Source organism: Cynocephalus volans, chromosome 3 (assembly GCF_027409185.1).
Source record: "Cynocephalus volans isolate mCynVol1 chromosome 3, mCynVol1.pri, whole genome shotgun sequence".
Classification (NCBI taxonomy): Eukaryota; Metazoa; Chordata; class Mammalia; order Dermoptera; family Cynocephalidae; genus Cynocephalus; species Cynocephalus volans.
Genome location: NC_084462.1, coordinates 13,548,760 through 13,604,840, shown reverse-complemented (window position 1 = coordinate 13,604,840; position 56,081 = coordinate 13,548,760). Strand labels below are relative to the sequence as shown.

The following is a 56,081-nucleotide window of genomic DNA, read 5'->3' as shown; positions in this document are numbered from 1 at the left end:
AACAACATCCCTTTTATTGTTCGGTTTTTTAGATTAATGTTAGATTCCTAAGGGAATTGAATATATCTCAGCTATCGAGTAAGAGTTATTACATTGATAAAAGTGTTGTTCAACTAATTGGACACATCTTTCCTGCTGGCAGGAAAGATGTTTTCTATGGGAACCACAGAGATCTCCCTTTATATTACTGCTTCAGAGTGGCCCACCATATCTATTTCTATTTTCTAGAGGCACTGTCTGGGGTATTTTTTTTTTTTTTTCTCTTATTTTTGACAGAAACTACTCAGACTGACAAACTGACTTCGGTGCTTCAGACTGTGCATTTGAATTGCAGTACAATAATATTTATTGGCTTCCCTACCAGTGAACGCATTTTGTGTATGAATGACTCTATGGAATGACATGCGTATTTCGATTGGTAGCCTTTGGGAGCATCTAAAATACTACTTTTAGCCTCTGGAAGCATGATGAGCTTTATGGAGTTTGAAATAATATGTCTCCAAACACTTGGGTGAGCATTGCAGACAGCACTTCTCAGATATCTGTCTAGTTACGACTTCTTCAAGAACGGGGGTAGCCCCTCCTCTGCCCTTGGACGTGGATAAGCCATTTCCCAGCCCCCATAGCACTGGGGGCTTTAACTTTCACTCCAGGAGGCTGGTGGAGAGAGCGCCCTTACCCACGGCCTCTGGCTCTATGGAAACTACATTACCCCGAATGCTCTACGCTGAACAGCAGCTGGGCCGAGCCAATGAGGGCTCAGAAAATAGAACGTTTCCCTGTGTGTCACAGATCGGAAAGGAGGGACTTCCGCTGTCCTCTTTGTGGCAGCCATTTTGGCTTTTCTTGGATGTGCTCACCAGATCAGAGGCTCCGGAGAGCCGGGTCGTGGTTGAGGTGACAGGATCGAGAAGGCATGACAGGACTCTTTGTCCCCGCTGCACAGAGGCGGGTCTGAGGCTCGGTAACGCCTCCCTGGGTGCCTCGCGCCAGGCCTGCGATAGGGAGCGCCGTGCCCCGGTCGTCCGCTGCTCCTGCCCCTGCTCCGCTCAGAGTCCGATGGCTGCGGCTGCGTTGAGGGACCCGGCTCAGGTAAATGCTATGTCCTCTGGGCCTTCGCCCGCACCCCACCTAAGTTTTAAAGCCCAATGAGGGGCGCCTGTTCACGTCCCTGCAGCACAAGCCTCTGTGTCCAGGACCGTGAGGTGTTCGTTGGTGGGGTCCCTATTTTTGACATCTAGCGTGATGGAGTGTGGGAGAGTGTGACAGGCAGAGGGTCGGGCAAGTGCAAAGGCTTAGAGGTGGGACTTAGCTGGGAGGATTAGAGAAGCCTGGGGTCCACCTGCTGCAGGGAACGAAGCATATGAGGCTGACTTATTCTTTGAACAGCAGGCTGAGGGGTGTACCTTCGTTGTGAGAACTCCAGAAGCCCTGGAGAGTTTTGAACAAAGGAGAGGCACCATCTTACGGTTTTAAAACTTTCCCAAAGACTGTTCTAAGGAAGAATGGAGTGGAAGGGGCGATGAGAACTTTGAGCACTGGGAGGTTGAATCTTTTTCCAGAGTCTCACAGCTGGTAAGAGGTGACATTGAGCACTGAGGCATGGAGGTAAGACAGCCAGCCTGAGGTCACCTGGTTTCAGGGCCAGGCAGGAGTACAAGGAGGCATGAACCCATCCATCTGCACCATGGACTCATTCCATTAAGGTCTGCCTCTTTCCACAGTTCCTGTGACTGTAGAAGGGCTTATGGAATGCACATAGGGAAAAGGAGGTTGTTCCAGTTGTCAGTCGTCCCAGCCTCCACCAACATGTTCTCTGGATTGTACTTTTCTGGGACTCTTACATGCCATTCTTCCAGTCCTTGAGTCTAGAGCCCTGGAGAAACTCCAAGCGCAGGGTCTTAAGTCCATGTCAGGGGTTGTGTGGAGGTGTTCCCATTTCTGGCAGCCAGTGTAAACAGATGTGGAAAGTTATCCCCAGTACTGGTACCAGGATTTGCAAATGCTTAGAGGTAAAACTGAGCTGGGAATGTTCAGAAAGCCAAAGGTCTCCTTTCCTTTAGGTGGAGACAAAGCAGGGGGAGAGAGTCAGGACTGTAGTGGCTGCCTGAGAAGTTGGGTGTTTGTTCTGGAGGTAATGGAAGGTTTGGGTCAGAAGAGAGAGGTTATCGTACCAAAGTCTCAACAGCCTTCATTTGGCTGCAGAGTGGAGAGTAGGCTTGGGTTGAGGAAGGAGGAAGGAAGATCAGAGTGAGGGTTAATGGACCAGAGTCGTGGCTTAGGAGATGTGGTTGGATTCTGGATGCGAATTTTAAAAAGGGGTAACTAAGTTTTCTAATATGGACAGTGTGAGGTAGTGAAACAGGATTCAGGGATGACCCCATGGATTTTGTTTTATCAGCTGTAGGAATACAAATTCCATCATCTGAAATGGAAAAGTTGGTATTAAGAGTAATATTCGCTGGGGACATCAGGAGCTTTGATTTGGCCATGCTAAGTAAGAGTTTAAGATATTTCAGAGACCACTGAGTGAAGCATTTAAGCAGGCAGTGAACACACAAGTCTGGATGTCTGAGGAGTGGTTCAGGATAGATATTTAAAATGTGGTGGTGATTGTGTGGACCGAGGTGAGTGCACTATGGGTCATATTTAGGAGAGTCAGTCTTCAGGTTATGGTGGTAAAGCTGTTAGGGGAGCAGGAGAACTGGACCTCTTGGTTGGATACCTGGATTATGGTAGTGGGCTTCACAAACACAGGTAATGGAGGTAAGTGGCCACGAAGGTAGGATGTATCAGACAGGATAGTTTGGCCTAGGCAAAGGGAAGAGTGGATGTGAGATGGATGTGGAGGCATAGGTATATCCAAGCCAGACCTGGAGCTTTTTCACCACTTGATAGAATCACCAGGATTTTGTGATGACTTTGATGCGGCCTCGAGTCTTTCATCCAAGCTGGACAATAAGGTCAGAAGCAAATATAGTCATCTGTGAGAGTCACTTGACCTGGGGTAGGCGATCAGTAGGGCTGGTCGGTGAGTGTTAGGTGGACAGAGGAAGGTTGTGACTTCTGAGGGTGATGCACATGATTTTCTCTGTGGCCAAGTCTGAGGCAAAGAGTGGAGGCAGAGAAGCTTCGTAAGATTTGAGCCTAGTGGGGAAGTCTAGGGTGGTATTGGATCCTTTTTGAATTTGTTAAGTATATCTTGATGCCAAGTCATTGTGTAAAGCCCAAAATTAAGGTCCACTGCTATGTGCTGTCTTTACATCTGGTAGAATAGGGATGACATCACATGGTCTGAGTGCAAGTTCCTCTTGCCATTCTTTTCTCACTTGATTTCTCTGAACAAACAACCCTTTTTATTAAGGGGACCAGGCACAAATTTCTGCTTATCCCTTTGTAGCAGATTTCACCTCCCTACTAGCCTATGGAGTTATCCAAACTGCTAATTGCAGGAACCAGAGGGCATCTCACCCTTTTGTTCTTACAGTGCTTACATTTCACAGCCCCTGGTTGTTCACTTTTTCTAGGATTGTACCCCCATTCGGCCCTGTGTGATATGTGTTGTCCTCCTCTCCAGCTATGTATATATATATTTAATAAGTTGCTATCTATTTCATCTATCCAGTGTCAGATATTGTATGTTTGGCCATCCCTATAACCCTTGGGCGGGAATCCCACCTTCACCAATGGGGATGATGAGAAGATGATTAAGACAAAGTCATATGTGGGAGGCCAGGGAGATGCCTATGATATGAGGCAGTGAGGTGGTGGTGGCCATGGGCATGGGGCTGTGGTGTCTGGAGATATGAGGGGTATGCAGTCTAAAGAATAATGTCCACTAGGAGAAGAAGAATGCCTCATGGCTCCAGGGCCCAGAGATTGAGACTTCCATGACCCTGGGCATTGCCTGATAGAAAGGGGTGGATCCTTCTATGCCTGGCCCCCTGCTTACATACCTATTTGTCCACTTGCCTATTGTTATTGATGGCTGTACTTTGTAATCAGTGAACCCTTCAGGGGTCAATGGCACTGGGGTGGGGCCTATTTCTCCCCTGAGCTAGGGAGCTTGGGAGGAGGATGGGCATAGGGTAAATATGTAGGGGAAGGGTTTGTGGGTCCTAGGGAAAGGGGCTGTTTATGGTTTCATCTGTTCTCATCATGGCAGGGCATCGTGACCTTTGAAGATGTGGCTGTGCATTTCTCCTGGGAGGAATGGGGTCTCCTTGATAAGGCTCAAAGATGTCTGTACCGGGATGTGATGCTGGAGAACTTGGCACTGATAAACTCCCTGGGTAAGAGCCTTACAGCCACCCTGTACCCTGAGATAGTCTCTGCCTATGCCCTTTTCCCCAGGAGCAGGTCTGTCCTTACATTTCAGTTCCTTGGGTAGGTGGTGTAGTTGATAGAGCTGAGGTGTATGCATCCCTCTTCTCAGGCAGACAGCACCTGCTTCCCTGTAGTTTCACAGGGGAGGATTCAGTGTTAGGAGTTTTGCAGTTGCCCTGATGGATTTCACGTTGCTAATCCTCTGGCTGGCTGGGTGACTTTGTCCAGATCCAAGGTTCCTTTGTGATGCATGTTTTACTTCCTTCCTTAGCTTGCCTGTGTCAGGGATTACTGTCACTGACATGGTTACACTTATGTGGATCATGGACTCTTCTTATAAGACCTTCCTCTGAAGTTTTTTTTGGTAATATTTGTGTTCTAATTTTTTTTCCTTTGGGTTTTTTTCTGGGCCAGTGCTGGCTGCTCTTTGGTCCTTTTATTCCTTTAGTACTTGCAATATCTACGTGCCTTGAATTTGTTCCTCTTGCTAGTGGGGTGGAGAGCCCTCAGTGGTTCACAGGATGGCTGTGAATCCAGCCACAGCAAGATGGGCTCATAGGGCATCTGGCCCTGAGGGGTGATACCTAGATAAGGGGATGATGTGGAGCTGTGTTCAAATCGTAGTAGAAACCTATTCTGTTTGACTAGCATTTTGTTGCTGGTGGCCACAGCTCTTTTTTGCTTTTCCTTTACCATTCTTGACATTTTGCCAGTTTGTCAACTCTACATACCATTTGTCACTTCTACTTTTATATCCAGCCTGGGTCTAATCCCCACATCCCTGGACTTCATGTCTCACCTGTTTTTCTCACTGCTCCATCTGCTGTGCTCTGCAGTGATGGCCTCTACATATTGTGTCATGAAGTGTGCACATATTTTTAAATAGTCCTTGAAGGCTAACTGCTGTATTACATTTGTATTTTCTTGGGCCTGGACATATCATTCCACAGAGCACTCATGTGTCTGTAGCAGACAAGATTCTACTGAAAGTTGTTTGCAGAGGATTGAGTTTTAGACCTTGCCTCTCTTTTCTGGTCATACTGCATGGCTATGTCCTTTACTTCATGAGCACTCCCATTCTGTGATCTTTGTAGCCCAGTTTTTCCAAGCAGCAGCAGCATTTTCTTCAACCTGAAACCAACTCCCTTGTCCTGTAAACAGTCCCATGGACTCATTCCTGGGTTTGTCAGATACACACTTATGTAGGGGCTGCCTCTCCCACCAATATCATCATTTCACTGACATTTCTTGCTTTTAGGTTGTTGGCATGGAGTGGATGATGAAGAGACACCTTGTGAGCAGTGCATTTCTTTAGAAGGAGCGTCCCAAGTCAGGACTTCTGAGGCAGAACTATTTCCCCAGAAGGCCATCCCCTGTAGGATGTGTGGTCTGGTCTTGAGGGACATTTTGCACTTGGCTGACAACCAGGGAACACATCATGGACAGAAACTGTATAGGTGTGGGGTGTGTGGAAAACAGTTGTATTTCAGTGCAGATGTTTATCAGCACCAGAACCAGCACTTTGGAGAGAAACATTTCAGAAGTGATGTGGACAGAGCCTCATTTGTGAAGAGCTGCAAATTTCATGTGTCAGGGGAGCCCTTTACCTGCAGGGAAGTTGGAAAGGACTTTTTGACCACCTCAGGATTTCTCCATCAACAGGCCACTTGCACTGAGGAGCAGTCAAATAGAAGTGATTGTGGGACTGTTTGTCACAGTGGAAAAACTCATTCCAACTATGGAGAATACAGAAAAGCATTTAGCCACAAACACACACTTGTTCAGCAGCAGAGAGCCCTCACTACAGAAAGATGTTACATATGCAGTGAATGTGGGAAATCCTTTAGCAAAAGCTACAGCCTTAATGACCATTGGAGAGTTCACACTGGTGAAAAGCCTTATGAGTGTGGTGAATGTGGGAAATCCTTTAGGCAAAGCTCTAGCCTCATTCAGCACCGGAGAGTTCACACTGGTGTACGCCCTCATGAATGTGATGAATGTGGAAAACTATTTAGCAATAAGTCCAACCTCATTAAACATCGGAGAGTTCATACTGGTGAAAGGCCATATGAGTGCAATGAATGTGGGAAATCCTTTAGTGAAAGCTCTGCACTCCTTCAACACCAGAGTGTTCACACTGGAGAAAGGCCTTATGAGTGCAACAAATGTGGGAAATTCTTTACCTATCATTCCAGTCTCATAAAACATCAGAAAGCTCATAGTGGATCAAGGCCTTATAAGTGCAGTGAGTGTGGGAAATCATTTAGTCAAAACTCCAGCCTCATTGAACACCGTAGAGTTCACACGGGAGAAAGGCCTTATAAGTGCAGTGAATGTGGGAAATCCTTTAGCCAAAGCTCTGCACTCCTTCAGCATCGGAGAGTTCATACTGGAGAAAGGCCTTATGAATGCAGTGAATGTGGGAAATTCTTTACCTACAGCTCTAGTCTCCAGAAACATCAGAGAGTTCACACTGGATCAAGGCCTTATGAGTGCAGTGAATGTGGGAAATCCTTTACTCAAAACTCCAGCCTCATTAAACACAGGAGAGTTCACACTGGGGAAAGGCCTTATGAGTGCACTGAATGTGGGAAATCATTTAGCCATAACTCTAGCCTCATTAAGCACCGACGAATTCATAGTCGATAAGGGCCTTATGAGTGGCAAATGTGTAAAATGCTTTAACCAATGTGCTGGCCTTGTTACACACCTGAGAATTAACCTTGGAGAAAGTCTTTAATTCAGTGAATGTGAGAAAGCCTTCAGCTGAAGGCCTTTTCTCATTGGATACCATAAAATTTACATGGGAAAAACACCTTTGATATGTAAAGATGTGCTGTTTCCTTGTTCAGTATAACAACTCTGGAGGAGATCCCTTATGTTGGTGCCATCTGCCTGAATTGCTTCTCATACATTCAAACATCTGCATAAATTCCAGGTATGTAGGAGCTGCATTGCACTTTTTAACCTGCCTGTGTTCCTTGCCAGACTTATGTCACTGCCAGTTCTATAATGGAAGTCATTTCATCTCTACCACCTGGCAGGTGCCCGCACTGTATACCATTCACCTACCCTAGCGTGTTCAGGTAAATGAGCCTCAGTGTTCTCCTGTTCATGGGAGGACTTTGTAAGTAAGTAGCCTGAGCATTTATTCCTTTCTTGTTTGTTTCTCTCTGATGAGTTAGGGCATGGACCTGATGCATTTTGGCCCAGAAGACTCTCCTGGTGACTTGAAAAGATGGACTACCTTTTTCAGGGATATTGTTGGACTCACATGACTCTTGTGATAGAATTTTCCAGCTTCCAGATCACCAACTGTGGGAACTGCATGCCTCCCAGTGCTCTGGTTTGTATGATAATAAAGTCCATATTGTTTATCACCATTAATCTTGGGGGTTCTATTTACTGTATAGGGTGCTTTGAAAACATTTAGATTCTAACATTAAGGAGTAAACAACTTTTATGGGGATCCCAAACTTCGTGTGCCTCAGAGGGACAGTGTGGTAGAAGAATATAGCTCTTTTTCTACCTTTGGCCTACTTTGCATTGCTGCCCAGTGTTTCCAAGGATAAACTGCAGGGTGTTGTCCTAATTTCTATCCTGGATTCCATGACGTTGTGAGTTCAGAAGGCAAACTGAGAAAAGGGACAATTGTGACAGTCCGGTGCTTCTGAGAGCAACATGAAATTATTCTCCTGTTCACAAGGGATTATGCTCATCAGTATTGGGGGAAATGTGTTCTCCAGGTCCTGTAAAGGATCTTTATGCCTTGATATCCCCAAATCTGTAGGGTAGCATCACACACAAGTTGTAAGATTTTAGCAGAAATTATAATCGTTATAGAAATATTGCATGAATAGAGAGTGGAAAAGACTGCAGTTAAACTGACTGGAATGTGCCTTTTTTACAGGGCCATCCATGATGTTCCAGTCACCATGGCTAAGAAGTATGAGCAGGTACAGAAATTCTCAGGACCTCCAGAACTGTGTATCTTGTGTATCTGAGGTCATTGTCAGAGAAGATAATCTAAAGGTTTTATGGATTTTTGTAGCCACTGGGCTGTTCACCTCAAGGCCTTTGGAGTGCAGGCAGGAAAACCAGTATAGAGAGAAGGGAGTTCTCAGTTTATCAGTATGGCCTTTGTCACCTAGCCAACATTCCTGTTGAATCAAGTGGAAACAGCCTTCACTGCTCACCTATGTTTGCTACCGCTGATGCAAAGCTGTCCCTCCCAGGGCATGAGGTGAGAGAGAGTGAAATCAACATAGGGTTGTCAAATCTGATTTTCCAAAATAGTAGAAGATCCAGACTTGTATTTTGAACCATATTTTAAAATCTTTAATAAAGTATAAATGACATGCAATAAATGGCACATATTTAAACTCTACAATTTGATGTTTTGACATTCATATAAACCCATGAAACCGTCCTCACAGTCATGGTAATGAACCTATCCAGCACCCTCATATTTACCTCATGCCCTTTACTACTACTACTGTCTACCCTCCAGACAATTGCTGATTTACTTTCTTTCACAATAGATTAGTTTTTATTTTCTAGCATTTTATATAACTGAAATCATGAAGTGTTTACCCTTTTTTTTTCCATGGGTGCACATGTGCAGCATATTTATTTTGAAATTTATCAGTGGTGTTTAAGTATCTTAGTTCGTTTTCTGCTGCTGTAACAATACCTGAGACTGGATAATTCATAAACTATAGAAGTTTGTTTGGCTCATGGTTCTGGAGTCTGGGATGTCCAAGAGCATGGCACTGGCATCTGGTGAGGGTCTTCATGCTGTATCATCCCACAGTGGAAGGGGAAACAAGCGTGAGAGGCAGAGAGAGGAAATTGTGCTGAACTCATCCTTTTTATCAGAAATCCACTCCCACGATAACTAACTCACTTCCATGGTAATGGCATTAATCCATTCATGAGGGCAGAGCCCTCATGATCTCATCACCTCTTAAAACTCCTATGTGTTAATACCATCACAGTGGCAATTAAATTTCAACATGAATTTTTGGAGGAGACATTCAAACCATAGCAATGAGTAGTTCTTTGTTTTTTATATTGCTGAGAATTGGAGTCATGTGCCACATAACAATGTTTTGTATATGACAGTGGTCCCATAAGATTATATTGGAGCTGAAAATTTTCTGTTGCCTAATGACATAACCAGCTTAACATTGTAGCACAATTATTTAACCTTTTATAAATTTAGTGTAGCCTAAGTTTACAGTGTTTATAAAGTTTGTAGTGGTGCATAGTAATGTCCTACACCTTCACATTCACTCACCAGTCACTGACTCACTCACCCAAGCAACCTCCAGTCCTGCAGGCTCCATTGATGGGAAGTGCCCTATACAGCTATACCATTTTTATCTTTTATACCATGTTTTTACTGTACCTTTTCTATGTTTAGATGCACAAATACCATTGTTACATTGCCTACAGTATTCAGTGCAGTAACATGATGTACAGGTTTGTAGCTTAGTAGCAACAGGCTATGCCATATAGCCTAGATGTACAGTAGGCTGTACCGTCTAGGTTTGTGTAAGTACACTCTATGAAGGTCACACAACAATGAAATCTCCCAGTGACACATTTCTTAGAACATACCTCTATTGTCAAGTGATGCAGAATTGTATGACGTACCACTGTTTGTTTATTCTTTTATCTGTTCGTGGATGTTTTGGGTTGTTTACAGGTTCAGGTTATTGCATATAAAACTGCTATAGACATTTGAATACAATTCTTCACATAGATATGTTTTATTTCTCTTGTGTTAACACCTTGGAGTGCAATGCCTGAGTCAGGGTAGATGAATGTACAGCTTTTTTATTTAACATGGTGGTTTTCTGGATTTCTCCCAGCAGTGTATGAGACTTCCGGTTCTTCCATATCTTTGCCAATAGTGAATATATTGTTAGTCTTTAAATTTTGACTTGTTTAATAAATCTCACTGTGATTTTAGTTGCATTTCCCCAATGTTTCATTAGGTTGAGCATTTTTTCATTTGTTTATTTGTCACCACTGTGTTTTCTTTGGTAAAACATCTGTTCATATCTTTTGTGTATTTTTAAAAATGAATTTTGGATATTTCCCTCATTAAAAAAATAAGTTAATAGTGAAACATCAAAGAGTTATGTTGGAACTTTATTCTTCAGTGGTGTGACTTCTTTGCTGTAAAGAATAATCGAATACTGGAAATTTAGTTCCTAAATTTTTTGTGTGCTAAACACAGTACAATAGCCACATATGAGAGGTTTTCAAAAAGTTCATGGGAAGATTTGTATTGTCTTTTAATTCTATTTTCCCATGAACCTTTTGAAATGCCCTCATATACCACATATCACTTTTTAACATCAACAACATGTTGGCAGTTTGAAATTGGCCATGGTGGTAGCATTTACACCAGGGAGTGGCCAAAAATACAAACCTTGGCTTGATTTATTAAACTTTGATTATCTAGAATTAAAAACTGATGGAGAATTGGGAAGAGTTGCCAGTAGTGTGCCAATATATTCTATTTCCACCATACTGATAAGTTGCCACAAATAGCCTCAAGAACATAGAAGATAATAAAATGTAGTGAAATGATTAGGAAGAAATAAGTTTTTATATTTGTTTTAAAAATTTTGAGGAGTAATTAACTTAAATTGCATATATTTAAAATGTATATTTGATGTTTTGATACAAGCTTACACACTTAAATCAAAAGTTTCCTGTCTTTGTAGTTTATATGTTTACTTTTCATCATATAAAAATACTGATACAGTGACATTCTGTCTTTTGTTATGGCTATTTTCAAATACATACAAAAATGAAAAAGACTTTTATGAAGCTGGATGAACCCTTCCCCAATCTTCTATCACTATCATTTTGTGGTTGCCCTTGTTTCATCTGTCCTTGTGTACTAAGTGTGTTAACTTGTTTTACTTATAACTTGAGATAATATATCATTTAATGAATAACCTCTTCAGAATCCATTTTTAAAATGTAAGGGCCCTTTCATAACCCCAGTAACTGTTAGGTTTGGTGAGACAGAAAAGAGGGAGACCCAAGCCCAGCACGGTTTCAGCCAAGAAGCTTTATTCCACCAGCGTGGAGGGGAGACTGAGTCAGATCAGCTCCCAACCCTATACAGACTAGTAGAGGTTTTATAAGGTTTGAATTAGAGGAGGGGCTTTGGGTTTAGGGGAAGGGCATTGGGTGGTGTTTTTGCATAAGAATCTGTTTTGCACAAATTCTGGATTTTCTCAGAAAGCACCTGCTTAAGAGAGGGAGGGGTAGGGTGAGGAAGCAGATAACATGGCTGTGCTTATGCTAAGCTGATTGTGAGGCCTAATAATAACTATCAAAAATTTAAAACATAATAAATATATTATGAGTGCTCAGTTTTGTCAGTTGTCTCAAAAATGTGTTTCTTAAGGCAGATTAATTGCATTCAGAATGTAAAATGTGTACTTACAGCTTTCAGTAGTGTCTCATAAGTCTTAATCCATGGGTTCCTGGGTTCCACTTCATTATTATTTTTTGAAGTTGCTGAGTCATTTGTTTATTAGAATTTGCTATATTCTAGATTTGGCTTATTGAATCTCTGATATTGTTTAACTGATAACTCTTCCCCCTATTTCCTGTATAATAGATATTGATGAAATGGGTTATTAAGGTTTGGTTCCTGCAGCATTAAATGTCTGCATTAAACCAGAATGTGATGTGCGCCATAGGCAATCTGCTAAGAAATTACCAACATAGAAAAAATTCACCCCAGTATATAGTCTAGCAGATATAACCCATTACATACTTATTTTCAAGATAAACAATAACTAGTCCTCAAGAGAACTTGACAGTACCATCTGGCTCACGTAGTTCATCCTAACTTTACCTGGTAATTGGGCTTATTGGCTTTTAAACAAACTTCTCATATTTATGATAGGAAGTAGTGTAGAGCTAGAGCTGGGGTCTGGAGCTCACAGACCCCTGGAGCCAATTCACAAACCGTTTACACGCAGGTCTATGAGCTAGGTAACTGGACAAAACGGTCCTTGGAGCCTTGGCTGAAGTAGGAATACTCTTTATTCAGCACACACAACACTATGAGCTAAGCAGTCCACAGAGAAACTCCAAAACTGAACTGCTACTGGCAAAGTCCAAAGAAAAACTGAGCAGTTGCCAGCAGAGTAAACATGCTCTTTTTAGACGCTATCTCTGCCCCCCAGCTCTGCTAACTAACTGAAGAATACACAATAGCAATTAACTAAAAAGATACATTGGTGCACATGCACATTAACTCCACCCACACACAACTTGTTTACAAAGAAATGAGAATATGCTGCTGGACCCCCAACCAGAGCTGAGCCAGGGAGCCTGACTAAATTATTCTATTTTCCCCACAATCCACCCCTTCAGGGTCCCTCGCCGTACAATCTACATGTTAAAAATCTTCCATGCTGTTCCCTTAGTGAGGATAAATGACCCTTTTATTTATACAACCTATTGTCTGTTTGATATGGCTTAAGGTTTGTCTTGTAGTTCTGTCCTTTAGTCACACATGTCCGGTTTCCAGTCATCATTGGTGTGATTTTCCATGGGAATCTTGTAGTCATACTGATGTGACGTTCAGTGCATATTCAGTAGATGATCACACCAATGTATGTATGTACCCAGTTGACTCTGTGCAGTGCCTGCAGCCAGAACACTATGGGCAAAAAGACAGAAGGGTTATTGGTACCAATAGGGGAAGTTCTCGCCCCTCTGGTAAGATACATGCCAGTTTGCCATCCTGAGAAAGGATGGTTGCAGGAATAGGTATCTTACCTGGTCTGGGGCCCCACAAGGCCATACATACAGACCAGTAACTCTCTGACTTTGGCAGTGGTCCCACAACATCCACCTGCCACTGTGTCAGGGGCACTCTCACACAAGTTATCTGCCCATCAGGGGCACCCGTCTGCTTATCAAGAGCACATCTGCCCATTAGGGGCATTTTTTCTCTTGGGTTTATATGGCACTCGGCAAGCCACTGACCACCACCCAGTCTTGCAGCCAGCATGCTGCATTCTCCAGTGTAGCCACCCAGCTAAATCAGCTGCTGGAGCTGTCTCCAGCCATCAGCTTCATCATTGCCAACTCAATATGAGGCCTCCAGTCCTCGCCTGCCCCCAAAAGACAAGCAACTTGGCCTGCTCCCTAGTCGAAATTGAACATTTCTTCCACCTCCTCAGGAGTAATCAAAAAGTCTTTTAAATCCACTGAGCAGACCTTACTACCTGTTTCTGGACGTTTGGTGAAATGTTGTTCAGGGCACAATTGCTGCCACAAAGCAAACAGGACTGCATTTGGCTGCCAGTCAGTTTTCTTGCTATCAACCCCTGCTGCAAGCAAGTCAAGCCACATCTGCTTAAGGCTAGTCTTGCTTGGTCCTTTTGGGATAAAATCCTGAGCATTTCTTGGGGGTTTGGTCTTAGCCATCTTCCGGGCCCCTTTTGCTTGTCTCCTGTCCTCTACTTCACCCAGGCTGGCTATCATGGTTGTTACCTCATGTATAGGACGACCAATGTATGGGGCCCGTATAGCCATCAGTGACCCAAAGGACGTTGATGGGGCATTTTGCAGCACTATGTCTCTCATGCTGCCGTAAAATTTTCATCGTCCAGGCCACGAGTGTTCACATTAAACATGGACTGCCGCATCCCCAGCTCTCGAATTATTTGAACTAACTCAGCATACATTTGCCATTTACTAACAATCTTGGGCAGTTCTCCAGCATTTGCCTACATGGTTCGGGCACCTGCACTCACCCATTCCATTAAGGAATGATTACCTGGTCCTTGTGCATATCTGCAGCTATTCTGCAGCCGCTTCCTTGGACGGGTGCAGGATGATGGAGGCCAATTTTTCCATCTCCTCACCAGAGCACAACACACTATCCAACCCTAGGTTCTATAATCACAACAGCCAAGCAGCTAGGGGCTCCCCTTGTTTCTGCTGGAAGTGTCTCCCCAAGTCAACTAAGTCAACCTGGGTATATGGGACATAGGTGGTAAATTGGGTCACCTGTGGATTGCCCACTGGCTGCCCTCCCGGTCCCATAGGCTGCTCGTGCTTCATTTTCTGATGCACAACAGTTCATACCTGGGGACGCACGGTCTCCCCCAACTCACCACTGGGTTTGTCATCCTCCCTGGTGTGAGAAGCAGGAGTGGCCAGTCGCTGCACGTCATCCTCCAGGACATTCATCTGTGCTTCCAACAACTCTGCTTTCCTCTTCGAATCTTCCAGTAGCTGCACATCATCCACCAGCAACTCTGGTTTCCACTTGAAATCTTGATCAACTTGCAGCAGAGTGAGCAGCAACCAGGCTTCGGTAAGCAGAAAAGTGGCCACTGGGCACCACATGCTCAAGGACAGCCACATTTCCTCCCCCTCCCAAGGGGCTTTCTGCTGTAGTGCCTGGTCTATGCTGACTTGTAATACAGTGAGCAGCAAACAGATCCCGGTCAACAGGAAAGTGGCCATGGGGCACAACATGTTCAAAAGCAGCCACATTTCCTCCTTCTCCAAGGACTTCTTGGCTCCTGTACCTGCTCAGAATCCTGCTCCGACTACACCAATTGTAGAGCTAGAGCTGGGGTCTGGAGCTCACAGACCCCTCGAGCCTGTTCACAAACCCTTCACACGCAGGTCTACGAGCTAGGTAACTGGACAAAATGGTCGTTGGAGCCGTGCCTGAAGTAGGAATAGTCTTTATTCAGCACACACAACACTATGAGCTAAGCAAGTAGTTTTGTAAATTGAAGCAAGGTGTCTTTGAGGGTTAGGCTCCTGCCCTCCCTCAGGAACTGGGAAATGAGATGCTGTCTCTCTTGATGTTTGCATTTCAAAAAGATGGCTCTCAAGATGTTTGTATTTGAAAGAAATGGCTCCCAGGTTTTTGGAGGGGAGGTAAGGCCACCTGACAAAAGGCCTATCTTGTCTTCAAAGGGATACATTCTAAAAGATGAGAAAGTTAAGTGCTCTGAGAAAAGGAAGGTGGTCCTTTTACACATTTTCAATAGGGATAATTAAGCCTCTTATTTTAAATTTGTATTTGTCTTTACAAGACACACCTGGAAACACACAGGTGACTGTTTTGCTAGCAGACAGCAACACAGCCTAGAAACACATTGCAGGTATGGGATGTGACACAAACAGGTATTTGGGGGGACCCTGTTAGACAGGTGTGTGATACTGACTAAGCACAACCTGAGGCACCTTACATACATGTCCTAGACAACAGTGTGATAGCTGTGGGATGTGCTCATCATGTCAGATGTGACAAGTTTGGGCTTTACAGGAGGGGTCAGACTTCCTCCAGCTTGTTTAAAGAATGGTTGGTCAAGGAAGGGTCTGCAGGGCACCCTGAAGTGGAAGGAGGAGGCTGAGAAGGGCCTTCAGAGGTGCCAGAGGGAAGCAGGAGCTTGCTTGGAGGGGAAACAGGACCAGAGGGAACTGGGATGCAGCAGGGAGACCCTGAGCATGTGGGGCTGTGATTGATTCCTGTACCCCGTTCCCTCTCAGAGGGTCACAACAAGAGATACCCCCTCCAACTCCACTCCAACTTCAATTTCCACCAGTGCAAGATAGGGATAAATAGTGGAGCTGCCTTAGGGGTGTAGGAGATGTAGGGCTAGGGCTTGTATAGAGTGATTGCTTTCTAAGGTCAGGGGAAAAGAGAGGTGAAGGGCCAGTGGTGGAGGAGGCTGGGATATTTATAACAGGGGCCTCTGGGGGCTGTGGGTCTCCTGCCCCTCCTACCAGGTTCTTTCCTATCTCTGATCCCCACTTCACCATTCCCAGACCCACCACAGGGTTCCAGGTAAGGGGTGGCTGCACCTCATCCTCAAGATTTTGTCCATTCTCTATTTGGAGGCTGCACCCATGACCTCCCACAGCCTGGGTGCATTGACCTCTGCCTGCAGGTGGCCACTCCAGGTCCCCTTTGTTCCCTGGTGAAAGGAATAAAATTCAGCACCAGTTAAAGGATGAGACACAAACACAAGGCAGCTCGCCAGAGAAGGTTTTTTTATTCAGTGGGCACATCTGCTTTTATAGGGTTAGAAGAGAGCTGATAGGTTTGCTGAGGACACGGGGTGTTCGGGGATTGGATGGATTGCATTGCTAAGGGGCCAGGAGCAGGGAGCCTGTGCTGATTGGCCTGCGATTCGCGCCAGCGGGAAGGAGAAGGCAGAAGAGAAGGGTAGCCAGCGCCATGATGGGGCGTGGCCAAAAGGGTTCTCATGCGACCTAATACCTGGGAGCTACCCTGGTTTTCTTGGTGTTCATTACACTTCTGGTGCAGTGCCTGGGTTCGGTTCCTGCTCTGCCACTACCCAACATCAAGACTGCTGGTTCTGGAGCCTTTTGGTGCTTTGATTTCAATGGAAGGATCACAGTGCCTTCTCTCCTGGGTCCTGATGAGAGAGGTGCGGTAGGCAGGTAGCAAGCAGCACTGAACACTGTGCCCAGCACCTAGTGAGTTGTGACCTTGGTGACCATTTACCAGAACCAGGGAAGTCTTCAGGAAGGTGCAAAAGAGAAATGGGGCTTCTCTGAACTTCCTGATCCTATGCCTTCCACTTGCCACTTGAACCAAGCCTTAAAAAGAAGCATGGGCTGCAGAGTCCAGAGACTTCAGTGTAGATTCCTGGAGGGCTCCTTTCCAGGGAACAAACACCCATGTAACACTTGGCCCCAAACAGCAAAAATTTGATTAAAAACAGTTTTTCTATTTTTATCTCCCTTTTCAACTGAAGACCAAATGGAGAAAGCCACGTATGCTCCCTTAACCAATCACAGAGTGGGACCCACTTCTAGTTAGCCTGTCTTCAGCTTCCTCATACCCACAGACTTCAAACAGGCATAACAGAGGCCTCTCTTTTTTTTTTTCCAGTATAAAGAATTCCTACTCTTCTGCCTGCCTTTGAAGTCTGCCAAAACAAGTAATGGTGGCCGAACCCCCCCCCCCCCTTTTTTTTTTTTTACCAAGCTCTGAATAAATACTTTTGCATTTCTCATTTGGTTGGTCTTCACAGTTAATCATGGAGGTCACACCAAGATCTGGTCCGCACTATCTGTTGCAGTGGATTCCAGCCTTAACCAGGTGCTGTATCCACAGAGGACCCTTGTTCTTTGCTTTTAGGGCTTTTCTAGTCTATCTTGTCTAGACATGTTACATTAGCACTAGGATTGAACTCCATTTTCTATGTGTTGAATTCCTGATCTATTTATTCTCAGTTTGGCACTCAGTTTCTGTAATTGGTTCCCATTTGTTTGGCATCCTTGGTGGGATCAGGCAATTGCTTCTTATCTCGTTTTGCCATCTTTTGTGTTACTGTTTTGTGATGTGTTGTCTAAAAGTGTTGCAAGTTATAAGAAGGAGGATCAGGGCTGGCTAGTTAGCTCGGTTGGTTAGAGCGTGGTGGTGATAACACGGAGGTCCAGGTTTTGATCCCTGTACCAGCCAGCCACCACCAAAAACAAAAACAAACAAACAAAAAAGGAGTCTCAGGGTATAATGCAGGCATAGGTCCTGTAAGCCATTCACACATTCAAGCGTAAGCCATTCACACATTCAAGCCGGCCTCAGATGGTGAGTTTGTGGTTCTCACTGGACCCACAACCACTTGGACAAACTTTGCTGTGGGTCACCAATAAAACTGGATGGGGTTCTCCAAATTTGATTTTGTATCCTCAGGAGACGTAGAAGGAGGGGGAAGTTGGGCTTTGACTCAGAGAAAATGTTCTCACTATTTTTCCACCTGCCAAGAGGTACTGATTGTTGTATCTGTGTTTGTAAGTGGTTGTAGGAGGATGAGCTAAAAGTATAATGCCCACCAAACTGAGAAGGTATCTTGAGACTGAAAAATGAAGCAGGCAATTCCATGTGGTAAAGCAGAGAATTGTATTAAAGGGTAACTTACATACAGGATGATGGATCAGGTTGGCGATGACCCAAAAGCATATGCAAGGTTTCTCCACACCACCTCCTGGCTGAGCCCAAGTTTATATAGGCAGTTCACACAAAGCAATGGAAAATGCTACAAGGAAGTTACTAAAAACAATCTGATGTTGCTAATGCTAAATGTCTTATTCATTAAGTTCCTTTATTATAGTAAGCAAGCTGTTTCTATCTGTTGTTCTAACTACCTTGCCCCTAATTATTGTAATACTTTTGAGGGCAAGGTTCACACAAAGAACATAGCAAGCAGTAACGGCTCAAGATGGAGTCAGTTATGCTCACAGTCTCACTCCACCCACTAACATCTTAATAGCTTTTACAATCTTATATGTTATTCTTCCACAAAGACTCTAGAGCCAGATATTGGGGCCTGAGACAGGGAGCACAAGGATTACATTTCCACTTACCATCACCAGTGCTCATGGGGTCATTTAAGTCTAAATCTCTAGCAGGAATAACTACTGCTTTTTATATGTACTCATTATAATCAGAATTCTTGCAACTATCTTTCTAAATGTCATAACTTTACCAAGGATGATGTGGGCCCAAGTGGCAACTCTGGGGAATGTTTGATTTGAACAAAATTATTCACTTGGGAGGTGCCTTAGAAGAGAAGGAGAATAAGGTATCACAAGCCCAGTGGGCAGCATTTTTTTGTTGTTTGTTTTGGAGTATGTAGAGGCCTCCAAGTAAAATTCTGAATTAAAAATTGTTTTTAAAAAGGATTCATCAGCCAAAGCTTGAGCAATTTGAAAAGCTTAAGCAAGAGCAAACTAGACTTATTTCCTAGTAAAGCCTTCTTCTCCTTTTCCTCCAGTTGCCTGTCTGTATCCAAGTCTTCCTCTTTCCTCTTATTTTTCTGATCTTTCCTTCCACACCTCCTTCCTCTTTCTTCTTTTGTCCAGACTCCTTACCTTTTCCCAACAACTCTCCTAAAACCAGTTACCTCTGAGTACCTATTCTTTCCATGAGCCAGGTAGGCAGGCAACTGTAGAATTTAAACCTTGGATCTGGTCTGAATTAAGAAGTATAACTAAAGATATTTCTCTAAATCAAAATAATACCAGTAAATATTTATAGAAGAATTTAGAATTATTTTTGGTGCATATGTCCCCGAGTTCCCTGACCTGTATCAAATTGTACACATTTAGAATCAGAACCTCAGCTACTAAATCCTGGATTGCAAAAATCTTATTAGACCTACTGGATTCCTCTTCCCACAGTAAATCTGAGCATTAAAAAACAAACAAAAAGCCAGAAAAGAAGGCCTAAATCTCCTAAAAATCATACTAAAACATTTCCAATAAAAATTGACTGAACCATAATTCAGTCTTGCAAAAGAAAAAAGAAAAAAAGGAGAGAGAGAGAGAGAGATGAAATTATAGGAGGTTTTCAGGATAGACTAGAAATACCTTTTGGCAATATTAGCGAGTTAGTTAAAGAAGGTGTTGATGTAAGAGCATCTTCTTTATCTTATTTTGTCAAAGGTGTTAAACCTGAAATTGGAGATCTATTAATGGGAAATAGCCTCTTTAGCTGAACTTCAGCACCTGACAAAATGTTTAGAACAAAAACCAAGCAGGACCCACCCAAAAGTAAACTTGTGGCCCTGCAAATCAAACAGCTACATGGCCCATATCCCAACCAACAACCTGTTGCCAATGACACTTGTAGATATTGTAAACAGAAGGAATACTGAAAGATTGTCCCCTCTTATGAAAGAAGAACCACGACCAAGAAAAATTCCTCAATTCAGTTCAATGTGGGTACTCTGAAGAAGAAAAAGCACCTAATATATTGCCTTATACTTAAATATTCAAGGTGCATTAACTATGAATAGAGATGGTGACCCTTATTAATTCATGGTAGATACATGGCATTCAACCCTGCCAACTTTGCTTGACCTCTTCCTTGGAGTAAACATACCAAACAGGCAGTGGGTATTTCAAATGACCCACAGATTTTCCCTGTTTCCCAGCCCTGAATTGTAACTCTTGGGCCCTAGACCAAAAATATTTTTTCCTGTTCTGTGATATCTTCCCTATAAATTTAACAGTTAGAGACTTTGAAAATGAAATTGTGATTAAGTGCACACCAGAAGGACTATTTTTTGAGGTTCCAGAGAATTTTTCTATTCTTAAGCAAGCTGTGTTTGCTCTGAATATACCTCAGCCTCCTCCACTATTACAAAGTTTGAGGCCCACATAAAAAGTAAAATAAAATGGAAGACAAAGGAAATGCTCTAGAAAATTATGCCCAACAGGGCTGGCTGGTTAATTTGGTTAGAGTGAGGCGTTGATACTATCAAGGCCAAGGGTTCAGATCCGTGTGCCACCAGCTGCAAAAAAAAAAAAAAAAGAAAAAAAATATGAAAAACAAGACACCATAACAAATATTACGATCATATCTAAACCCTCAAAATATGAATTTCTAAAGATATTCAAAAAGGCCATTTAAAAATATTAATAAAGGACTGTTGATTATTGTGGTTATTTCATATTCTTTTGTTTTTGTTTTTTTAAGAAATGGTTATTATTTATAACTTATTTTCATTTATGAAGATCTAAATATCCCTAATGAAATATGAACAAACCCATTACAAAATTTAACAATCAACCTATAACAAATAATTCCATAGGATGCAAGGATTGTTCCAAATCAAGATGTCGAAGCCAGGTACTCATCTTCATTAAAGTCAGAAACGAGATTACAATGGTTATCAAAATTTCAGTTGTTCAAATATTTTATCATGTAGTCAATATGATGGGAAATTAAAAATAAAGCAAAATGTTTGTAAAAAATTCTTATTTTTCAAATCTGGTTATACAATTTGTTAAATTCAATTAACTGAATTACAATTAATACTAACATAAAAACAATATTCTTTTCAGATAGAAACACTAGGTATAAAATATATAAATTTTTTTTTGGTTATGAACATTCATGGGGTACAAAGCTGACTGTCACCAAGGTGTGCCCAAGATGTGGTGGCCAGATCCATATGGGCAGCATACCCATTACCACAAATTGTGATTATACCCCATGTCCCCCACCTAATTAATCCCTGACCTTCCATCCCATCCCCTTTCCCCCCACTGCACTTTGTATCCCTAGGTATGTTCTCTCCCTCTGCAAGTCCAATGCAACACTGTGGTCTTTCTTTCCTTCCTTCTTTCTCTTTTAGCTCCCACTTGTGAATGAGTACAGGTATAAAAAATATTGCACTGTAGTTTTAGCATATCAATTTAAACTTAATTTTTAAATTTCAAGGAATGTAAATTAAAAACATGGGGAACCTGAAAAAAGTGCTATTTTAGAATAAAGAATTTTGAATAAAGGAAGAGATATGCCATATTAATGGATATGAATCTCATTATTGCAAATAAGTCAATGTTTTCCAAATTATTCTCTATATTAAATGAAATTTTAATTAATCCCTAAAGAAAATTTAAAAGAATAACACACTGTTTCTGAAATTTACAGAGGCTAGAATCCAAAGTTTAACAAGAGAAATTGAAGAAAACATTTGCACATTATATATATGATAAGGGATTAATATTCAGAGTATAAAAAGTTAACAACTTTTTATAAAGAGTGACAACTAACTCAACAGCAAAAAAAAAACAAAAAAACCCGATTTAAAAGTGCACAAAAAAATAGATTTTCTCCAAAGAAGACATACAAGCATATGAAGAGACGCTCAACAGCACTAATTAGAGAAATGCAAATCAAAATGACATTGAGGGCTGGCTGGTTAGCTCAGTAGGTCAGAGCACGGTGCTGATAATACCAAGGTTTGGGTTCAATCCCTGTACCAGCCAGCAAAAAAAAAAAAAAAAAAAAAAAATTACAATGAGATGTCACCCCACACCCATTAGAATGGCTACTAGCCAGAAGAAACAACACAGAAAAAAACAAAACCTAAAAATAACAAATGCTAGTGAGGATGTGAAGAAATTCAAATCTTTATACACTCTTTGTGGGAATGTAAAATGGTGCAGCCACTGTGGAACACAGAATAAAGGTCCTCAACAAAATTAAAAATGGAATTCCCATATGACCCAGCAGAGATACATTTGTACACCCATTTTCATTGCAGCATTATTCACAATAGTCAAAGACGGAAGCAATTCAAATGTCCATTAGCAGATGAATGGTTAAACACAGTGTAGTATATATATATATATATATATATATATATATATATATATATATATATATATATATATATATATATATATATATATATACACAATGGAATATTATTCATCCTTAGAAAGGACAGAAATTTTGAAATATACTTCAATATGGGTGAACCTTGAGGACATTATGCTAAGTGAAATAAGCCAGTCACAAATACTGCATAATTCCACCTATATGAGGTATCTAGAGTAGTGAAATCGCATAGAAACAGTAACTAGAATGATAGTTGCCAGGGAATGGGGGAGGGGGAAATGGGGAGTTGTTTAATAGATACAGAGTTTTGGTTTTGCAATAAAAAAGTTCTGAAGATTGGGTGCAGAACAACGTGAATATACTTCGCACTACTGAACTGTACACTTAAAAATGGTTAACATGACAATTTTTTTGCTATGTGCATTCTACCACAATTTCAAAAAAAAAAAAAAAAGGGAATTTGGGTTAATAAATGAGGAGTGCTTGCTCTGTTGTATCAATATATAGCTACAATAATGATAGCCAACTAGTGGTGATGCAGGTTTAGGCACACAGGTTAATGGTATAGAATTGAGGGTCACAGATGATGACCTTGTATTTCTATCTTTAGGAAAAGAGTTAGAAAAGTGTTAGACCATAGTATAACGTGGTAAGTTTTGGTGGTTTGAGGTTCATTTAGTGACAGCAATGACTGATATGAGAGCTGTTGATACCCTTGACCCTAACAGTGGCAGCAGGAATAGAGAAAGGCAAACACTTGCATATATTTTTCTAAAGTGGGGTAGACATAACTCTCCACACCACAGGTGATGTTGGTGCACTCCTGCACATGCCAAATAAATTGAGGTATCTATGCCAACCTAGATGTTTTGTTTTTTTAGTGAAAAAAAAAAAAAAAAAAAACAAGAGTGAGGCTATGTATCTACCTTGTTTCAAACTAGCTGAACTGTCAAGAGAGAATGCCATTGTCCTATAGGTTTCAGGTCTTTCTTTCTTTTTCTCCTTCCTTCCTTCCTTCCTTCCTTCCTTCCTTTTTTGGAAGTAGTATAAGTTTTGACTCTTAGTCAAGTTTCCTTCAAATTCTCTAATTTCTAAATTGATGATCACGTTACACTTCTACTATTCGTGAAACAATTAAATTACCTGATATCAACAGTGCATTCATTCCTTCCCTGTAATCCAGCCACTCAGACAAAAAATATATAATTTAAAAGTTCTCCAAAAGCACAGAAATTTTTGAGCAGGATGGATGAAAAGAGTAAAGGTAGTTCAAGGCGTTGTGAGGTTGTCACACAGGAAAGGAACCAAACACTTAATTAGGAATTTTAACAGTATTTATTAGCCGGCCGGCGACTGCCTCCCCTAGGTATTTTGGGAGAACAGCCCCAAGCTTTGGTCTTGTGGAGTTTTAAAAGGTAAAAACAGCATCCCGTTGGCACACAGGTTTGTGCAGGTGCACAAAGCAAGCTAGGTAGCTAGGTTACAGAAGCCAAAAAGTGAGCCGTTAGAGCAACCAAGCATACAAATTTTCATTGTGTATGGTTTCTGTTTCTATGCAACAGTTCCTGTTTTCAATGGTTTCTTACATAGGGGGTGGTTTAGAGAAGGTCAATGGTTTCTCACACAGAAGGGGTTTAGCCTGTGTCTTCTTTAGTATTGTTCAGGATCCTCTTTTACAAAGGGACTTTAGATGAATGCCTAAATTAGAAAAAACACGTTAGGAAAACATCTGAATTTTATCCTTTTTTTTTGGCAGCTGGCTGATATGGTGTTATAACGTTGTGCTCCAACCAACTGAGCAACCAGCCAGCTCCTGAATTTTGAAACTGACAAAATTGCTTAGTACTCTTGATATCTGAAAGAAAATTCAGTCCTTATTTTCTTAATTTAAGAGGGGAGGGAAGATTATTTCCTCTTTAGCAGGTTAGAGATTATTTTCTTATAAAGACACTATTTCAACTTCATAAGTATGTCCTGTTCTCCCATATAGAGAGACTTAACCATATTCCAGATAATGTCATGAGATTTAGCCTGTGCCTGAATTGGAAGCTTCCCACATACTGCGCTATCTATCATTGCCTGCTAGTATGCACTATAATGTCCATGGCTCTGCAGTGTGAAGGGACAACATAAGGTTTTCAGGAGAAAGATGGAATGACAGATAAAAGACAAAAATACAATGTGTAATTGCATTATAAAGATTAGGTTTCACAACTATATTAAAGCTTTTACAACCCCGTCCTTGAGGATTCCACTATGAGAAACAAAGAGAGGGAATGAAAAGCAATTCATCAGAAGAGTGGGGTGAGTGGGGGGGGGGTAGCTATAAAGAGAAATTAAAATTTAGATTCAAGAAAATCCAGATTCTGAGACAGATGGCAGAGTATAAGTCTTCAACAATAGAAAGAAAGATTGATATAATTGCAGACCAGATATTGAAGAGAAGAACTTTTTCTAACACAATTGAAATGAGATGAACTTCAAAGGTAAATCGTCAAAAATTAATTCTAATAAAGGTATATTTTCCTAAGCTAAAAATACTGTCTCTGAGCCCCAATGTCAAGCGGGTGGATAGGAGCAGTGTCTGGAAGTAGATTGAATTCACAAAGAGATACTTTCAGAACCAGCAGTTACAGGAGTGCCCTCGCCCTGCTCTGCTGCACGTGGAGGTATTCCCGTCTGCATGCCAGTTTGTGCTGGGGCTCTAAGCCTGGCACTCTCTCTCTCATGTTACTTTCCCCTCAGGAGAACATTTGAGGTTCCATTGCTGGACAGAACAGATGGCAGGGCTATGCATTTGGGGTCTGAGTGTATAAGGGGGTATTCAAAAAGCTCATGGAAAGATATGTATTATCTTTTAATTCTACTTTTCCACAAACAGTTTGAAGTACGCTTATGTGATGAGGACCGCCCGCCTCCTCATCTTGCCTCTAGCATCCCAGGCTTACGTCCTAAAACTCTTCTTAGATTTAGAGTACATCATGAATAACAAGGAGTCAATTATGAGCTTTCTTCATTTGGATTTCAACTGATAATTATTTTCAGGGTTCTGACTATTGTGAAGAGCTAAGCAGTAGCAACTTTTCTGCTAATACCCCACAGTCTAAAGGAGGAAGATGCAGATTGTACCTAAAACCTTTTCTCAAGTGACTAACTTTACGAACCTATTTTTCACATCAACTCTCATGCAGAGTCCAAAGAGAAGGAAGAGCCATTCACACTCTTTATGTACATTCCAGGTCCCTATGCATGGACATTTCCTCTTTTAATTATGTAAGGGCTTTTGATGCAAAGTATGAAAATCCCTATTTTTTGATGGAAGGTTTTATCTCATTTAACTAGTTAAAGCACTTTGAAAATTAGGTATGTAAATATCCATTTTGTGCATATGATTTTAAGGCTATTAACTTTTAATCAAGAGAAGGGGGAAGAGAATAAGGTAATGAAGAGTAGAAGAAATAGGAGGATTCAGACTTAAAAACGGACGGTATCAAGGAGAATCTCTGGCAGTTTGCGGAAGGAATTTGTACTGTGCAGGACAGGGTAGTCACAGTATATTCTACCCCTACTAGGAACTAGCCTCCCATTTTATGTGAAATCTTTTTTAGGGTTTCACTTCTAAAACCAGCAATAGTTGCTTTCCCCTACCTCATCTATTCCTCAGGTTTCTGATTACCCCGTGTCTTGGTATAAAAGGAAACAATCACGTTGTGCTGTATGATACTGTGATGGTGAGTGCTGTGGTGATAGGCTGAGTCTGTCTTGTGATTGGAATAAGCCACTGAGCCCTGAATTACAGGTTTATTGTTCCCTGGTCCCCTTTCCTACCAGACCAGTGACTTTCAAATCAACTGTAGATGTATGACAGCATCTACATGGGGGACTGAGAATAACTTTTAAGCACTTTTGCTGCAATTACCTGTCAGTAAAAACAAGTGCAAATTACATCAACATACCCAAAGAAGCTATCTGGCGTAATTGTGAGAGAAACTTTTCTGTGAGCCCTTGCAGTACCCATGATATCACAGGGAGGGATGCAGAAGGTACCGAAGTTCAATGATTAAGAAAGTGGAAGCCAGTTGCATGGCTTTTTTTGAATTTTTGTGGCTAACCCAAGGGCCTCTCCCCAACACCTAATTCCCTGGGAGTCTTCATAACTCTGAGGAACACCAGTAGTAAGGGACACGAAGGAGGGGTTTCCATGGATCTTTTGTGTCTACTTTCTTTCAGGCAACATTTTTTATAAGAGTCATTCATGTTTTGTGTATAGCTTCAGTTCATTTATTTTTCTGCTATAGAGAAGCCCATTGCATGCATATAAAAGAATTTATATGGACAGTTGATGGGTAGTTTCCTATTTGGAGCAATTATGAACAAGGCTGCTCTGAACTTTCTTGTGAATGTATCCTGGTGCACACATGCATGCCTTTTTAAGGTACAGATTAAAGAATAGAATTGCTGTGTATTGACATATGTCTTTCTCACCATAATGGCAAACTGTTTTCCAAAATGTTTACAACAGTTTACACTCTCAGTAGCAATGTCTGAGGGTTTCCATTAACCTATATCCAGTTAACTCTCCATAATACCAAAATTTACAATTACTGCCAATTTTTTTGGTATGTGTAAATTTATCTCATTCCGGTTTAATACGCATTTTCATGAATGATGAAGTTGGGTAACTTTCTTATAATTTTTGGCCATTCGAAATATTTATTTTTGTTAAATGATCTATCAAATATCTGATCATTTTTCTCTAGGATTGTTTGCCTTAATGATTTATAGAATGTGTGTGTGTTCCAGATAACAGTATTTTTTCAATTGCTTATTTAATAAATGTTTTCTCTAAATCTGTAGGTGTTTTTTTTTTTTTTACATGAAGAAAAGTTGCAATTTCTTTTTTTGGGCTAACATTGGCATTTAAAAAATGTTTTAGTTTGAGATAATTTCAGGCTTATAGAACAACTGCAAAATTAGACACTTGTGCAAAGACTTGAAGGGGATGCGGGAAAGAAGATATCTGTGTGGCATGGATGACTCTAGGCAAAGAAGCCGGTGTGGCTGGAGTCCTGGAGATGGAGATGAGCTCAGAGAGGTCACGGGGGACAGATCCTGCAGGGTCTTAAAAGTTTATGCTATGAGATCTAGAGTAATTGGAGGCAGAGGACTGACATGGTTGGAGTTAGTTTTAACAGGATCACTCACTGCTGGTTTGAAAGCAGGGACTTGTTTTGTTGTTTTGTTTTGTTTTGCAGCAATGGGAAGGTTATGGTTGCCACTTCCTGAGATGAGGAAAGCTAGGAGGAGGAGTGGAGTGGTGAGGGGATGTAGCAGGTTTGGGGAGGAAGATGGGGAGATTGGTCAGATCTGGTTGAGTTGGGTTTGAGATTATTAAGCACCCAGGAGGAGATGCCCAGAAGGCAGTCTCTCCCGTTACCCCTCCCTTATGATTGCAGGAGTTGAGACCTGAACCAAGGTGTAACCCAGCCCTCCAGTAACTCCACTGGCTGAGTCTTGCACCCCTTCAGGGCTGCTGTGCACTCCAAGCAAGGGGCACATTTGAATTATTTGTTCTACCAGAGGGAGCCATTTTAGTAATTACTCCAAGGCAGGTATTTGCCAGCTGTGGCCGCTAGCAGTTGGATGAGGTAGTGTGTAGTTCAAGGTAAAGGCTTGAGCTGCAGGTATAAACGTGGGGATCACTGGCTCGAACTTGGGGTGTAAAGCCATCAGATCATCAGAGGAGTGAATTTAGGAATGTGTCTAGTTCTTAGCTCACAGGGTTGTTGTTTTGTAAGGATCGAATTAAATACACAAAACACCTGGAATACAGAAGGTGCATAATAAAGGGTTGTCATTTTTATTAATAAACTTCTCTGTAGAAAGTCCTTCCTGGACAACATCCAGTTCAGACGGGCGCGCATTTTGCAGCAACCACACACCCTGAAATGAGATCGAAGAAGAAGCAACAACTAGAAATGGTGGCAACGACTGGCATTGTACGCGGATGCGTCCTTTGAACAACCCTGTCATTTTACAGTCGGGAAGGCGGAGGCTCGGGGAGGCTAAGCGCGGCTAACTGGTGGCAGAGCGGAGCTTCTTCTAGGGCTCCGAGTTTTCCGGCACCCCGCCCGCTGTCCTCCCCGCCAACTCCACCGCACCCGAGCGTGCTACCTCTCCAGCCCCAGCCGAGGCCAGCGCACCGGAGCCTCTCCCACCTCTGTGTTCCTGGAAACTCTAGGCTTCTAGCCGGTAGCGCTGCGGCCGAGTGGCAGGGGGAGGAGGCGCCGAGGTGCCCAGCGCAGACCGGAGGGTTTCGCGGGCAGCTGGCGCGAGAAGAAAGGGCGGTAGGACAGGACCGGGTTGCGCGGGTTAGTTGTGTGCACTTGGGTTCGCGCCCTTCGCCGCGGGCGACTGGCAGGGCAGGTGACAGAAAGCGTTGACAGCCGAGCGCTCTAGTCTCCGCCCAGCCAGAGCCTGGGGCCGCTGCTCCAGGGCGGGGAGTGGGGCGGGGCTGGGAAAGTTGAGTATTAGCCGAGGAGGGTCTACACTGGGGGGCCTGCCACAGAGACCGTAACAGGCTGGGGCAAGCCGGGTAGGCGTGGCTCTGTCTGCGTGACCCGAGCCTCCTCCCGGGTCTCCGTCGTCTCCCGCGGCCGCTGTCTGTCAGCCATCGGCGCCGTCTGGTCTGCCCTGCTGGTCGGAGCGAGTCTGTCCGGAGCGCTTTTTGTTTGGCTGCAGCGGGGCTGCCCTGGGGACACGGGGAAGGACGCCGCTCTTGGGGAGGCTGCGGCTCTGGAAGGCGATCAGGGCGGCAGCGGCGGGCTGAGCTCTGAACCTTCCAAGCGGGAGCTGATCACCAAACCAGAGCATCTTCGAGAAAACAACAGACATTTGATTTCTGGGACCGAAGACCTAGGTAACCCTCAGGAAGCAGCATGGATACTACAGAATCTTTCCGGAGTAGACTGAAAATTCAAGACCGCATGTTCCTTCTGGACAATTTCCAGCCACAGAAGTTCTAGCTACCTCTGAGATTGGTAACTCTAAGGGTTACTCTGAAGTTTCAACAAATTAAAGACTTGAATCTCCTATAGCAGAATGGGGATTCCAAAAAAGGAAAAGAGACACCTGCCAAAGCTGCCACATGTTTTGCAGAGAAATTGCATTCTAGCAACCTGTTCTTGGACAGAGCTAAAGAAGAAGTGAGCCTTGCCCAACTGGACAGTCAGGACCCAGCTGACAACAAGGACTGGGATATGGTACCTAGGTACTCATCTTTGGAAGTGGTGTTGGTTTGGTGGCAGTCTTGAGGCTCCAGTGTTAAGCCTAAACCAGGGAAGGGACTCTGGCAGAAGCACTCTTGTGAAAGCAAGAGGTCAGGAAATGGATGTGAAAACAGAAAGGGTAGTAAGTAGCAGTGTCTTCAGAGTCTCAGCAGATTAGTGTCAGGTTCCAGGTTCATTATATCACAAGCACTCATGTGCAATGCATTGCAGTAACTGTAGACCATGAGAGAGTCTTGGGAGATGGAACACTTACATCCCACTCCACTATAGCAAGGATGGATTCTGGTCTCATTCTGTCTTCCTGCCAGCAGATACAGTGGTGAAGTGGAAATTTGTGTTGGTAGAGAATGGGAAAGTTACTGTCTGGGAAGAATGCAGCAAGAGTTTCTGAGAGTCTGGCCATGAGAATAAAGTGGTTCACAAGTGGTGGGGAATTCACTGATTCAGTCTGGAAAATATTGGCAAGGCTGCAGGAGAATGGAAGAGGCTAAGGTTGTAGAGCACACTAAATAATTTAAAATAAGATAATGATAGTGTGACTCCAAAATTTATCCATCAGAGTTGTTTCAAATTTGCTAATGGCTTTTATTCTCTCTCTCTCTCTCTCTCTCTCTGTGTGTGTGTGTGTGTGTGTGTGTGTGTGTATTTATGTAGATAATGCTTCCAGTGAGCATGGACTTTTTTTCCTTTGGCAGCATTGACTGATGGATTTGTGCTGATCTGTCATTACTTGAGGACCTGATCCTCTCGGAAAGTGACTTGGCTAAGCTTCAGGTGTGGACTGTGGTCATGGAGCACAGATATTAGCCAGCTGCACAGAGTTTAAGCTTGAGCCTTTAGGTGATCCCTAGACCAAGAGAGTGAAATAAGGCTCATTTAAAAGTAGCTAATTTCCTATTGGTACAGCTGAAGAAGCACTCCTTATTATATGCACATTTTATATTTAAAAATAGTTAACACCATATGGAACTGTGATCAGAAAATATCTGGTCACTAGATGTGATTAGCGAGGATATGAGATAATGCTTCAAGACTCCAGTGTTTCTTGTTTAATTTTACTTGCCAGGTATGGTTTTGAAGGTAGCAAGTCTGTCCTTGTCTTAATGATCTAAGGCTGGTGTAGTAGAAACAAGGAGCCTAATCAGTCACTCATCATGTTAGGCAGTCATGGGGCAAGCCCATGAGGAAAGGGAACATGAATAGGGGTTAGGGCGTGGGCTGAGTGAGGTGGCCTGAATGACACCTCTTGGAGGACTGGAAGGTACTGGTACAGCCTGACTGCAGGGAAGGATGTACCCATCATTTACCCATGGGAGTCTTTGTAAGACCATCTCTCTCCCACTGCTCCTCCCCTTTCCCACTGGATCTGGGCAGACGGACTGTCCTATAGCAATTGTTTCCATCTATCATCCGCCTCCCTCTCCTTTCATACCAGTAGCTTTCTTGGGTAACAAATTAATACATGACAGTGATATAGAATTACATCTTTGCTCTGAAAAGAAATAAACATTCAAACTTTAAGTTATTACAACTGAACAAATAATAAAACCTGAATTATAAAAAAGAAAAACTAGGGGCTGGCCAGTTAGCTCAGTTGGTTAGAGCATGGTGCTAATAACACCAAGGTCCAGGATTTGATCCCTAAACCTGCCAGTTACCAAAAAAAAAAAAAAAAAAAAAAAAAAGAAACCCAACTGGAAAAGAAGATAAAACTGCAAAATTAGTACAATGAATTTCCATATACTTTTACATAGATTCCCCAAATATATAAATATTTTCTGTACTATTTAAGTCACATATGTTACTCTAAATAATTTGGTGTACATTTCCTAAAACCAAGGATATTATATAACCACATACAATTATCAAAACCAGGGCATTCACATTCATACAGTACCATTATCTAATCTATAGTCCCTATTCAAAATTTGCCAATTATCTCACCATTTATGGCATAAGAAAACAAAATATTCTAGTCCAGGATCCAAACCAGGATCACATGTTGCTTTTAGCTGTTATCCCCATTTAGACTATATAAATATCCAAACCCCATTGTGTGGCAGAAGATATCATAATAAAATAAGACAAATTATAGACTAGAAAAAAAAAAAAAACAATAGTAATGAAAATCCCAGATGTGTTGCAGTTGAAGCACCAAGTGGTAGTTTTTATATCTAAAGAGCTCTCACCAAGAGCTTAATATGAAAAAAAAAAAAAAAAAAAAAAAGAGGCAGAGAATTAGATCAGAGAAGTTACAGGAAAGCCAACTTTAAAGGAAAATAAGTACAAGAACAATTACCCAGTTTCATGAAACATGTGTAAATAAAAATAGAACCAATAATGAGATATATGAATGTCAAAACTTAAAAATGTGACACATTTTTCAAACAGAGTATGAAAAAAGGTACTCATGATTTAGTAATGTTATAGTTCTTTAGAAAGCAATATGTCAATACCTCTTAAAAATACATATAATTATCACCAAACAATTCCACTGAGAAGAATATATTCCTTAGAATAAGAACATCTCCATGTAAAGACATATGTGAAAAACCATTTGTATCAGTGTTATTTAGAGTGGCAAATAGAATGCAAAGGAAAGGCCCATCTCTAACATATGGCTGAGTAAGTTATATTATTTTTATACCAGGGAAATTATACAGTCATTAAAAAGATGGAATTGCAAATGTACCAGATTCCTTGCATAAATTTTTATGAGGTACTGCAAGAGAATAAGATACAGAAAATTATATATAAGAACTCACTTTTATTAAACAATGATGAGAACTTTATACAAATTGATATAAAGGGATTTATCTGATCACAAAGACAAATGAGGCCTTGCCTATTAGCTCAGTTCGTTAGAGTATGGTATTGTAACACCATGGTCAAGATCCCTGTACTGGCCAGCCAATAAAAAAAAACCCAACCAACCAAACAAAAAAACCCCAAAGACAAATGGGAGGTGATATTGGTTGAATGTTTGTCCCTGCTAAAGCTTGTGTGAAAGACTGATCTTCAATGTGGCAATGTTGAAAGGTGGGGCCTTTAGGAGGTGATTGGATTGTGAGGGCCCTGCCCTCATTAATGGATTAATCCATTAATGGGTTAATGGTTTAATGGGTTATCATGGGTGTGGAGTGGTGACTTTATAAGGAGGGCACATAAAAATGCTCTTGCCATTCTCACTATGTGATATTCTGCGTCACCACAGGACTCTGCAGAGAGTACCCACCAAGAAAGGAAGGCCTTCACCAGATGTGCCCGCTGGACCTTGGACTTCCCAGCCTCCAAGACTGTAAGAAATAAATTTCTTTTCTTATAAGTTAAGTATTTTCATTTTCTTTTAAGTATTCCTGAAACTGGGTAACTTATAAGCAACAGAAAACAAACAATAGAAAAAGGACTAAGACAGGAGGCTATACATAAATTTGATAAGGTGTCTAACAAGGAGTGCAGAAAAGGTGGCTGAAATGGAGGATGGATGACAAGGAAAGAGTTAGGTGAAAGGCATGCAAAAATGAAAAGAAAAAAAAAGCTACACTAAAATGTGTATATATCTGATCCCAATAAAGCATCAAAGAAAAATGGGTGATAGTATTAAAATGGACAATAGTTAAAATAATTATATAAATGTAAAAAAGTGCAGAATTATACAAACCCAAACTGGAGTAGAATAAGAGACCATATAAGAGAAAAAGTTGTAATCACTGAGGTGCACATGCAAATCCACAGTAGAGAGAAAGAGCTGGGAGAAACTTTTCAGTGAAGAAATAGATACATGGAACAAACTAAATTTATAATTCAATCATGTTAACGAGAATTCTGGAGAATGACTAGTACAGAATATTGCCTGCCTTGTAAAAAAGACACATCTCCCTGAGTCACTACATCATCGGGAGTGGATCACTGCACACTGAACTGAGCAGTAACAGGGATTAAGAATGTTGAGTAGAGGAGAAGGCAGACATAAACAGGTATTCTGTCAGATGGTCAGGTGACTGAGTTGTCCCTTGAGTGTGGTCAGGCCTGGAGAAACCAGAGGAAATATGCACTACAATTTTACCACTTCCTTCAATCCCCATTCAGCACTTGGTATTAGCCTAAGTACAGCCCTGCACGGGGACTTTTCTTCCAAGACTTCCAAGGTACCTTGGTTTACATGAAGAACAGAGGAAGTACTGGGAATGCATGTGAGATGACAAACTGGCTAATGACTGAAGCCCAAACCAAATTTTGGAAGCCTGGTCTCAGTTTAGAGGCACTACAAGTACTCAGCACCAGCTTTTAGTCTTCAAAAGTTTTAAGTATTTATTTCAGGGGTCCAGCCTATAGAAAAAAATTCAAAATAAAATAAAATAAAAATATAAAGAAAAGGCAGAATCTTTCCTAAGATCCCAGTAACAGCTAAACAGGAAATTTTAAATATAAATGCATTTACTGAGTTCTGTCTCTCTTAGGCAGGAACCTTTGAGGAGGAAATGGCATTGATTTATTAAGCACATTTTATGTACGAAACATATGCTTAGTTCTATTTACTTGAACAATACTAATAAAATGGTTTCATAAATCATATTAATATAATAAAATCCATAAGATATAACTGTAGATGAAGAGGAAAGGAAACTCAGGCAGAAATAAAACTGGGAGAAATTGAAGGGGCATTTCAGGAAGGATCTGTAGGGAGATGGCATTACTTTGCACTGTTATAATAAACTCCTCCTTATTTGGAAGGCTTTCCTAGGGAACAGTGAGGAAGGGTGTAGTGAGGTGTGGGAAAATGCTGTAGATTTTGGCATAATTTAAATTTAGTCAGCAACTAAGAAAGTTGAAGTTGGTGATTATAAATTTTCACTGTCCACAATCTGCCCAGGTGAGTTATATTGTACTAGTATAGCCACACAAAATTGCCTCATGCAAGACATTTAGGAAGTGGAGAATCTGAGTTTCTCTGGGTGAGGAAAATGAAGCTAAAATAAGGCACAGAGCTGAAGTGAGAGTTTATGAGACATAAATGATCAAGAGTACCAAGCAGAGAGGAGAACACTATAGATTAAGAGAGCTCAATTCAGATGGAGAAACTGGGGTAAAGGGAGATCATTAACTTGGGAATAAGATGATATCTAAGAAGTCACATCTTAGGTGTTCAAAGTAAAGAAGGCCAGTGGATGGGAGCTTGAGGTCGGAGAAGGCTGCCATCTACAACTCAGGAAGAAAGCCCAAACCACAAACTAAATTTGCCAACACTCTTGGTTATGGACTCCTAGCCTTCATGACTGAAAAAATAAATATTCTGTTGTTTAAGCCACTTAAACTGCGGCACTTTGTTGTGGCAGCCCTAGCAGACATACATACAGATTCACAGCTTAACCAGCAGCATACAACTCCTGTAATAGCTGTCTTTCAGGCATTTTACTTTGACACATTTTGATCCTCACTTCCAGCATATTTTGAAATGGTTTCATTTAAAACTACTTAATGAATAAATACACCAATAAATGTAAATGTGCAATATTGACTAAAATTATTTAAAGAATTAGAAAAATAAATGTGAATAAGAGGGATTTTGTCCTACCATTTATTAAAATATTTCATGGAATTTAAATATTAAGAGCTTGTAATTATGAAAGAATAAAACACATTGTATTGACAAAACTGAATAGAATTCTCAGTAGGGGGTTGTGTTATAACTGTTGAGAAGTACGAAGAATGCTGATCATATTAACCAGGAGTGAATGTGAGCAGTTCAGAATAGGGCGAGGCCCACTGGAAGGCATTACATCAGATGGTGGTAAGAATATTTAGGGACTGCTCTGATAGTCATATGGGGGAGGGAGCAGCTCTTGTTAGGCAGTTAGTCATGAGCAGGTAGAGGGAAATGGAAAATAAAACTTCCTATTATTACACCCAGGTCCATCCCCTTCTGGGTAACTTAGTGGAAACTCCACCCAGAATCCACCTCTTTTGTGGGCAACTTGATAAAGAAAAGCCACAATTTGACCACAGGGCCTGCTAGGGTCTTTCTAGGTGTAAGAACATGCACAGGAGGGACAACTTGAGACCTTAGGTGACCTTGAACATGCTAATGCTCATCAGGTGCTTATAAATATATAATCCATAAATACATATAATTATAACAGACTTAATTATGGGTAAGGACATGCACAGTAGGAAAAAGGTTATATGGCCCTACACTGTCAATCAAAATGTCAATCAAGTTAGCTAATGCATATACAAAATTAATAAGATAAAAATCCCCTAAAGTTGTGTGTAAAATGCCATTCTCTGCTCAGGGAATTGGCCCACTTCTCCCTCGAGTGTACTTTCCTTTATGCTCATTTAAAGCTTTGTTGTTGCTTTTGACTCGGGCTCTGATTCTTCACTGACTTGGGGAAAGGACTGAGGCAGATGGGACCCTCATCCCCGGTAATACTCTGGAGCAAGTTAATGGTATGGGAACACTGAAAGAAATATAAATTTTAGAAGTTATTCAGAGGAGTTGCGTCAAAACTCTCTACACTGGTTTTACTCACACTCAAGCCAAAAAAAAAGAAGGCTTTACAGTGATTCACAAATGTGGCTATTAGATGATTTCTAGACACATATCTGTACAATTTTGTGATGAAAAAATTTCAGCTAAGTGTTTTGAGCCTGTTTGTTACCAGTTATGTCAATTATTATGTTTTTCCTCTATTTTTGCAAAATAGTGGGTATGGCCTTCAAATTTCTTCCCAGTCTTTTATTTTTTAAAATGTCATTTATGACCATACAACTTTCTCTGCCACCAAAGTCAAATATGTCCTCTCTCCTTAGCATAAACTGTCTCTGTCTCTCTCGTTCTCTTTCTCACATACTGTCAGAGTGTGAGCTAACAGTATAATGCCCACCAAACTGAGAAGGTATCCTGAGACTGAAGAATGAAGGAGGCAATTCCATACAGTTTACGAGGTGTTTATTATCATCATCAACATCATAATCGATGGATGAGTTTTTTACAGGGAATGGATTGGGCAAAGTATTTATCCTTGTCTAGCTGCTTTCTCCACAACCTCAGTAAGGAGTAGTTAAAGCTTATAAGAGACATAGAGACAAAAATAGAACTATGCCAAAGAGAAGGCTGTGGAAGTGGAAGATCCCCAGGCACCTTGCAGCTACCTGATGCATGTCCTTGAGGTTGCTAGAATCACTCCCATTATTTTACACAAACATAGAATTTGGTTTCTTCCTGTCAGGCTGGATCACAGACCCCTCTGCCCCATTCTGTGCAGGTTGCGAGTCAGGTAGTTGAAAAAGATTCTGGCAGCCAATGGCAGGGTAGGCATGCTTTATTCCGATGTGAGCTCTGCTGCCAGCGGTTCAGAGCCATTGTCTTTTATACCAAAAGTACACAATAGTGTCAATGATCCAAGGAGTATATAGGCACACATGCACAGTTACACTACTCATATAACTTGTTTACAATGGATGTGTGAATCATACCCAGCTGGATATGAGGCAAGGGGGCCTGGCTATACTGACTCCATTTTCCTTACACTTTCCCTTCCTCAGTTACTAAGCAACCTGTACAAGGGAAAGATTGTAACTATTGAAGCCAGAACTCTGAAGGCCACAAGGATGGGAGTGAGTTCTGACCAACATCCCCCCCCATACACACACATGTGCATATAAACTCCTAAATTCAATTCTACAATGTTTCAGCTAATAAAGGGATACTGGAAAACATTAAGAACTATGCGTGGGTAAATTGAAAGAGCAGAAAATGAATAATGACACTCAAGAGTGAGATTAGAAAATATCCATGAAAATCAGGGAAACCAATCATGGAAAATATTAGAATAATAGCTAGTAACTATTAATAACAGTAATAATAATAGCAACTGCTGAAGATCCTAGATGTTTCTGCTCTCTAAAAACCACATTAATGAAGCTGCCTTTCCCTTTAAGATTGCTTCTTTCTTTAAGAGAGAGAAATATTTTTAAGGGCCATAGGTGTTTAATATAGAGAACCAACTACTGTCTCCACATCACTAATCACATCATGGCTCAAGGATAGAGTGATAATTGTTTACATTCCAATAATTGTCATTCAAATATATAATGCCTGCCCATTATCTGAGAACTTAGCAAATTTCATATTATTCCACTTCACACAAATGAAGACAACAAGATATCTGAGGGTTCATAATAGAAAAGTGTAATAATTCTTTCAGGAAGTTCATGAGGAAAAGCAGCATCACTGAAGAGCCCCCATGCCAAAATTTTTGGATGGATTGAACACAGACTTTAAGCCTGAAGTTTAGTTTAAAGTGGTTCCAGAGTGGTAGTAATTCTAGATCTTGGGAAAAAATAAAACTACATAGTCTCTACAAGAGAAAGTCACCTTCATCCAAAGATACAGGGAAGCCCCATAAAATGCCTTTTCAAATACAAAGTGATACACAGATAACAAATATAAAAGGAAACAAAGCACAATGAGTAAAAAGAAAAAAATGATAATAAATTTACAAATAGATCCACAGAATCTTCAAATATTGGTATTATCAGATATACATTATAAAGCATCTATGCCACTTTTTTTTTAAGTACATGATTTTACTTTATTTATTTGTTTATTTATTGGCATCTGGCTGGTACAGGGATCAAACCCTGGACCTTGGTGTTATCAGTACCATGTAAAGTACTTGGAAAATTGAAATCTAAATTAAAATCCCCTGAAGAGGAAATTATGAATGAGATGCAGAGCAGAAGAAATTTTCCAGAATGCACTATAGAAATTTAAGAAATGAAAATTTCAGAGGAGGATTAAAGATGCATAGAGGATAGAAAATAAGTATATCATGCAACTAATTGGAGTCCACAAGAAGCAAAGAGAGAAAGAATGTGGCACAGGCAGTATGTAAACAGATAAAAAAATTTCTGAGCACAAGGAAGAAGGACACTTCACCAGATTCAAATTGCTCAATATATCTCAAGCAGGATCAATAAAATAATTCCATGCACAGAAACATTTCACAAAAGATGCAGGAAATAGTTCCTAAACTTGGCTCAAAGTCCACAACCCTTAAAAAAACAACTTTATACTCCTACTCTCTGCACCCCCTTATAATTTGGCATTTTTCTATGTATCTTTTAATATTTTATTATTACAAAGGCCATCAGTATTAAAAAAAAATGATCAAAAGTCTTGTGCAAATGCCAGAAAAGACAATATTAAGGCCAATGACAAATGGAAAGATGCTCAATCTCCTGAACAATCAGAGACATGCAAATTGAAACCACAATGGATTACTTTTTCACACCTAGCAGAATGGAAACATTTGTAAGTTTCACAAAAATAAAATGCTGGCACTATTAGGAAGTGACCAGAATAATGCTAAACTTTAATAAGTAAATTTGCAGACCTTTGGAAAATGACTTGGCATTGTCTAATAAAATCTTCAATGGATATGAGCTATGTGCTACAAAAATTATTCTTTGTGATATATTCTAAGACTTGAGAGGAAGAAACTAGCTCATGCCACAATCTTTTAAATAAATGTTACTGTCATAGGAACTAAATGCCACAGCTATATGATATACCAATGTAGAAAGGTTGTCTAATGAACCTCATGAACAAAAGTACCTGATGTGGACAAGAAAATCAGAGCCATACAGTTTGCAATTTTGAATACAATAAAGTAAAAAACAAAAGCAAACAGCCCTAGTGTAGTGGATTGAATTATGTCCCCCCAAAACTCACATGAACTTGAATTATGTCCCCTAAAACTCATTGAAGCTTGAATTGTCTCCCAAGTTTTATGTGTTAGAAACTTAGCCCCCACTGTGACTGTTAAGAGGGTGGAAAATCCTATTCTGGTAATCGAAAGGTAAAGGCTTGAAGAGGTGATTGGATTATAGGACCATGTCATAGTGAATGGTTTAAAAATGGTGGTCAGGGGCATGGTTCTGAGGGCTTTAAGAGAAGAGAGAGTCTGACTCTCTGCCCTCTCTCTGCTCTCTCTGCTTCCACCATCTTGCAATGTGAGCCCCCTGGGTCACTCTTGCCACCACCAGATGGACTTTTGGACCACCACTCTTGCCACCACCCAGCCTCAGAAGCTGTAAGCAATAAATGTCATTTTTCTTAATAAATCACCCAGTCTCAGGTATTCTGTTATAGTAACACAAAACGGACTAATCAACAGTAGACTGCTCTGGCCCATAGACATAGATGTCCATGTCCAGGGCACCTTGGGTTAGATTGAGCAGAGCCAGAGCCTAAGATGCTTCTGGGAACACAGGCAGATCAGCTCTGAAGGTTGGAGGAGGTGTGATTCTTCTAAGAATGATGGGCATTGTCCTCAAAGTTCTTATTGTAATCTGCTATTCCCGAATTCTTAGAGAACATGTAGCGGGCCCCACAGAGGTGCCATTATCACCATAAACATGAATGGCTGCAGGTATTTTTGGTAAGTATTCTTCCTGTATGAACTATTGACATTGACCACGGGCCACATAATCAATAGACTAGGTACAGCCACGCCACAGGCTGTCCTGGGATAGGGGGCTCCAAATACTCAAAGACCATATGAGGCAATGTAGCTGTATGGTTTTGGGCAAGAGGTGATGTTCTTGCACAGAGGTCATTTCTTGTCCAGAGACAGCAAGGCCTATCCAGTCTGGGAAGAGAATGTATTTGTGAGTGGACAGATGACCTGGAAGAACTTGGGCCTCCACGTAGTTTTTGAGAAATGTAGGTCATGGTTCCAGTGCCATTGTTCTTAAAAACAAAGTAAGGGCTGCCTGAGGTTCTGGGTTCATCAGAAGAAAACTGTTGTGTTTGTAACCAAACCCAAGTCCTGCTGCCTGCTTGCTGCCTGCTGCCAAAATAGAAACAAACAACTCAAAAGTAAAATTGCTGGTGAAATAGGAAGTCAGCTTTATTCAGGAGTATGAGTAACCCATCTCCCCAGTAAACCTGAAGGAAATTGCCAGACTAAAACCATCTCAAAGACTCAGATTTACTGAGGGGTTTTTAAAGAGAGGATTAAGGGAATGGAATGTGAGAAGTAAAAGTCAGGAGGGAGGGGGATGTGAGCTTTGGGGGCTCTGTGCAAGGAGCCAGGTGCAAGGTTTTGCCAAGGCTCTATCTGTTTTCTGTTCTTGTCCTTAATGTCACTTTAGGGTTCTGCAGGATTTTGCTTCAGGGTGGAATCAGCATAGCTTTACTGATGTCTTCCTTGGTTTCTCAGGATCTAGTTATTATGTGTCTCATAGCAAGTTTGCAGCTCCAGACTGACTGGAAAACAGCTTCACATTTCTGCCAACAATGTCATCTTGCCCTGTAACTGAGGTTCAAACTATCAAATAACCATGGGAAAAGAGGAAACTCAGAGAAATGCATGCTAAGAAAATAACTGTGCCCCCTTTTTTTTTCTAAAGCCCATATGGTTTTAGGTCCCAGCATGGTTTCAGTCCTGCTCATTCCAACTTGACCACACTCTATGGGTCTGTTTTAGGTGAGCTGCCCTGTGTGACAAGAGTTCTAGATGGTGTAGATTTCTAGAAAGGCAAGAACATTTCTCTGGCTGTGTAGCAAAAGGGGAAGGAGGAGCAGGGCTGCAGAGATCTCTGGGAAAAGGTGTATGTTTGCTGCGTTTGTCTTGAACACAGGGGCTACTGAGAAATACAGTATTCCTAAGGATACTGGTAGTTCTGCAACCTGCAGTGTTAGTCACAAAAGCTTTGGAGTCCAGGAAATGCGTGTTTTCCTGAGGACGCTCTCCCTGCTTATAACATGGTCCCCACGTGGTGGTTCAGGAGCTTTGCTGAGGGAATAAAAAGGGGAGGATTTTATAGGACAGAAGTAAAGCAAAGAAATATCTGATTGGTTACAGTTAGACAGTTGCCGTATTTGATCTAATTATATAATTGTAAGTTTGTTGGCCACTTCTCATTGGTTGAACTAAGTTCTGTTTTTCTTTAATACATTTACAAGAAATAACTTAAGCTAAGTTCCACTTATATTTGCAAATCATGTAAGGTGAGGTCATTTGCTCAGGGATTCTTCAGACTTGGTACCCATTTTAATTTACTTTTACAGTCTCTTCAATGAGTATAGTAATTTTACTCCTTTCCAGTGAGAGAAGAGGCCTTGGCCATGGTTGAGTCTAAATATGTTTGCCATTTCAGATGACATTTAGTGATGTAGTCATAGATTACTCTCATAAAGAGTGAAGATTGACAGAATTTGCTCAAAGAGATTTATAAAGGAGATGATGGTGTGGAATTATAAGAACCCGTTCTTTCTAGGTAAGGATGTCTCCTCTCCATTCCTAATGGAGGTGGTCTGTCTTCTGCCAGTCTGAATTACGAAGGATCCTAAGTAAACGGCTACATTTCTGTTCCATGTTCCCAAGGAAATGGGTAGCTCTACTGATTTCTGCCCATTTTTGAAGCTTTTCTTCTCATTTCAATAAACATACACCAACTCCGCTTCTGGTCCCTCTTCTGATGGCCTCTCCTTCCTGAGGACTACAGCTCAACCAAGTTCTATATTTTTCCTATAAGCAGGTCTTTCCATACCTAGGCCAGATATGGTCACCTTATTGGAGGAAGGAACAGAACCTGAATATTGGAGGAAAAAACTGTCAAAACATATGTTTCCAGATGAGTCATGGTGAATTAGGCAAAAGAAGTCTTTGTAGAAAAGATCCTTGTAGAAAGTGGAGGCATTTGCGGATGTTGTACGGATACTGTCTTCTAAGATACCAGATGGAAAGGAAGTTGACAGATCTTCAGCTTGGATTCTAAAAGGACCATGCCCCCATCTGCACTTATTATCCATCTATATTTCTCTCAACAGTGGAGGTGTTCAACATCATAATTCAAATGGCTGGTTTGTTCAAAACAAAAAGTGGCAGATTACCATTTTTAAGTTCACTTAAGGAAAAATATACTGTTGGTTTTAGGCTAAGAATAGCTTTTGATTAGATGGAAAATCACTTTCCTCTAGAGCTGAGCTTCAGAGAGCAGATATGAACATATGTGTAAGAGGAAGAGAGGAATGTACAAGATGGTTTCCCATCACAATATTTTCTAATGTCTAATAAGTAACTATATGATTTCACACATATCCTACATAAATTCTCACATCCAAAATTTTCATGAGCCCTAAAAAGCCATTTAGATTATTTTGTTGTTATTGTGATGTTTCTGTATAATCCAAAACTATAAATGATGCATTTTAGACAGATAAATCTGACAGCAAATAGGGAATCATCGGAGGCTAGAGAAACAATACAGTGAGACAAAGTATGGGCTTTCACATGGATATAAGCACAAAATTATGGCTTTGAATCCTGAATGCTTTCCAGTTTTTTTTTTCTGATAGTTCCATTTTGTTCCACATACTGATTGCCCATATTTAACTCATCTCTAATCAATCTTCATCAGAGTTCATACTGGAGAGAAAAACATATGAATGTAATAAATGGGGGAAATCCATAAGCTAGTATGAATCACTTAGTCTGACAAAAGTGAGTCCACACTAAAGAAAATCCCTATACATGTAACAACTTTGAGAAAACCTTGGGGCAATATAAATTTCTTACTCAGCATTTATAAACTTAATTGTGGGAAGTCCACCAGTTCAAGTGTATCCTTCATTCTATATCAAAGAACTCATACTAGAGAGAAATCTTACATATGTAAGAAACGTAGCAAAACATTCACTAAGAGTTCTTGCTAGACATCAGAAGATTCATGGTAGAACAAGCTAAAGAACACAGAAATTATATGTAAACCTTTCTTTTGCATGAAAAACTTGGTAACAGAATTCTAGAAGAGAACAAATAAACATATAAATGATTATACATTTCTTGTATAGCTTGCAACTTTACTCAACATAGAAACACTTTTTATCTAATGAGTATGTAAAGATAATTATTCACCCAATGGATGCAGTACATGTGATAAGGTTAAAAAATTCAGCTGTGAAAGAAGTTTCTAGAAGTCTTGCTAAGTAAGATATGCTTGCATGTGATTTTCTTCATATTCACTTATCTGAGATATTCAGAGTTTCTTGAATCTGTAGGTTGATATTTATTACCAACTTTCGACAATTTACTGGAATTATATGAATAGATATTGCTTCTGTCTCAGTTTTGCTCACCTTTCCTTCTGGAACAAACTTTTTGATGTCATTCTATTTTTTTCCCCTCCCTCTGTGTTTTAGTCTGGATATTTTCAAGTGTCTTCTAGTTTAATGATCCAATTTAATTCTGCCGTGTTTACTCTTCTGTTACCTTTCTAATGTTTTCTTTAACTTACATAATGTATTTTTTAGCTTTAAAATTCCCATTTGAGGGCTGGCTGGTTAGCTCAGGTGCTTACAGTGTGGTGTTGATAACACCAATGTCAAGGGTTCAGATCTCCTTACTGGCCAGCTGCCAAAAAAAAAATATTCCATTTGATATTTTTATACATATATTCCTATTCCCTGTTAAAATCATCCACCATTTCATATGTTCATATTTTTTTAAAACTTTATTTAACTTATTAATAAGTTATTTTAAAGTTGTAAATTAAATCAAATACTGGTACCCCTGAGGTAAGAGAAGTGATTTAGATACTGGTGCAGTAAATGACCTCAACCAGAGTCCAGACCACTTCTGCAGCAATGAGAAAGGAAGCAGCAAGTACGAGATGGAGGTACATAAGTGTATAAAGGTTAAGGTACAAGAAATAGAAATAAGGAGCCTTCGTTTTTAGCATGAAGTAGGTTATATGATGAGTGAGCAGCTGCCTGGGGAGTAGTGAAGGTTTGGAACAAAGACTGAGTGGATTTGGGATCTGGTACAGGAGTCAAAGCTGGCCAGAGGAACACAGCAGATGTGAGGACACCAGTTAGGAATTTGGGGGCAACACGCAAAGCCAAGAGATGGTGATAATTTGGAACAGGGTATTAGTGGTGGAGCTCATGGAGTTGCTGAAAGTGGTGGATCCAGGACATGTAAATAACATAAAATGGGTGACACGTAAGGATGGCTGCATGTTGATTGTGATGTAAAATGAGGTATTGAGGGATGGTCTGATACTGTTTTCATCCATCTCAAAATTTTGGAAGGCAGGGTCATTCACTGAAACTGGAGACATTGGAGGAAAGGTCAAGACCATTTGGGTCTTCCTACGTATGAAGAGTCTGACATACCTTGTGATATTAAAGTGAAAACATGGGATTGAGATGAGTGAAGGCTTGGAACAGGCTTCAAAGAACAGTGAAGAGTCTGGCCAGCTAGAGAAATGATTAGAAGGAAGAGACCATGAGTTTGTGTGGTGGCAGTCAACAAGCATGATGGCTCCAGATACCCTCCGCAGCCCAGATGTGAGAGAAAGAAGAGCAAGTGACACCTGGAAGTTTTACAGGACAAAAAGGGCAAGGAGACATGCAGAAAAGGACTGCTTCTTAGTGTCTTATTGGCAAGCAGGAGGATGGATGGATATGTAGAGAAGATAGGAAAGGATAGGATGCAGAGTACAGATGGCTATAACAACTTAGACAGGAAATGCTCCTTTTCACTGAGTCCAGAAGTAAATGTGAGGCATAAATATTATACATTATTATTACCATTATTACATGAGTAACACTAATAGATAAATTTTATTGGCCACTTACTATGGCTTAGGCACTGTGCTGAGTGTTCCCTCCATTATCTAACATCCTTAAATAGCCAAAGGCACAGAAACTATTATCACTATCATTTTTTGAGAGCAGGCTGAGGATAGCTGACTGAGTAGATGTTCACTAAACATATTTTCTCTTCTCCTGCACACAGCTTAAGCTCATATACCAGCCCCATGCACCTGGGGGTAGCCAAATGACTAGTTCTTATTAACAGAATGTGATTGGAAGTCATGTGTGTGGAAATGGGTGTGACTTCTCTTCCTCTCTGTTTTCCCTTTGGCCAGTTGGGTGATGCCAGGGAAACCTTAAAGATACATGTTGACAAAGAAGGCATCTTAGTCCCTATCAGTATGGTGCTCACTTCCCTGCCCACAGACATGGACCTAGCCATGAATAAAAAAAAAAAAGAATGTGTCCTTTGCTAACACACTTAGATACTGAACTTTACCTGTTAAATCAGTTAGCTTTAACTTAGACTAACTTAGAGACCAACATGTAATGAGATCACACAACTTCTCCAGGGACACAAAGCTGACATCAGTAACATAAAGTAGGTAAATTGGAGCTCTGAAGGAGTAGAATTTTTGTATGTTATTGAAGTTCAGTTGTTATCAGATTAAAACAAAATGTTATAGGGCTGTCTGTTTAGCTCAGTTGGTTAGAGTGTGGTGATATGACACCAAGATCAAGGGTTCAGATCCTTGAGCTAGCCAGCTGCCAAAAAATAAAATACAATAAAATAGAATGTTATAACTTTAAGATGTTTAACTTAACTACAATGGTAATTACAAAGAAAACATCTGTAGAATATACACAAAAGGAAATGAGAAGGAAATCAAAGCATGTCACTGCTAAAAATCAATGAAACACAAAGGAAACAATGAGAGGAAATGAAGGACAAAAAAGCTACAATACATAAAGAAAACAACTAACAAAATTGCAATAATAAGTCATTTTTAAACCAGCAATTAATTTAAATGTAAATGGATTAAACCCCTCAATCAAAAGATACAGATTGGCTGAATGGATTTTTTAAAAATCTAGGATCCAAATGTACACTGTTTAAAAGAGACACACTATATAGATCTATGGACACACATGGGCTGAAAGTAAAAGGATGGGAGAAGATATGCTATGCAAACGGTAAATAAAAGAGAGCAGGGGTCTGGCTGGTTAGCTCAGTTGGTTATGTTACCAGAGGAGAGTGTCTGAGGCGGTAAGATAGCTGACCTCAACCCTGTCCTTTACCACGTTCTTGACTCCGCCACAGGAAAGAATTCAAGAGCAGAAGCAAAGTAGAAAGTGAAAGAAAGTTTAATATAGAGTATAAGAAATACACACTTCAGAGGCAAACTGTGGGCTGGCTTGAGAGTGAGCAGCAACCTCACTCTGTCCTGGCTTCTATCTTTTATAGTTGGCTATCTGTACATATTCATGTTATCTATGAATATTTAACTTAGGGGGTGGTTCCTGGTTCTGTAACTCTTAACTTAACTCTAGCCTTGAACATGCTCTATTTTTTTTGGCACATGCTCAGTGGCCAAATTCCAGCATATATACTGACTATACTTGAAATACACTCAGTGCTCTCTAGCGCCTCCAGTGGAAGGTAATTCAAGAACAAACTTCTTTCTACTGTGCATGGTTGACCACTGAAATTGATCAAACCTGCCTCCTGCAGTCTCTTTCTTCCCATGTTGTGCTTGAGAATAGGTGGAACATACAACTCTCTTCTAGCTCAGGTCCTAGGGGTGGGGGCATGAGCTCCAAGGGGTTTGAGACTCAGAGGAGACCCAGACTTGGGAAAACTGAGCACCTCCTATCTCAGAGTGCAGGGTTATAACACCAAGGTCAAGAGTTTGGATCCTCATACTGGCCAGCCACCAAAAAAAAAGTTAAAAAAAAAAAAGGCAGGAGTGGTGGACATACTAACGTCAGACAAAATAGACTTTAAGTCAGAAACTTTTACAAGACACAAGGCAGGACATTATATGATGATAGGTTTATTCAAGTCACTGAGAAGATATAATAATTATAAATATTTATGCACCAAACATAAGAACTCCTAAATATAGGAAGCAAACTTTGATAGAATTGAAGGGAGACATACAATCATAGTAGGGTACTTAATACTCCATTTTCAATAATGGATAGAATAACCAGAAAAGAGATAAATAAGGAAGAAGAGAGCTTGAAAAACACTCTAGATCAATTGGGCCTAGCTGAGATATACATACATTCTTCTCAAGTGCACATGGAACCTTTTATAGGAGAGAGCACCTATTAAGTCAGTAAACAAGTATAACAAATTTAAAAAATACAAAGTATATGAAGTATATTTTCCTATAACAATGAATGAAACTAGAAACCCACAGCAGAAGGAAAACTGAGAAGCCACAATATGTGAAAATTAAACAAGAAACTTTTAAACAACAAATGGTCCAGAGAAGAAGTCACAGAGGATACCAGAAAATACCTTGAGACAAATGGAAATGAAAACACAACATACCAAAACTTATGGAATACAGCAAAGCAGTTCTAAGAGGAAAGTTTATAGGGATAAGTATGTACTTTAAAAACAAACAAACAAAAAGATCTCAAACCAACAACCTACCTATACAGCACAAAAACTAGAAAAAGAAGAACAAATAAATCCCAAATTTAGAGAGGGAAAGAAATAATAAAGGTTAGGGAAAATGTAAATGAAATAGAGAATAATAATACAATAGAAAACAATCAACAAAAATAAGAGCTGGTGTTTTGAAAAGTTCAATAAAATTAAAAAAGAAAGAAGAAAAACACTAAAATCAGAAATGAAAGATAGGACATTACACTAATGACACAGAAATAAAAAGTATTATAAGAGAATCATTTGAGTAATTGTACACCAACAAATTGAATAACCTAAAGAATTGATAAATCCCCAGAAACACAAAATCTACCAAGACTGAATCATGAAGAAGTAGAAAATTTGTACAGAACAATAATAAGGCATTGAATCAGTAGTCAACAACCTCCCAGCAAAGAAAAGCTCTAGATCCGATAGCTGTACTGGGGAACTTGTACTAAACATTTAAAGAATTAGCATTAACTTTCCTCAAACACTTCAAAAAATTGAAGAGGAGGACATACTTCCAAGTTCATTTTATTAGATTAGCATCTCCTGATACCAGAGCCAAAGACACCACAAGAAAAAACTACAGACAAATATCCCTGAGGAATATTAATGCAAAAATCCTCAGCAAAAACCTAGCAAACCAAATTTAGCAGCACATTAAAAGGATTATCCACTGTGACCAAGAGGGATTTAATTTTTGGCATGCAAGAGTAGTTCAACATACAATATGGATCAATGTATGGATCCACACTATTGGAATGAAGAACAAAAACCACATAATCATCTCCATTGATGCGGAAAAAGCATTTGATCCACCATCTTCATGTTCCCTCCATGCCCAGCACTAGGCTCCCATTCTACTTCCTTCGACCCCTCTGAGGGTCTTTCTTAGGCCCAAAGGATACTGTGCAGACTCCTCTGGATATTGATGGCTGGAGACTTACATTTTCATATGGATCTAATATTGACCCGGTCTCCTGAAGATTACCTCATGTAATATTCCTCCCATAAAAAATGCAGAGAAATTATTAATCCTGTTTCTTAAAGGATCTGCAGCTAAGAGAGGATGAGTGACCTCTATAAGGGAACATGACTGCCAAGCAGCTGAGCTGGGAGCACTGAACTGGGTTGGTTCTCCTTGTTCCCATTATTCCTCAGCTGGAACTGTTGGAGGCTCTGGGCTGGAACTTGGACCAGTCTGCTGAGCTCAGGACCCTCAAGTAACCAAATGGGATATCTCCAGCTGGGGCTTCAATCCTCTTCCCCCAAACCCCCTTCTTATGAACATCATCATCACCCCCTGAGCAATGTGGTTATCAGTGTCACCCCACACTCCCAGCCGCATGCAATGATTCATTCCCAAGGTCTTTTCAGTCTTCCTTCTAAACACTGTCTTAGGATGCTTCCTCTGTTCTATACTGCCATACTGAGCTGTCACTCAGTTATCACTATCACTACTGTGGATGTTGGGAGAGATGCTGAAGGACTGAGAATGTCTGCTATGACCGTCACATGTCTATGTAGCCATGAGTATTCCTCCCCACCGCCTGTAGCATGTGCCCTTAGTCCTACCTGCTCTTCCCCACACTTTTAGGTAAAATACAAATCATTGACTGACAATGATTACTAATCCCCAAGAACATTCCCTATCCCCCCTGGTGAATCCCACTTGATCAACCATTCCTGACACTGGCTAAATTCAAGGTGACCTCTTCTGTAAAGCCCTCCTTCCCTGTCAAACCACTGCTCACACACATGCATCTTCAGGTTATGCCAAGGTATGCACCTGGCTCCCTGATCTGTCCCTCATCATCACATCTTCAAACCTGCAGTGATAGGGGTTGGGAAGTGGTGTCTGCATCATGCCAAGCTGTGCCTGCCTCATTACACTTGGTCCATGGGAACAAAGCAATTGTGTGTGTGGCCCACACACAAGATTATCAAATATCCCCATCACATCTGTCTCATAAGTCTTTGTGGAGACTGCTGTGGTGTCAATGCCTCCATTCTGTCTTATAGGTCCCTGGTTTATTTTGCATATGCAAATGTGTGTATTTCATGTTTGTCACACATCTTTTCTATTGTGGATGTGGTATACACATGTGTGGCTCCAGGCTGAGCTAAGGGGTGTCAACTTCCCACACCTGTCATAGTGTGTCCCACAGATACATGTACACATTACTAGGTTGTACTGCTGTGTTACCACTGCACACCTGTCACACACCCAGCACATATAGTACCTACAGTGTTTGTTTCTAGATTGCTCAAATTATGGTAGCAAAAGACATACTGTGTTTCCAGGTTTGTCACCATCACAAACTGGTCTATTTGGAACAGACCTTAATTACCCATCTCATCAATATCTAGTATACAGGAAATAAGAAGAAAGGGTGAACATGTTGAACAGAGTCAGAGAGATTTGAAAAGCCAAATTGAGAAATATGGAACTTTGTAATGGACAAACAGATTAGCTACTTTATCACATAAATAATTTTTTTTAAAGTAAGCAGTACATATAGGTTAATAGACTCAAAGACACACCCACCAAAAGTCATACAAATATATTTTGTATCCTGATTAAAATCAATCTTTCTTAAATAGTGGCAGATGATAAAACTCAGCACTGTATACATTTATATTTTAATTATATACGCGTATACATATTTTAATTTTGCGTATTAAACTTCCAGAGTTAGGAAAGAACCCTTAAATTTTAGAAATGCATTCTGAAGAGGTTATGCATTAAATGACATATCTAGGATTATAGGTAAAATAATCCAATAATGTGCATGAGAATAGATGAAACAAGAACAACTGTGAAATGATAAATGACGGAAATTTGGGGGACGAATCATGGGGCATATAATAATCTTTTCCATTTGTGAATATATTTGAAACAGCAAGTACAAAAGGTAAAATATGTCCCTTGTATCAGTAATTTTATAGATTGAGAAGAATAAATTAAAAAGGGCAGGAAGAAACATTTGGTTTCAGGGATGTAAGCATGAATGAAAACATCAAAATGTCCATTTTAAATACATACAATTTGTCAATTATACCCCAATCAAACTCTTTAAAAAACGAAAACTTAAAACTTGCAACTTCCTAATCATTTTATTATGTTTTATTATCTGTGTTCTTGAAGTTACTTGCAGCTACCCTGTCAGTTTACTGGAAACATAATATAAAGGCACTGTGAAGGTTAATTTTAGATGTCAACTTGGTTAGATGAAGGAATGCTGAGAAACTTGGTAAAGCTATCTTTTCAGGTGTGTCCATGAGGGTGTTTTCAGCAGAGATTAGTATGAGGTCTCAGTGCCTGGATGTGAAAGACCCACCCTCAGTGTGGGTGGGAACCATCCAATCCACTGGGGGTCTGGAGAGAACAAAAGACAGGAAAGAGGTGAAGCTCTCTCTCTCTCGATCTGCTGGAGCTGGGATATACTCTTCTTTCCTGTCCGTGGACATCAGAGCTTGAGACTCTTCAGCTTTGGGGTTCTAGAACTAACACCAAGGACACCATCAGCTTCCCTGGTTTTGAGGCCTTTGGACTTGGACTGAGCCATGCTACAGGCATCCAGTTTATAGACGGCCTATCATGGGACTTTTCTTCATAGCCACAAGCAGCCTAAGGCCCGTGCCAGATGCAGCTGTCCCAGAATCGTAAGCCAAATAAACCTCTTTCCTTTATAAATTACCCGGTCTCAGGTATTTCTGTTATTGCAATACAAAACAGACTAATACAGAAAATTGGTACCAAGGAGTGGGGTGTTACTAAACAGATACCTGAAAATGTGGATGCAGCTTTAGTATTGACTGGGTAATGGGCAAAGGTTGGAGGAGTTTGGAGGACTTTGAAGAAGAGAAAAAGACAAGGGAAAGTTTGGAATGTTTTAGAGACTTATGTGGTAGTGAGCAGAATGCTGATAGAAATGTGGACAGTAAAGGCCATGTGATGAGGTCTCAGATAGAAATGAGGAACTTATTGGGAATTGGACACAAGATAACCCTTGTTACACCATAGCAAGGAACCTGGCTGCATTGTGTCCATGCCCTTGGACTCTGTGGAAGGCGGGACTTAAGAGTTGTGAATCAGAGTATCTGGAGGAAGAAATTTCCAAGCAGCAAAGCATTAAGGATGCTGCATGGTTATTTCTAACAGCCTATGCTGAGTTCTGGCAGCAAAGGCATGATGTAAAGCCAGAATTTAAAAGGGAAGCAGAGCATAAAGATTTGGAAAATTTGCAGCCTGGCCATGAGGTAAAGAAGCAGAGAGCAGGAGAAGAACACAAGGGTAAAGCAGATAAACTGGTTGCTAAAGACATTATCTTGACGGTGATGCAGTCAGATGCTAATAGCAGAGACAATGAGAGGAAAGCCCTGCAGGCATTTGAGAAGTCTGGAAGGGTGCCGCACCCATCACAGGCCCTGAGGCCACTGAGTTGTCCCAGAAGACAGACCTGGGGCACAGCTGCCCTTGGGATCCTGCTCCCTGCATCCCAGCTGCTTGGGCTGAAGCAGCCGCAAGTGTGGTTCATGCAGCAGCCCTGTAGAGTAGAGGCCTGAAACCTTGGTGGCATCCACATTGTGTTAAGTCTGTAGGCTGGCAGGATATGAGAGCAGTGGAGGTGTGGCAGCCTTCACCCAGATTTCAGAGGATGTATGGAGAAGCCTGGAAGCCCAGGCAGAGACCTGCTGCAGGGGTGGAGCCCCCCCAGAAAGCCCCCACCAGGGAAATGTCTAGTGGAGCCAAGGCATTGGGCCTGCCTCCAGGACCCTGGAACTGCAGGTCCACTGGTAACGTGCAACACCGGCCTGGAAAAGCTGCAGGCACCAGCGCAGCCCAATGGGCTGTGCCTGGCAGAGCTGTGGGAACAAGGCTGCCTGATGCTTTGGGGGCCCAGATGCCCAATTGTACCCGGAATGTAGGACTTGGAGTCAAAGAACGTTATTTTGGAGCTTTAAGACATAATGTCTGCCTTGCTGAGTTTCGTACTTGTTTGGGGCCTGTTTTTTCTTTCTTCTGGCCTATTCCTCCCTTTTGGAATGGGAATGTGTACCCAATGCCTGTTCCACCATTGTATCTTGGCAGTAGATAAATTTGGTTTTGTTTTTCAGGTTCACAGCTGGAAGGACTTTTGCTTTTGGCCTCAGAGACTTTGGACTTTTAAGTCGGTGCTGGAACAAGCTAAGACTTTTGGGACTGTTGGGATGGAATGATTGTATTTTGTATGTGAGAGAAACGTGAGTTTTGGGGGCCAGGGGTGGAATGATGGAGTTCAGATGTGTTGTCCCCTCCAAAACTCATGTGGAAATTTGATCCCCAATGTGGCAGTGTTGGAAACTGATTGAGTCACGGGGGTGGATCCCTCATGAATGGATTAATGCTCTCCCTGGGGGAGGGGGAAGTAATGAGTGAGTTCTATGTTAGTTCCCACAAGAGCTGATTGTTAGAAAGACCCTGGCACCTCCTCCCTCTCTCTTGCTTCCTCTCGCCATGTGATCTGCTTGTACCCGCCAGCTGCCTGCCACTTTTCCACCATGAGTAGAAGCAGCCTGAGGCCCATGGCAGATGCAGCTGTCCCAGAATCATAAGCCAAATAAATCTCTTTTCCTTATAAATTACCCCGTCTCAGGTATTTGTTATAGCAACACAAAATGGACTAAAACAGGCACATTACTAGAAACTCTTCCTAATTCCATGTTCAGTGACATCATTTTGGCAGTTTGAAATTGACCACACAATAGGAGTGTTTACACCAAGGAACTTGGCCAAGACTACAAACCTGGGCTTGATTTAATGTATTATAGAATGTTGAGGCTTAAGAAAGTAATAGAGAATATGTTAATAATGCAGATTAAAACTAAAAGTGTATGATATGTGAGAGCGGTACATTGTGCACAGGACAAAAAATTGAGGAAAAACATCTTCCAGTACTCAAAAACAGTTGTGCCATATGGCAAAGAAGTTACACAAGAATGAGTGAAATTCCAATGTATGTCTTTGTTGTTGCACTGTATCTTTATTTGTTAAAATAATAAACTTATCAAAAGAAAATAGGAAAAAGATAATACAAGTAGCAAGTAAACACATAAATAAATGCTCAACAGCATGAGTTCTTAGGGAAATGAATGAAAATCAGAGTAAGATACTACTACAAACATATTAAAAAGGCCATAATGAAAAAGATTGGCCATATATCCTGTGTTAGAAGGATGTAGAGAAACTGGAACTTTCACACTGTTCGTGGCAATGTGATAGAGAAGGCCACTTAGCTGTCAGTTTGGCATTTCTTATAATGTTAAGCATTCACCTACATCATAATTTGGGCATTACAGTTTGACTTATAAACACAAAGGAAATAAAACACATCCATATAAAGAATTGGATACAAATATTTATAGCAGCTTTATTTGTAATATGCAAAAATCTATAAATAACACAAATGTCCCTAAATAGAACAGTGGTTTATCCACAGACCAGAATGCTACTCAGCAATAAAAATAATTACTCATATAAGCATCACTGTTGAATCTCAAAATAGTTATGCAACATAAAGAAAACCAGTTAAAAAAAGAATAAAAAAATAAAAATGAAAAAAAACCAAAGAAATTAAAAAAGAGCAAAGTATACACTTTATGTTAACAATCATTTAAAATTCAAGAAAATGTAAACTAATTTATTGTAAAGGAAATCAGTGGTTGCCTGGAGGGCTGAGGAAGGCAGGGAGAGAGATTATAAAAGGGCACAAGGGGGGAAAAAAAAGAAAAGGGTACAAGGTAAATATATGAATGACAGATATGCTGATTTTCATGATTGTGAAGACGATTTCATGGCTTTCCCAAACGGTACAATTTAGATAAGTGCACTTTGTTGCATGTCAATTATATGCATTATACCTTAATAAAGCTTTAAAAAGTGGTTCAAAATTAAGAACCTTGATATCTCACTTTACTTGAAAAATCAGGCTGGGAACTTGATATGGACTCCACCATTTCCTCTTGCCCTGGGAAGAACAGCCTTGCCTCAGCAGCAGCAAATATTGGCAAACAATGAAGGCTGTTGCCACCTGAATCAACAGGAATGATGGCTGAGTCATAAAAGCCACATCACTAGACTACAGATTACCCTCTCTATTCTTGTTTTCCTACCTGCACAGCAATGACCTCAAGATGAAGAGCTCAGAAAGGATATGGGAATCCATAAAACCCTTAGGTTATTTTCTCTGACAATAATCTCAGCTGCAGGAAATACAGTTATGGAAATCCTGAGAATTTCTGTACACACTTATTCCACACAGCCATAGTTACTGGAACATTTGTGGATGAACTTTTAGAAGAGGCACACTCCACCTAATTTATTGCAGTCTCTTCCACTCTCTATTAATCCAAGAGTTTCTGTCCCAATTATATCTGATCCCTATAATCTAACAAATGACACTAGCCTATGCAGTTCTGCATATCACCACACATGGCTCTTTGGCAGGATCTGGGAAAGAGATTCCCCTCAACCAATTGTGCCAGGAATTACGTGACATCCCTTGCAAACAAGTGAATAAAATTCACATTCACAGAAGCACTGGAAGTTGTCACAGCTGCCCCTTTTTCACAGTGACCTCTAACCTCACAAAAATTCTGACCATATGCCAGAAATTAGAAACACAAAGCCCTGTAGTCTTTGGGTAACCTTTGCAGGCCTTGGGTAGCCTCAAAGTCAATTTCTCAAAGGAAAGTGAATGTTTCCCACATTCAATGCACTCACTCATAAGGCCTTTCTCCAGTGTGACCACTATGGTGTCAAATGAGGCTAGGATAGCAAATTATACCAATGTTGGACAGAGAACTATTTTCTGCCATTATATTGTCTCTTCTGAAGCACACAGTTTGTGACCTCCACAAAATCTGGTCACACCTTCATACTGACATCACTATTATGCTTACAAGTCACTCTATACAATAAATATAACCGCCAAGATTAAGGGTGCATAAACAAAAAAAACTTTT

At 40.8% G+C, this 56,081-nt stretch overlaps 1 protein-coding gene and 1 pseudogene across 1 annotated transcript; both read left to right on the top strand.

Annotated features, from left to right (window-relative positions):
* The first annotated feature begins 883 nt into the window (after window positions 1–883).
* LOC134373452 (zinc finger protein 154-like) lies at window positions 884–10,354 on the top strand. The gene is made up of 4 exons (XM_063091290.1): window positions 884–1,092; window positions 4,166–4,292; window positions 5,585–7,672; window positions 8,237–10,354. Exons 1-3 carry the CDS (start codon window positions 1,060–1,062, stop codon window positions 6,973–6,975), a joined length of 1,551 nt encoding a protein of 516 aa, XP_062947360.1. The 5' UTR covers window positions 884–1,059; the 3' UTR covers window positions 6,976–7,672; window positions 8,237–10,354.
* LOC134372450 (starch-binding domain-containing protein 1-like) lies at window positions 8,262–30,238 on the top strand (annotated as a pseudogene).
* Window positions 30,239–56,081: the final 25,843 nt, after the last annotated feature.

Bases quoted from the DNA above. Each gene is read 5' to 3' on its own strand.
- LOC134373452 (XM_063091290.1), top strand. From the start codon at position 1,060: ATGGCTGCGGCTGCGTTGAGGGACCCGGCTCAG. The intron at 1,093-4,165 runs GTAAATGCTATG...TCATCATGGCAG, and splicing joins CGTTGAGGGACCCGGCTCAG to GGCATCGTGACCTTTGAAGA. The intron at 4,293-5,584 runs GTAAGAGCCTTA...TCTTGCTTTTAG, and splicing joins GGCACTGATAAACTCCCTGG to GTTGTTGGCATGGAGTGGAT.